Source organism: Dipteris shenzhenensis, chromosome 18, assembly GCF_047967505.1.
Source record: "Dipteris shenzhenensis isolate YYH24624 ecotype China chromosome 18, Dip_SZ_1.0, whole genome shotgun sequence".
In the NCBI taxonomy this organism is placed as follows: domain Eukaryota; kingdom Viridiplantae; phylum Streptophyta; class Polypodiopsida; order Gleicheniales; family Dipteridaceae; genus Dipteris; species Dipteris shenzhenensis.
The window spans coordinates 34,414,174-34,486,262 of NC_141613.1; the positions used below are offsets into that span (position 1 = coordinate 34,414,174).

At 43.2% G+C, this 72,089-nt stretch overlaps 1 protein-coding gene across 2 annotated transcripts; it reads left to right on the top strand.

Annotated features, from left to right (window-relative positions):
- Positions 1-8,386: 8,386 nt before the first annotated feature.
- On the top strand, positions 8,387-58,665 carry LOC147891150 (pumilio homolog 23-like). Of its 2 annotated transcripts, none has more exons than XM_087390019.1 (10): positions 8,387-9,018; positions 25,771-26,152; positions 26,247-26,537; positions 33,911-34,075; positions 34,235-34,378; positions 44,084-44,203; positions 44,305-44,490; positions 57,525-57,673; positions 57,854-58,030; positions 58,126-58,665. In XM_087390019.1, exons 1-10 carry the CDS (start codon positions 8,630-8,632, stop codon positions 58,457-58,459), a joined length of 2,337 nt encoding a protein of 778 aa, XP_087246145.1. In that variant the 5' UTR covers positions 8,387-8,629; the 3' UTR covers positions 58,460-58,665. The 2 variants fall into 2 exon arrangements, with proteins under 2 accessions (XP_087246145.1, XP_087246146.1); XM_087390020.1 differs by having other exon boundaries at positions 25,848-26,152.
- The last annotated feature ends 13,424 nt before the right edge of the window (positions 58,666-72,089 follow it).

Here is a 72,089-nt window from a genome sequence, read left to right on the forward strand (position 1 = left end):
TATGAAATTTCAAGAAGTCAAGATGGACTTTAGGTCAAAAGAAAAAGAAAAAGAATATCCTCCAATGGTTGCATAAAGAGTTTTCGATGCCTAAGCATTTCACCTTTGACTTAGGGTAGATGCCTAATAAGATGGTAGATTGCTTGAAACATTGGAAGGAAGCGATTTGAAAGGTTGCAAGAGATCAAATAGAATATGTGGGGCAATCCCAATCGGATAGGTGGAAAAGCTAGATAAGTGTATCTTTTCTTCTTCTTTTCTATATATCTAACTTTTTCTACTTTCTTTTTCTTGCATGGCTAAGATTGCACCCCTAAAGAATATATATATGCCTATGACAATAGTACCAGTGCTCTGCTTTAAAGATTGAAGTATAGAGGTGAAAATTTCCGAAATACCTTCTTTGATGTAAGGAATCTTGAAACTTAAATTCAAACTTCAATTTATGCAAGCATGCAAGCTATAAGAGAGCTCCTAAAATGTGTGCCGTTGTGTCTTCTATGTGCAAACAATTGAGATTGGCCTTTCACATATGAGAACAACCATTGGGTAGATATCGAGAGTAAAACTCCACAAAAACAACCTATGGATTATTGGATTTGCCCATTGACAAAAAGGCTATTTAGACTAAGTGGGAGTATAAACTTAAGAGGAAATTTGTTAGTACCAACGATGACAAGTGTAAGGAAAGGTTGGTTGCTAGAGGCTATTCTTGGGATGGATAATAATAAAAACTTTGCCACCCTGATTTCCTAGAGAACCACCATCACGGGTGTAGTTTCATTGGCTACTCGTCATGGCTAGAAAATGTAGTGGCTAGACATTAAGAGACCCTTTCTAAAATGAGGACTTGCATGAGGATGTTGATGTGAGTCAACCTATTGGTTTTGGTCAAAAAAATAAAGCAGATCAAATAAGATCCGCGAGCTTGGTATGAGAAGATTCATATTTATTGCAGAGGGTCTAAAATATAGTCCAATTGAAAGTACCGTGTATGTTCAAGGAAGATAGTGGAGATTTGTTGATAGTCATCCTTTTTGGGATGATATGCTACTCATAGGCACTAATGAAGAGAAAAATGTAGAACTTAAGAAAGATATTGAAGCTTCATTTGAAATGTCACATTTGGGACTCTTACACTTTTACTTGGGAATTCAGTTTATGCAATCACAAGAGAGCATTGTCAAGGCATTGTCATGAAACAATCCGAGTATATACAAGGACTGCTACACAAGTTCAACATGCTAAATCATCAACCAAGTTCACAATGTAAAGAACACTCACTAGTATGTAGTAAAACAAATTTGCATACATTTACAAGAGTGCACCCAATATATTGTGTTGTTTTATGCCAAGAGATAACTCTCAGTTCCATGCATTCAGTGATTCAAACTTGGCAAGTGACTATGATGCTAGATAGTCCACCAATCCAAATTGTTTCTTTCTTGGTAGCTCATGTGTATGTTAGTTGGGCAAGACGTGACCCAGTGAGGCCACATCTTTGACAAAATATAAAGAGGGGAGAGGAGAAGAGTGGAGATGAGGAGAGAGGGCACAACTAGAGAGCACACCACAAATGACTATACTGACTAACTATACACTAGATTTAGTTGAAAATGTAGAATATCTATAAACCCATTTAGGGCTAGGGCTATGGCATCTAACCCTTTCCTTATAGCACTCTATTGGGTTAGTGCTATGCACATATGATCACATGATGGTGCTATGCACACATGATCACATAATGTTCAGTGTGAACTCTCAACACCTTCCCTCAAGATCAACATCATGAAGTAGGCCTTCCCTCGAGATGATGATTCTGGGGAATTGAAGAAGGACTGAACATTACATTCCATCACACCCCTTTAATAGAAATGTCCTTCCTCTGCGTCAAACCAAGAGCTAGTCTGTGTTTCTCGAAAAGCTCTTTACCGAGTGGTTTGGTAAAGATGTCTGCAACATTCTCTTTGCTATCACAATGCTGCAGTGTGATGTCACCAAGTAATACTCTTTCTCTGATGAAGTGCTCTCTGACATCAATGTGCTTTGTCCTGGAGTGATATACTGGATTCTTGGCCAATGCTTGAGCCGATTGATTATCACAGTATATTGTTGTTGGCTTTGACTCATCAAAGTAATCTATTTCTGACAATAGTCTTCTGAGCCATATAGCTTGCCATGCACCTATAGTGGGTGCCCTATATTCTGCTTCAGTCAAAGACAAAGAAACAGTTGGTTGTTTGTTTGACAACCATGATATAGCACCTTGACCAAGGAAAAATGCATATCCCTGTGTGGATCTCCTGGTCTCATGATCTCTGGCATAGTCATTGTCACAGTATCCATGCAACCTTGGATGACTTCCTCTGTATTCTATTCCAAACTATCTTGTACCTCTGATGTATCTCGAGACTCTTTTGGTTGCATTCCAATGAGACTGTTTTGGATTTGCCATAAATTGTGCAAGTGAGCTTACTGCATAACAAATATCTGGCCATGTGATAGTCAGAAATATAAGAGATCCGATGAGCTGCCTGTAGTATCTATAATTGATTGTAGGCTTTTCTGAATCTTTAGTAAGTTTCAAACTCTATTCCATGGGAGTGACTGCAATCTGCCATATGAAACTTCTTCATAAGACTGTCAACATACTTGAGCTGACTCATAAATGTGCTATCTGAACCTCTCCAGAACTCAATTCCAAGACAATAGTGCATAAGTCCAAGATCCTTCATGTCGAACTCTACAGATAAGTCTTGTTTTAGCTTTTTGATGAAGCTATCCTTGATTCCTGTCACAATCAAATCATCTACATACAAAAGTGCAATAGTAACCCCTTGAACTTTTTCCATCTGGATTGTACTTCAATTTGTATTGTTTGCTATGGCCTTCTTTCCTGGTGGAAGGTCACATAATTCCCAAGTATTATTCTTATACAAAGCATCCATTTCTTCAGTCATAGCAGTTTGCCATTCTGGCTTGTCTACTACGTCTTCGAAGTACATTGGCTCTTCTGTGGCCATGATGGTAGTCATAAGAGCATAGTTGGTGGTTTCAACCTGAATTGCTTTGCCTTTCTGAGCATATGTCAATCTGGCTGGAGGTCTGCTTTCCCTAGTAGATCGTCTGAGCTACTGTGGTTCTGCTTGGGGTGTTTCTAGCAATTCTTGCTCTTCTTCATCAACATATTCTGTAGATGATTGTGAAATCGGTGTGTCTATCTCTTGCATATTTGAGGTTTTCCATTCTGATCCCTCATCAAAGATTACATCTCTGGAGATAATGACCTTATAGTTGATGGGATCATACAACTTGTATGATTTGCTTTCTTCATTGTAGCCAACCATGATGCATTTGCATGACTTGGCATCCAATTTCCTGCAATGATCATCATGTATGTGGGCATGTGCTATGCAACCAAATGTGCGGAGATGCCCAATGTGTGGCTTGTACCCAGTGAATGCTTCGTAAGGTGTCATACCCTGAATTGGTTCGGTAGGAAGCCAATTAAGCAAGTAGTTTGATGTAGTAGCTATTGCTTCTGCCCAATAGTGATTTGGAAGATGCTTCTCACTAAGCATTGCTCTAGCACTGTCTGATAAAGTTCCATTCTTCCTTTCAGCTCTTGCATTTTGCTAAGGAGTATCAATACAAGTGAATTGTCTTCGAATGTCATGACTTGTGCAAAAGTTCATGAATGTTGAAGACATGTATTCACCTCCTCTATCTGATCTCATGACTTTGATCTTTTGCCTGTCTGGTTTTCTACCATGGCTTTGAATTCTTGAAATCTGGAAAACACTTTAGATCTCTCTTTCAAAAAATAGACCCAACAATATCTGTTGTAGTCGTCGATGAAAGTCAAGTAGTAAAGTGAACCATTGATGCTGCAGGTCTGGGCATAACCCTACATCTGTATGTATCAAATCAAGAATACCTCGTGCTCGAGAGGTACTTTTAACAAAGTTGGTTCACTTTTATTTGCCGAAGCAACATGCTTCACAAACTTTTCCAAGAAACTGGAGCTTCGGAATCCCAATTGCCATATTCTAATTTCTGAGATCTAACAAGTATTTGAAATTGACATGACCATATCTCTTGTGCCATTTTGCAGATAGTGGCATATGTTGCGGGTGAGCTGACATGGCATGCTTCTTTGGTATTGTAGCTAGCATTCTGTACAAGCATCCTTCCTTGACACCTTTTGCTACTAGCTGACATCTTCTGGATTTGTCTCTAATAGTGCATTCATCTCCATCGAAAATGACTCGATAATTGTGTTCCATCATTTGACCTACTGACAAAAGATTATTGCTGAGATTCGAAACGTAGAGTACATCTTTCACCAATCCTTTCATACCTGTAAAATTGTTCATAGGGATAACACCTGTCCCTTGAACTAGATTCGGTGTATTATCTACTATGTAGATGAAATTTTTCTAACCTTCTAATGGTTTCATTTTTGTGAACCATTCCTGATGATTTGTCATGTGAGATGATGCACCGCTGTCAATGTACCAAGGATCTTATTTTGCTTGGTTGACTTGATAGCTATTTGGATTGAAATCAGTGTCTGGGTACACTACTGTGTTAATTTGCTACATTTCCTCGCTTGCAAGAAACATATTCCCATGTTCGTTTGCAAAATGACAGTCACTAGAATGTCCACCACGATGATTTCCTCTTTCGCAAAAATTCCCTCGATTATTGCTGGATTGACCACCTTGGTCGTACTGCTTCTTGTGGCAATCTCTTTCATAGTGTCCAAACTTGTGGCAGTAGTTGCACTGAATGTTTGACACGTTGGTGGATGCATTCCCTTGTCCTTGGAATCTTCCTCGGTTGGAATGATTTCCTCTTTGTTGATTTTGAGGATGATGCTGATGCTGATTTTGCTGATGATGACCTTGTTGTTGTTGATGATGACCACTTCTCTGGAATGATCTACCTTTGCCTTTGCCTCTGCCTTTGCTTCTGTCTGAAGCTGTGAATGCCTGATCATTAGAATGACCTTTGCATGCTTGAATGGTCTGAGTTCTAAGTTCTTCACCAAGTAAGACTGATTGAAGTCCTTCTAGTGTTGGTATTTGCCATTGGATGGCAATACTTTGGACTAGATTCTCATATCCCTTGCCTAGTCCATTCAAGATGACTTGAACCATTTCAGCTGGATTCATGGTCTCTCTTATTGATGCGAGTTGATTGTTGTAGTCTTTTATCGAGAGTACATAAGCATGACCGGTTTCACTACTATTGTGGGACCTCTGGTTGATTTGGTTTCTTAGTGTGAGAATCCTAGATGTGCTCTTGGACTCATAGAGAGCTGCGAACATATCCCATGCTTCTTTCAATGTCTTAACTGTGTTGAGATGTCCTAGCATGACATCTTGCACATTCTGTTTGATCAGATGATAGGCATACTTGTCTTTCTTATCCCATTTTGCCTAAGCTCGGATAATGGTAGGATTTGCTATAGGTGCAAAAACTATTTGTGTAGCTAGAGATCCAGCTGTAGATCTTGCTGCTGGTGTTGTGACAACAGGTGGAGTAGAGCTATTGGTGGCTGGATCGTCTAATTGTCTAGGTGTAGATCCATCAACATACTCCCATTTGTCCTGAAGTACAAGAATGGTCTCCATTTGGTATTTCCATGTGCCATAATTGGAGTTGTCTAGCGTAGCAGATGCCTCTAGATTGAGGTTGCTAGTCGTAGACATGGTGCAAGAAATGTACTCAAAGTGTCGTGAAAATCACTATCTAAATCAACTGCAAAACACTGAATGTAGTAAGTGAAATCTGAACTGTTAATGAAGATAGAACTGCAATAGATAAAATCCAATATGAATTACAAGGCTTGTGGCAAATGATGCTGGGAATAGCCAAGAGGCTTTACAAGGATGAAATGATGTGCACAATGCCATGAAATAGCTAAATAGGCTTTATAATGGTGGCATGTGTGTGTGAAATCAAATCTTGTACTATCTGCCCACTGAACAATCAACAATGCCTCTGAACACTTTGAAGTCTGCTCACTGAACTGATGAACGTCAGGTTTCAGGTAGTGTGATGATGTGAAACCGTATGTGAGTGTCTGGACTAACTCCGAGTAGGTACTAGTCGGCAATTTCGGGCATGGCTTAGATTGGCAACTTGGGGAGATTCAAAGCGTCCCCTCTATGGCGATCTAGTCTACTTTGATCTAGATCTGTACCAACTGTTGATCCATGAAAGAACATCAAATAATTTCTTTTCTTTTGTTCTTTTTAAGTGTTGGGTCAGATGCATCGATGTAGAGGCTGATGTGCGTGTAGGAAGTGGATTTGTCAGCGAAGCTCAAAAGTGAGTGATACTTGTGTCGCAATGTGCACGTGATGTGACAAGCACGTAGAGCACGAAAAATTCGATCGTTCTTCCTTTTTGGAGTGTCCTCAAATTCTTCCTGGATCAAGAGATACAACTTGATCTAGATGGAGGGGCAAAAGGAGTGCAAATGTGCTCAATGATGATGTGGTAGTCAGGGGGTTACATGCAGTGATGATGTGGTAGTGTGCTTAACAATAAGTGTCCTTGTGGAGCAGTGTGCTGAGGTGGCGCCTGTGTGCACATTGCAAGGTGCACAGTGTGCCTGCAGAGTGATAACTGTGCTTGCAAAGGGTCAGAGTGCCATGTGGCACTGATGAGGTGGTAGCTGACTAGACTGATGAGCTAGCAGGTTGGTGATGTGGCATTGATGATGTCAACAATGATGACATGGACTCGGTGATGTGGTAGTGTTGACGTGGTGTTGACTTTGATTGCACCTGTTGACATGGTCATATGACATGGCAGATGATGAGCTGCAGAGATGATGTGGCACCTAGGGTGACATGGTAGATAAGCTTACATGGTAATCCACGTTGAGGATATGCCTACATGGCAAGAGCAAAGTCCGTGCTAATGTAGCCTTCGAGATAAGGTGCCATGTGGCTCCTCATGAAAGCACCACGTGTCAGTGGTAGTTTGTTCTAGTAGGCAGCGGAGCATGCGACGATTGAACATGCTGCTTGCTTGAAGGGTACGTGCATAACAGAGAGGACGATGAGGACACGCTGCAAGACAGGTCACCAACACATTGCAAAAGCAAGGCATCATCCATGCTTTCAGAGCGGAGAAGAAGAAGCCTTCAGAGTCGATCCACCACACCGCCACATGCAATCGAATAAGGCCGCCATACTTTAGACTACATACAAAACATGGAAAGCTCCATACATGTACACTCGACAAGACATCACATACGCAGTAGACCATACCACACAAAACACATATAGAAAGGAGAAAGCGCTAAAAATACCTTGCATGTATGCAATCATCGACCCAACAATGCAAATATGCCAATATACCAAATCACACCCATACCTCTCCACAGAAGGTCTGATGTGGCAGCACAAGTGAAGCCCAACACAAATAACATGCTCGACGTAGCACAGAAAGGACAACCACCATAGCATGGTCGACGCAACATAAGGTGAGCGCCACCATTGAAAGGAGCGCCACCACAGCATGCTCGACGCAGCACCTTCTGGGAGGACAAAGTGTAAATTTAATAACAAAGAGAAATAGTGAGAACTGACCCAACTACTCGTAGTAACGTGGCAAAGAGTGAACCCTAACCACTCAAGTAGCTTGTTCTTAGTCCAATAACCGGGTCAAATTGACCAACACTACGCAAAAGCGCATTTTCCCAACCCGAGCCCAAGAATCCCACCCTTTCCTAAGACCCTTAGTAGGCTTAAAAAAACCTATACTACTTGACGTGCCAAACATCAGGGGCTCCTAAATTTTTTGATTTTGAGAGCCGGCTTTGCTCTGTGAGGCACTTACGCCCACCAAGCATCTCATGGAGAACTCTTTCCCCCCACCTTATTTATTCGGAGCCATCTCTAAGTGTGGACTCTCCATAATCAACTGAAACTCAAAGAGCGGAGAAGATACCAGGACCCGACCCTGACTCACCCACACGTTTTACCTTGATCAATTCCCTAGCGCAAGCAAAAGCCTTTCACCCATTAGGAGCTTCATGCTGCAAAAACAAGTGAAAAAAGATGAATGATACATGTCATTCAATAGGCTTGCCCAAAGTAAATGGGGAGGTGAAGGGGGGGGTTAGGGACGAGTGGTGGAGTGAGGGATGCTAAGAGAGAGAGAAAGAGAGAGATTAGTAGTGGAGTGAGGGAAGCTAAGAGAGCGAATGGGGAGGTGAAGGGTGGGTGGGCTGAGAGAAGCTGAGTGAGAGAGAGAGAGAGAGAGAGAGAGAGAGAGCCAAAATAGTTAGTTGTGCATAATTGCTCTCATAGCCCCCTATTTGGGCTGACAGCTTTAACAAAGGCCAATGAGAAAAATCTGGAATTTATGAAATTTAAAAACTCCAGCTTTGCAAAGTAGAATATTTGCTAAGGCTCCCCTGTAAGGGCAGGCCAAAATTCTTTTTGCTTCCTGACCGGAGAGGAATCGCAATGGTGAACCAGACTTTCTAGTCACAGTCTATCCAACAAGAAGGTTTTGCTTCAGCTCTCGAAGATGCACTAGAAGCAAAGCTTTAAACCCAGAACCCCTTCAGGAATGTTGACATTTTTACCATATCCTCTCTAACATGCCTCCTTCCACCACCCTTAAGAAATCTCGCGTCCCTGCTGCTTTCTACGGTTCTCTCAAGTCATTTAGCATCATGAACAAAAGAGCCCACAAGAGGAAACGCCATCAGTCCATCGACTGCAGAGATGGGCATTTGGGCATTGCCAAGGAGGAAGGGAAGAAACCCGACGGTCTTGTCAAGACCAGTGGGGATAGGATACGGCCTCCCAGGGCAGAGCACGCCAGAAATAACAGATATAGAAAGTTTGGTACTGCCAGGGAGGACAAGAGGAAACACGATATTAGGGTTGCACATCGGGGTCATCGACAACCCCCTGCTGACGATAGACTTTTGCTCGACTCTTCCACTCCAGAATTCAAGAGAGGAAGACATCCCTCGTTTCCAGAGTAGGCATTCAATCAAGCCTTATGCAGAAACATTCCTCAGCTACGTGCTATGTGCTTTTCTAGAGCATTAGCGAAATTTGACTCTTTTGAGCACTCATTTTAATCGTCACGTCTTTTTTCTTCTACATGGAAATTTATTCAAAATTAACTGGCCTGTGTTAAAGCAGAGTTCTTTCTCGAGTATGAAAGTGAAGAGTTTGGAAAATAGTGTCCTTGCCACCTCGTTTTACTTCTAATAGTTCTTCGAAATCAAGAAGATCGTAAATAATAGAACATTCAAATGTCCGAATTTTATGTTCTGCAACTTCAAAAAATGTTGCTGACAAATCAAACGTCTCTTTTGTATCTCCCGCTTTTGGATCATGATGATGGAGTCAACGGCTTATAGTTAATGATGGTCTTCACATGCCTCATTCAAAAGTTGGATATAAACTCTTAGATCTTTATGTAGCTAGTTCTGGACAAGAAAAAAGGATGTGTGTTTGATTGGTTTACATTTATATGCATGTGTGCACATCCGAAGTAAGATCTAGAGTTCTGAGGTGTGAGCTCATGGATGATTCATTTTGGGCCGCGCATTCTAACATGGTACCAAAAGCTAGGATTTGAGCTAGATGTACATGCTTATATTTTCCAACAAATCCTTGTGTGGTGCACATTGTCCATTTGAGTCTCTCCTACAAAGCTATGACTGCTCATATAAGATCATTTGTGATTCCCAGGGCTTGAGGTCATGAGATGAGGCGAGCTCGTGGTATCGAGTCGAAGGCCTTCTGAAAATCCCAAAGCAGCAATATACTCCGTCTTTTTAGAGGATGAGTTTGGGCATGTTCTTGGATTCATCTAAATATATATATACACTCTTTCTCTTTGTCTTTGGCGTCTGTCCTCTTCTATGAGGGCTCTCGTGGATTCATCTAGATATATACATACTCTTTGTCTTTGGCGTCTATCCTCCTCTATGAGGGCTCTCATTTGAAACCTGCACATGAGTCGAACTCATAGCATACTCATTGATGTGTATCTCGAGTGCTGACGTGTATATCATGGCTATCAAGTGGCGAACACAATGCTTCGGTAATTACATGCATCCAAATGGGACTCCTTGCCTTGTAGATTGGAGTATTAGAGGTCCAAGATGTGGTAAAGTGTTTTGCTGAAGTTAGGAGTTTTGTGGAAGGCCTTCATCTTTGCGTTGCCATTTTGCAATTTCTTAATGGCTTCTTTCAAGCTCGCTGTGGTGAAGAGTGGAGCTAGTGGGGGGGAGAATCCTCCTACTTGGACGTGGCTGGCTAGGGACATGGTAGAGTGTTTGGGCATAGGCCTTACTAGGTTCTTGGAAAGGACATGGTGATCCTCTTTCCAAAGAGTTTAATCCAACATTCTTCGGAATTACTACTATACAACTAGCCTAGGCATTCCTACTTGTTGCACCCAAGGAACTATAGTTTCTTGCATCACTTTGAGTGTGGTCACTCTTTTCTAGTCTAGACATTACTTGTCTGAATGCCCTTGTTTGGTCTCAAAATGTTACCTAAGTGCTTTGCAATGGCCATCATATTAACCATACTGAGGAACAAACCTTTCGGGTGGCTTCCCCATCGATTTGATTGTGGAGACGAAGGAATGTTGTGCGGTGATGTGGATTGACACAGGTAGGAATTGGGCTTTGGCATCTATGTCGGTTAGCTGTCTATGTTCTCTAAATATGTAGAGATATAGCTACCATAGATGAGATCTAGTGGGTGGTCAAAATTGTAGTGGTAGTACATGGATAAAATGTCTTCGGAGGTGGTCTGAATGGGTTGGGGTAGTGGTTAGGTCAACGGAAAGATGGGAAGGTCAACTGTGGCTACTCCACACAGGCAGCATGTTTACCTCTTTGACCCTAGCCATCTCTGGAATCCGTTATATACAATCAGCTCATGAGTATTGCACTTGTCTAGCAGAGTATCTCGCATACTGTGTGGGAGTAACATGATTTCCTTCTGAAAATCCAGGATCTACAGGATGTCCTCAAGAGTGGACCTCTCACTATTGCATATATCTCTGGAAGTCCTCGTAAAGTTGCCCCCTTTTGGGGTCGGTAGACCCTCAGATCAGGTCGGTCTGATGCACAGACCAGTCCGGTCTTTTAGTAGGCCTCGTCAGCCAAAAAGGGGGGCATCCAGCCCCTATATAAAGGTCCTCCCTTTTGTTTGGGAGGGGGGGCAGAAAACACAACGCTTCACATTAAGCTACAAAAGTGGACCATTGAAGGTGCATAACTGAATCCAGTTCAATGTTGAGCATGCTGCATGCTCTCCACGGCAATTTGGAGGACTCAACACGATTCAAATTTCACAACCTGTGAGTAGAGGCTGGGTCTAATGACAATGCCATGCGTGATGCAAGTTGCGACGGGCCATCTTGTGTTCTTTGTCTCACACTCTCGGTCAACTAAAGTTATAGATAGCCCAGATGTGAGGGGTTCGAGTCCATTCAAGACCTTCTCCCAACGATTTGGTACAGAAAAAATCAAAATGCGAAAGCTAGAACACCTTCCATGGATCTAAAATTTTCACTCAATCATCTGCTCATCATCATTAACCTTGACTATTTTGAGCTTGAGAGCTTTATTATTTTCCTGCTCTCCTCCTTGAAGGTTCCTTGGATGATGTCATGAGGGTGTGATTTCTGGCGCATGCATGTTGGATTGCATGTGGGCAGGACCTTGGAAAAACAAGGAGCGAGGTCATGGGTTGCTTGGTGTGCTAGAACCTCTAGCAAATTAATGCCTTTGGGGTAAGAATGGTGATCGGGTCCATGAGGGGGCAAAAAGCCCTAAGGATCCAAGGTTGGGCCATTGGAATGGACCTTATAGACGGGGCAAGGGGCAAATGAATTTCAAGTTGGTCATTGGATTGACCTCATAGAAGGCTTGGGGGGAAACTAAAGCCCAAGGGAGAAATGGAAGCGTGGGCTGCCACTTGGCTAGCCCATGCAAATGGTTTGTAAGAGGGAATTCCATGGAAGGCTCTTGGCAAGCCGACGGGCAAAGAGGGAATTCAGTGTGATGATTTTGGGTGGAGCAAAGGGATATGGCTGGACATCACGCGGGTGCGAGGCAATTGGTAGCTGGCTGAAAATTCGTACAGACTGTATGGCTGATGCAAGGACTATGTGTGGACACCCTGGGATCATATAGGCTATTGTACGGACTGTGCACGGGTTAGTAAAGGTGGGTGTACGGAATTTCTACACCAAGGTCTGTGTGTGTGGTACAGCAGCGTACTCAAAACTGTACGGAGGTCCAGCGCACGAGGATGTACTGCCAGCAGGTACGGACATTGTACGGATGGTGGATAGGGGGTGTACGAACAAACGAGTGAACAGTCAGTGTATGTTTTGTGTATGAATATTGAACGGAGTAAGAACGCTTGTACGGTCAGCGCAGCTGTGGCTGCTCACAAGCAATAGTACGGACTTTGTCCGGATACTGGTTCACGTGCCAGATAGGAGGTTTGAGTCCTCCTTGTTAAGCTGCATTATCTCGTGTATGAGCTCGTTGGATGCCTCGGGTTTGATTAGGATAAGCTGGTTGTTCCTGCTTCATCCTGACCAAGTATCGGCTGCTAGGGAACAGGCCTAAGCTGAGTGCAAGTGTTTTGGAACTGAAATTGATGCCTATCTGCCATGTTTGGTGGGAGCCCTTCTCAGCAAAGAACACTCATTGTTTATGGATGCCTAACGGGCTGTGTAATGTCATTGATGATAGAGGGATGGTACTTGTATGACTGCCATATTCTTTGCTGGGTTGAGATGCAAGTTCTCTATGGGAAACAGTTTGATGTCTCAGGATGTATGCTGTTAATAGGGTGAGAGACTATTGGTCATGGCAGTCCTGGACAGTGGAGAAAGCTCCTGTATGCTTTCTTTTTCTTTCTGCTTTGAGCAGATAGTTAGCTTTTTGGGCACTAGTAACAGGTATGGGGAGCTGTGTGGCCAAAGGTGGTTACTAGTGACAGTTCTGGGCTGTGTGCAAGCTTCTTGGATTAGGGATGGAGACCTACTGCTAGGTTTAGTGAGAGCAATGAACAGTAGAGGTATGTGGATGCCTTATGGGATGTGGAATGCCCTAGATGTAAGAAAGAATGTATCCCTTATGTAGCCTGGAATTCAGGACCTCTCACTTAATTAAAGAAATACCGAAAGGGGCACCAAGGTTTGGGGCCTGAAATCTTACTCGTAAAAGACAGCAAAGATACTCTCATTTGCTCTCCCTCTCTCCCTCTCTCAACAGATACACTAGGGCCCAGGACAATCGTCGGGCTGGACCCCCCCGAAGGTTTTTATTCCTTGAGAGAAAACTGAGTACAAGAGTTCAGCGTGGAAGCTGTTCATACAAAAATCCAAACGTGAATAAATATTACATGAGCTCTTAGGCTCCCCTTCTTGGCAACAAGCCACTTGTCAATTTCTACATTACTTTCCTAATTACATGCCACTAAGGGCAACTCTAGAGTCTTCGAAGCACTTGGTCATGCGAACCGCCTCCTAGACTCTTGTTAGGCTCCCGTAGCGCTTAGGAAAATAACTCTTCCTAGTACTTGCAACAATTAATTAAAGCGCACCACCATGGCACCCATTAATTGTTAGCGCTTTGCATGTAAATAACACATTGTGGACTAATTCTAGTCACGGTGGGCGTCCCCACTGAACACATGTGCACACATAACAAATATAAAAATATATATTTATTTTCTGGTTGACCGAAGTCAATGCTTTTGATCATAATTAAGGGCTCTGACCAAGGGTCGAGGCGCCTTAATTATAGTCAAGTCTCTCCAACCGAAGTTGGCACATCTTGGTTAACCGCAGTTAACCCTTTTGGCGCATGCCAAGTCTCGTCGACCGAAGTCAACACTCTCTGACCGTAGTCAGCTCTGTGGTTCTCTGGTTAACCACAGTTAACCCTCTTGGTAATAAACCAAGTCTCCCCAACTGAAGTCAGGTTTACTTGACCAGAGTCAAGTATCTTTGACCGTAGTCAATTCTTTGACCATTAAAAGAACTCTTTGACCATAATTAACACATATGAAAACTCTTTAATTATGATCAGATAAATGGTCAACTTTACTTTGACTTAGGATATTTATATTGTGGTGACATGGCCAATCTGTGTCTTTATCTTGGTATAGGGGCACTCTAGCTCCCAATTTGCTAGCTATACTTTTGCTGAATTGTTAATGTAACAGTGATGGGTGGTTACTTGTTAGTTTTACTGCCCTTTAATTTATTGAATGCCGGTTTCAGATGACTAGCTGATGGTTCGTGTTTTGTCACAACTTGAGACCATGACTTAGCAACCTTGGCATGCGCCTACATCTTGGCCTCAAATTTGCCATCATTTTTTGGATTCTGTCCAGAATGCACTCCTGAAAGGGCCTGATCAGCCTGCAATGCTGCTCTGCAAATTCCATGTCTGCCCCCTGATGGGGGCATTATGTAGGGGTGGATGCCCCTTAGAACTGCTTACCAGGGTTAGTGTTTGCCTTCTCTGTTCAGTGTTAGAAAAACATATTGGTTGTTACAGCCGACCCTTACTAAACGGAATAAAGAAAGTCTTGAGATCTCTGTTCATGTATGTATAGTGAGGAAGCACTTCATATATGGAGAGAATGCACACAGATATCCTGCGAATCTTATAAATAGAGGTGATGTCCTTAAGTACAAATTACAAGCAAAACTGTGACAACACCATCAGCAAACATATGCTGAGGTAAGTTGCCAAGGATAGGCTCTGTTTGCTGATGTAACTGTTGTAGACCTCGAGCGAGAAGGGGGGGGGGCGGAGAGGCTACGGGAGGGGGGGGTGGAGAGGCTACGGGGAGGGGGCGGAGAGGCTACGGGGAGGGGCTACAAGAGGGGGCGGAGAGAGAGAGGCTACGGGAGGGGAGGGGCGGAGAGGCTACGGGAGGGGGGGGACGGAAAGGCTCCGGGAGGGGGTGGACAATGTGACCTAAGATTGCCTTGTTTTGGAGCTCCTTAGTGCTTGATGAACTTGTTCCTCCTCTAAGAAAAAGGAAATCCAGTTGGAGCCACGGAAGCTGGCATGTGGTCTTCTCTAGCTAGAGTGCAAGGTCACTTCAAAAAAAACTTTTTGTAGTTAGCACTGATTGCGAAAGAACGGCATAAAGGTGGGAAAAGCAAGACTCAAGAATTCAAGGGGGAAGATGGGGCTCCTTACGGGCAGCTAAACGAGAGGACGGGAACAAGGAAAGAGGGAAGAAGAAGGGAAAAGGGGGGAAGGGAGACAACCTTGAGCGGTAAATGGCAGTGAAAGGGGAGGGGAGGCCGAGGGGACAGAAGGGCACCGAAAAAGTGCCCGAAGGCAAATCTCAAGTCCACAATGGCAAAAAGGGGGGCTGATGCTCAAAATGGGTAAAGAATTGCCAGAAGGCAGTTCATCAATCTACGAGGCTCAATGCCCACAAGGCCTAAGTAGCAGATTGAGAAGGGGGGGAGGAAAGGAGTTAAGTCCCAGCTCTTCTACAATTGGTAGATCTGCCCCTTTGTAAGCTCCTGGACTGACCAAAGACTCCTGCAAAATGACTGCTCTGCTGCATACAGCCACTCCTTTGCTTCCACCAGATGGCTGGTCTGCACCCTAGAGTAGGATGATCTGCCCAGAGGCTGAACTATATAGAATGCCCCCCCTTAAGGGCTCCTTTTATATGGCTGGAACTGGCCTTGAGGGGCCGATCCAGTCTAGTTTTGGCTGACTATCGACTCAGCCTAACCCTACCTAGGGGTCTGTCAGCAGTCAACCGACTGCTGTTGGTGCTGGCCCTGCTACCCGCCTAGCATATGGTAGCCAGCCATTGGCCAGCCTCCTCTACAGGTCTGTCGACATGTTTGCAGGCTTCAGTCTGCTTCTGTACTACTGCAGTAGGCTCTGCAGTCAGCCACATGTGTCGTGTGTACGAGTGCCAGGCATGGGTGGCAGTGACACCTGACTGCACAGTAAGCAGCTTGCAGCATCCGAATGCAGCATTTCCACCTATTTCTGGGGTCATTTTTGCAGCCTATTTGCAGGCCAGCTAGGTCGCCCAGGGTTACCCCAAAAGGCTGATCAGGTGGGGTCAGTCGACTCGACCAGCAGGTTGGTCAAAACCGCCAGCCAGTCGGCCAATTCCAGCCCTATTTAAAGGGGCCTCAGCCCCTCATTCTAGTCGGAAATTACAACAGTCATTCCAAGGCAGTTTTGGTTTTCAGCCTCAGCATCCCGCATTCCGTCCTGCATTCAGCCAGCAGTTTCCGGCTTAGTATCTGCATTAACAATAATTGCAGTCATGTATAGTCAGTAGTTAGGCCATTTTCGCCAGATCTTTGGTGTCCTTCATGCTTGAGTTCTCTATTTCCTTCCCTCTATGTATGCACATTCAGTTACTTCCGCATAGAAAGTCCCTGCATGTTACATTGGTATCAGAGCAACATGGTTCCTTCGGATCTAAACAAGGTTCGAGGGAGTCTTGGAAGGAAAACACAGTGACGGGGATGCACTTATCAGAGGAGGGAACATGGTTGGGGTATTTCCCAATATTTGTCCCTAACTTGGACGAGTGGTAGTAGGGATGTACTTATCAGAGGAGGGAGCATGGTCGGGATATTTCCCAATATTTGTCCCTAACTTGGACGAGTGGTAGCACCATACTTCATTAGCTCCTCCCTCCCTCCCTCCATTGCGCATCGGGTTGGCTCCCGTCTTCACCCATGTGCATTTACAACTTGCAGCAAAGTAAGGGGGACTTTTTTTCTCTGGCAGTCATTGTTGCAGCAGTTTATGGGTCTAGCAGTCTTCCATCAAGGACCCATCCAGCATTGCAGCTCTCATGCAAGCATTCAGGGACCAGGATCGTCTCCTTGAGCACAATTGGTTCCTTTTAGGCAGCTCCAGATGCAGATTGAGTGCTGTCAAAGTTCCACATCCGCTCAGGGGTCTTCCATGTTAGAGCACAGTTCCATGGACTACATTCAGACTAAAAATATTTTGTCATATGCTCTTGCCCCTTTGTGAGCCCTAGTCTAGGCACAAGTCAGGCCCGAGCTACGTAGGTCCATTCCCAGCCCCTAAAGTCACAAGCTACGAATTCGGGTTGACAGGGCAAAGCATTGCAAGGTATCCACCTAGCAGCAAGTTCAGTAGAGGGGAATGTCACGTGCACGAGTGCTTTAAATAGGTGGCAGTGACACCTGGCTGACAGTCAGCATCTCGCAGCATCCAAATGCAACATTTCCACCTATTTTTGGCACCATTCCAGTAGCCTAGTTGTAGGTCCACTGGGTTGCCCAGGGTCGACTCAAAAGGCTGACTAGTTCGGGTCATTTGACCCGATCAGCATGGCGGTCAAAACTGCCAGCCAGGTGGCCAGTTCCAGCCCTATTTAAAGGGTCCTTAGCCCCTCATTCCAGACATTACGGCAGTCATTCTAGGGCTTCCAGCATCAACATCCAACCCCCATTCTGTCCCTCATTCAGCTCACATTTTTCAGCTCAGTATTTGCATCGGTGTCCTTTGTGCTTGAGTTTTCTATTTACTTCTGTCTATGTACACAGATTCAGTTAGCTTTCGCACAACAAGTCCCTGCATGTTACAACACTGCTGCAGTACCACCTGTACTTGCTCTGGTACCTGATGTACCACATGTCCATTCTGTACCTAGTGTCGTACCACCTGTAGTACCATTTGTACTTGCTGTACCTGATGCTGTAGCAGCCCAGGTACCTTCACAACCTTGGCTACACAGGTGACAGAAGGTCCATGGCAGCCTCTTCATTCCTCTCCCTTCCCCTATTTCTCTCAAGGTGTCATTCCTCCCAGTCTCTCCTCATTTGGAGGGCTTACAAACGTGAGCTTGACCTTATTACTCTGACAGAGGCCTGCTCTTCGATTGTTTTTTTCAAGGCCTATTCTCCTTCAAGGCATCCTGCACCTCAATCTGGCTGCACCAACTGTCCTATGCACATCATTCTGTTAGAGTTTGACATCTCTTGTATGTACAGTAGAGAGTGGGCTGCTTTGTGGGTGTGCCCGTCCAGTGTGAGGTAGATCATCAGGTTAGGAGGGTGCTGGACTAGTGCCAGGACAAGGGCATGTCATCACCATCTTGCCAGAGTTACCTTGCAGGTCAGGAGTTTGTTTCCAGGCCAGGACAGGGGCTAGATGTGGGGCTGTATTGCCATGTCAGGCCACTCCCAACAGCTAGGGTTTGGGGGGGCCAGTTTGGCCACCCAACCTGGTCAGGTTACACCGTCGATACAGGTTGGGTAAACCCGACTAGGCTTGACTCACCTGGGTCAGGTTAGGCTGACCTCCTGGTTGGCCAGGTCGGCCTGCATAAGCAGGACGACTGCAAGGGGGTCACCCCTATACAGAGCCCCGTGCCCCTCTTTCATTTCATCTTGTACTTGGAGGTTTTTCTCAGCAGTTCATGCGAGTTTTTCTATGATCTACGGGTGTTGGTTGTCTCTTCCTCCATTGTATTTTTCTAGTTTGCTTGGTTTGCTCTCATTTGCTGTTCGCATTCCGCTGCATTTCACACATTCCTTCATCGTTATGCTGAAATCTTTGGCAGGGTTTGTGGGGGCATCTGGAGTTAGCAAGCTCTTGAAACCATCTTCTAAGCTTTTCTCATGTCACCCCCCTTGCTGAGTGGTTCATGTTATCCTGCAGGCTTAAAGTATGCTCCTTCAGATGTTAAAAAGCTAGGTAGTTTGAAGTGTACCTTGCTGTAATTTTTTTAATGAAAAAGATCAGTGTTGAATCTTGACAGAAATCCACAGTTTTTCTCGGCACACTTTTTAAGTGAAACCATATATGTCTGTGTGGGAAACCTCAGAAGAGGTCCCTCTCTACCCCTCCTTATCCCCTCGGGACTCGTGCCCTCAGGCAGCGTGGGCGGAGCTTGGCATTGCGCAGGCAGCACGAGCTGCAGCGGGGCAGCGAGGGCGTAGCGCGGGCAGCTGCAGCGGCAGCGCAGGGCATCAGCGCGGGTTGCAGCGGGGTAGCGCGGGCAGTAGCGAGGGCGCAGCGTGGGCTGCAGCAGGGCGGCGCCGAGCAGCGCCAGCAGCAGCTAGCTGCTGCTAGCTGCTACAGCCTCCGGGCCTCTAATAGGGCGGCGCGCAGGCGCACGCGTGTACGGACGTACGGCTGTCCGTACCGCCGTACGGACTCCGTACAGGCGTCCGTACTGTACGGACGCCGCCGTACGTACAGGGACCTGCGTCAGAAATTTTCGTCAGGGAGCAGCATCAGAGAAGGGCATTTTCGAAATTTTTTTTTTGGATCTGTACCCTGCACAGGTACAGCAGGTACAGTGGTACCCTGCACAAGTACACAGGTACAGAAAGTACAACAGGTACAGTTTTTTTTTCTTTGGGGAAAGAAGACAAAGAGAGAGCATTCCCGGCTGTTCAGTCCTTCAAACTGTGTTTTTTGAGGTACAGCAAGTACACTCTTGTCCCTCGTGCTTGAGGTGACTAGTACCACAGTGTGTGGTGGTTGCACAGTTATCTTGTTTCGGGAAGGTAATGCCTTGATTTTGCAGAGGACTTTCATGCTTTTGCTGAGTGCAAATCTCAGCTTTTGGGTGACATTGTCAAAGGGCTTTTGCCTGGAAGCTTATGCAGTGTATGCCTTGAGGCAGTGTGGAGCCAGGGAGCCCACATTGGTCTTGTTTCCGCAGTGTATTCAGTGACATTTCTGTAGGTCACATTTTGTGTACGACACCTTGGAAAATCTCAGTTGAGCCACGCTTGGCCAGGGCGCATCGAGTTTACTCGGTCCCTAACTGTCCATCGTTGACAGTGCTCAAAAGATTTTCTCTTCAGTGTTTGTACGTTGGGATCTGTGTTGTTATTGTGTACACAGGGCTGTTTATGCATTGCATTGTCAGGTGAAAGTGCCAGGAGAGCGCTGTATTTTGTATGCTACCTCAGTGTTGAGGTGTTTTTCACTTGGTACAGGTGTCAAATCAAGGGGCTTTTGCCCAGATTTTGCTTGAGAGCACTTGGGTTACTGTTTGAGACCTTCAGATGCCTTTTATCCCCTTGGCAGAAGGGTGATTGTTTGGGATTTGTCCCATTTTCTGTTGCAGTGCAATACCTCATCTGAGGTGGGAGAAGTGATCAGGACAGTAGTGTTTTGTGCTTCGTCAGCTGATGATGCACTGTTAAAGCACTTGTGGAACAGCTGCAGCATTCTGAAATTACTGTTTTATGCCTATTTGAGCACGGTACAGTGTGTCAGAAGGTACAGTAACTGGAGGGAAATTTTTTCTGTTTTGCTGCAGATTTTTTTGACAGTAAAAACAGCACTATTGTGAGTGCTCCTGGCTCTTGATAGAGCAGGTTTTTTCTGAGAAATCAGAATTTTATTCAGTCATTTTTGACTTACAGGGAGTCAGGTACTTTCCTTATCTGATATGGCATCAGGGGGAAGTGAATCATCAATTCTGAACATAAAGAAATTACTGTTTTATGCCTATTTGAGCACGGTACAGTGTGTCAGAAGGTACAGTAACTGGAGGGAAATTTTTTCTGTTTTGCTGCAGATTTTTTTGACAGTAAAAACAGCACTATTGTGAGTGCTCCTGGCTCTTGATAGAGCAGGTTTTTTCTGAGAAATCAGAATTTTATTCAGTCATTTTTGACTTACAGGGAGTCAGGTACTTTCCTTATCTGATATGGCATCAGGGGGAAGTGAATCATCAATTCTGAACATAAAGAAATTGGAAGGGGCACACAATTATGCATTATGGGCAGAACAGTGTTTGAATGTACTTCTGCTGAAGAAGATTTCTAAGCCCATAAGGGTGAAGGGTGTCAAGCCATCTGGGATGTCAGATGATGAGTGGGAGGAGCTAGATTTGTCCGCGAGGGCTGCTATCATGCTTACTCTCAGTGATTCTCTTGTGTATAATGTTCAGGCTGAAAAGACCTCTTATGGCGTATGGCAGAGGCTAGCAGAGTTGTATGCCCAAAAGAGTTCAGCCAGTAAGGTGTATTGGTTGAAGAAGCTGGTTGATCTTCGCATGAAGGAAGGTACAGCTATGACCTCACACTTGAGTGAGTTCAATGCCATCTTTACACAGCTGATTGCACAGGGGTTGAACCTCGATGAGGAGTTCAAGGCTACTTTCTTGTTGTGTACCCTCCCTGAGAGTTGGGACACTTTCAAGACCACCCTGTCTAATTCAAATGTCACTCTTATATATGCTGATGTAGAGAGCTCTCTCCTCATGGAGGAGATGAGCAGGAAGAATAATGCGGGCAGCAAGTCTTCAAATGCTTTGCAGGTACAGGAAAGAGGCAGGACTCAGCAGAAGGGGAGATCTGCTAGTAAGTCCAAATCCCGCAGTCAGTCCCGTGGCAAAAAGGATATTGAATGCTTTTATTGTGGCAAGAAGGGACATGTGAATTCTAAGTGCTTCAAGTTTATACGGGATCAGAAAGCCAAGAAGGCTAAGGCAAAGGATGCAGGCAGTGGAAGCAAAGGCAAAGGCAAGGGCAAGGTAGATGACTTGGATGCAGTAAATGTTGCAGCAGAGGACAGTGACAGTGACAGACATGATGTTCTATGCTCTTCTGCTGTAATTGCACATACTTTGGTTATTGATGGTCATGACATGCACACCTGGCTCTTGGATTCAGGTGCTTCTTTTCATGTTACTCCTCATAGGGAGTGGTTTACTTCCTACACAGGTACTCATGGAGTTGTTCACCTTGAGAACAACTATGCATGTCAGATTGCAGGGATTGGCAGTATACAGATAGTATTCCCTGATGGACGCATATTTATGCTTGATGGTGTTTGCCATGTGCCGCAAATCAAGAAAAATCTGATTAGCACTGGCTTGTTGGATGACAGTGGTTACCACACCACATTTGGGGATTCCAAATGGGTGATTACTGATGGCCAGGTTGTAGTGGCTGAGGGTTATAAGAGTGATACCTTGTACCCTCTTTATGTTTCCAGTGTAGGTAATCATGTTGTTGCCATAACCGAGCTGCCAAAGGTTTCATTGTGGCATAGCCGGTTGGGACACATGTCCGTTAAAGGAATGCAAGAACTGTCACGTTTGGGTTATCTGCCGTCTCTTTCATTTTCAGATTTGCCTACTTGTGATCATTGCATATTTGGCAAGCATTCTATGACTCCTCATAAGAGGAGAACTCCCCAAAATAGAGCACCGCTTGATCTAGTGCACACTGATTTGTGTGAGATGCCACAGCTATCACTAGGGGGTGCAAAGTATTTCATTACTTTTATTGATGATGCCACACGCAAAGTGTGGGTCTATTTCTTGAAGCATAAGAGCGATGCCTTAGATGCTTTCAAGAAGTTTGTCGCTCAGGTTGAGAATCGGACAGGTCGCAGGCTGAAATGCCTCAGATCCGATAATGGGGGTGAGTATGTGTCAAATGCTTTTGTACAGTTTTGCGAAGCTAAGGGCATTAAACAGGAACTCACAGCCGCTCATAATGCATCTCAAAATGGTGTAAGTGAGCGGATGAATCGAACTATTCAGGAGAAGGTTCGATGTATGTTGTCTTATGCTGCATTGCCCCATGGCTTTTGAGCAGAAGCCGTGTAAAGAGCAGTTCACATAATTAACAGGTCGCCGAACAAGGCTTTGGAGTTGAAAGTGCCAGAGGAGGTGTGGTCTGGCAAGCCACCTTCATATAAGCACTTACGTGTGTTTGGCTGCGAGTGCTTTGCTCATATACGCAAAGAACTGCGCACCAAACTGGAGCCAAAGTCTTCCAAATGCATCTTTATGGGTTATGGTGACGAAGGTGAAATGAACAGGTTATGGGATCCCGTTAAACGGAAGATTATACGCAGCAATGATGTCATCTTTAAAGAGGATAGTGTACACAAAGAACCCATGCAACCTGTGGAATACAGGAGGGTTATTTATGATGATGTCGGACAGCAAAGAATGCCCATTTATATGCAGCAGCAGGCTGCTGCAGATAACCCTGTTCAAGAGGGTATACAGGCTGAAAATCAGCCATATAATTTTGCCAATGATGCACCACAGAATATGCCAGCAAATGGGGCTGTAGAACAGCCAGATATGGTGGTACAGCCACCCGTCATGCATGACGAACAGGCTAGACAGCAGCCTAATCCGGAACATTTTGTTAGGAGGAGCACCCGTGTACAACGGCCTCCTGACAGGTTTGTTCCAGGAGCCAATAATGTGGCTGATTTTATTATGTTGACAGATTGTGGTGAGCCTTCCAGCTTCAAGGAAGCTATGGGAAGAACAGAGAAAAAGAAGTGGGAGAAAGCCATGCAGTCAGAAATGGACTCCCTACTTCAAAATGATACATGGGACTTGGTGCAGCTACCTGCAGGCAGAAAGGTTTTGCCATGCAAGTGGGTTTACAAAGTCAAAGTGGATTCAAATGCTTTACCGAGGTATAAGGCCAGATTGGTTGCCAAGGGATTTAAGCAGGAGAAAGGCATTGACTTTGATGAGATCTTTTCCCCTGTAGTCAAGATGACTACTTTGAGAGCAGTGTTAGCTCTTGTTGCTCATGAGGACATGGATTTATGTCAGATGGATGTGAAGACTGCTTTTCTTCACGGAGATCTCCATGATGAGATCTATATGAGTCAGCCAGAGGGATATGCTGTTAAAGGGAAAGAGCAGCTTGTGTGTAAGCTCAAGAGGAGCTTGTATGGACTCAAACAGGCACCAAGAGAATGGTACAAGAAGTTTGATGCCTTCATGCAGTCCCAAGGGTATCATAGGTGTGAGACCGATCATTGCTTGTACACCAAACGGGCAAAGGATGGCAGTTTGATGCTACTCATTCTATATGTGGATGACATGCTAATTGCCAGTAAATCTCAGCATGAGATTAGTGCTTTGAAGAAACAACTGCATAAGTCTTTTGACATGAAAGACTTGGGTGATGCAAACCATATTCTTGGCATGCGGATTACTCGTGACAGGTCCAAGGGACTTTTGTTTCTGTCACAGAAGGAGTACATTGACAAAGTACTGCAGAGGTTTAAAATGGAGGGGGGGAAGTCTATTAGTACCCCGTTGCCTCCACATTTAAAACTCAGCAGTAAGGACAGCCCCAGATCAGATGATGATAAGGCTGAAATGGCCAAGGTTCCGTATGCATCTGCAGTTGGTTCTTTGATGTATGCCATGGTTGCCACTCGTCCGGATATTGCTTTTGCGGTGGGAGTCATTAGCAGGTATATGGCAAATCCAGGCAAGCGGCACTGGGAAGCAGTGAAAGGTGTCTTGAGGTATCTCAAAGGTACCAAAGACTTGTGCATATGCTATGGTAGGCAAGATGCATTGGTGCATGGTTTTACAGATTCAGACTATGCAGGGAATGCAGATAACCGGAAGTCTACTACCGGTTATATTTTCACATTTGCAGGAGGTGCTATATCATGGGTGTCTTGGTTGCAGAAATGCGTTGCACTGTCAACTACTGAAGCTGAATATGTTGCAGCCACTGAGGCTTGCAAGGAAGCAATATGGCTTACTCGGCTGGTGGGAGATTTGGGCATTACAGGAGATATGCCAGTTTTGCATTGTGATAGTCAGAGTGCTATCATGTTGGCAAAGAATCCGGTCTTTCATCAAAAGACCAAGCACATAGATGTGAAATATCATTTCATGAGGGAGGTACTGGAAGACAAGCGACTTGAGCGTGTGAAGGTGCATACTGATGATAATCCTGCAGATTTGCTCACTAAGAGCTTGCCTACAGAGCGGTTTGCACATTGCCGCCACATCATGGGATTAGGATGAGACCATTATTATTTTATGGTCTTGTATACAGTAATTGTATATTGCTGTAATTTTTATTCTTTTCTCCCCTTTAGGCACATTGGCCTTTAGGTGGGAGGTTGTTGGGGTAAAGGCACATTGCCACCCTTTTATTAAAGATATGACACCTATGACTGTCTTAAGACAGTCATAGGGTGAAAAACCTAATCCTAATAAAACCTATGAGTTTGTGGTGTGGCTCATCACTTCACACCCGCATCTTTAGTGTCACTCCTCTCTCTCACTCTCTCTCCATTGTACTTCTCCCCCTTTCCTTCCCTCTCAATGCCGTCATGAAGCTTAGGAGCTTTGTCAGGTTGAGAGGATACAAAGAAGGACGCACGTTTCTTTCTTATGACAAAAGTAGCAGCAAGCGACCGAAATACAAACGGAGATGTGGCGGCGGCTGATGATGAATTAATAGGACCATCTGGAACTTGCAAAGGACAGGTTAAACACTGCAACGAAGCATCTGAAGATTGGGAAGGAGAAGCAGAAAGCTGCAAAGGAAACAAGGTGGGCTGGAGCGAAACGAAGGAAGGCGATAAGGACGCGGGCAACAAAGGAGATGAACCATCTGGCTCCATCTCCCCCCCCCCCCCCCAGCGCGCGCGCGCACACACACACACACACACTTTAGCAATGTGCAAGGCCCAGAGGCTCTTGCTTTATCCTACATGCTGCTGCAAATGCCAGTATTGTCATTTTCTCCAGAATGTCAGATTTGATACCTCAGACTGGGTACCGTATTGACTTAGTTTTTCTGTTCTTGTTGCTTGGAATAATTGATCAGCTAGTTTTCCTTAAGCACAGTGATTGTTTTCTGGGTAATGTGCTTTAAAACGGGATCTAGCTGTTCTATTGGTTTCTGTTTTAAAGGGCATTAGCTACATGTTCACAGGCAAAAGGTCGATGCAGAGACTTTGCAGTATTATGCAGAGATTTCCTCACTTTTAGGCATTGGAAACTCAATGACAGATCCGGAGGATCGGGCTACTCTTTGTGCAAATGCGTTGGAAGAAACACAAGGAAAAGAATGTGAACTATGCTGTGACAGGTCCTGCAGCAGGGTGTTGGAAATGCTTGTTCTTTCCTGTGATGTCATTCAGGTTGTATCATTTCTTCACAGAATCAGTCCATTCTTTTCTGTCATTGCAAATGATGCATCGGGTTCACATGTAGCGGAGGCTCTACTGAAGTCTGCAGCAGCAGCACTTCGAACATATAATGGAGAATCTGCTTGGTACAGGACTCTAAAGCAAGCTCTTGCAGCAATCTGTCAGGTACTTCACAAAAGTTTTGAAGTTCACGTTTTTGAAAATTTGGTGCTTCTGTAACAGGTTGATTTATTTTTATTTTGCTAGCTGCTTCCTCCAGGTTGTGGGTGAAACTGCAGTGGACATGATGAGCAACTGCTATGGTTCACATGTGGTTCGCAGTCTCTTGTCTCTCTTGTCGGGTGCTTTACCTGAGACTTCATCACATAAAAAGAGTGGAAAACCTCTTGCAGGAAGGTTGTTGATTCCACCAAATGTGGGAAATGATGCAAAGTATGGGAGCAGTCCTTTTCCTGATCTCCTGCAGTCCTTGGTTGAGAAGCTTCTAGGAGCAGCAAAGAAGAACATAACTCAATTGTGTGAGGATCCTTTTGTCAGTCCTGTGTTGCAGGCAAGTTTCTATTGCTGAAGATGCCATTACTGATGATACCCACTTAATATGTTCAATTAGTCTCTTAGTTTTGTTTTGTAAGCTTCCTTTAAAGAGAGTGCATTTTCTGCTGCTGTTAATGTTGGCTCTGTTTCGAGGCATCGGTACACAGTGAAGGCCTACTGTTAAAGCATCCAGATTTAAGTTTCCTGCTGTTCTTGAGCGGAATTCACACTTGATGTACATTGACCAAAGGACTCGTAATTCATTCCCTTAGCTCTGATGTAAGTCATGTAGTTCCACATCAGTGTGCCATAATGACAATATTCAGCTGATTCAATCGAGAGAAGGAGAAAACTCTTGTCTGCTTACAACTGAAGCTCAGAATGGGTACATGCATAACTGGCTGCAGCTATCAGCACTGTCATACCTTATCTTTTAATGGAAGGAAGATGGTCAAGCATCGAGACATTCAAAGGTGTAAGATGCTACCCTCGAATAAATTCATAGTTTGGCGTAAAGCTCTGCCCAAGTTTTCACACGTCAACCTTGTTTCAAGGTTTCATGCTCGCTTCATGCCTACTTTTGTTTCAACTAGGTCCAATTCCAACAGATCCCAAAAGAAAATATGAAACTCGGTTGTGGCCCCGGAGATGTTTCACCCATCAAGTGGCATAGTTGGCGGCTACTAAGCTGTGTCTTTCCACTAGCTCTATTGGGCAAACAATATTAGAAAGTATGCTATGTCAATTACAAAACCTCACTAAAGCCCTACCCTTTAATAAGTTTTTTAAATTTAAAAAAAAGCTGATATGTTGTGTATTTTTGGAGTTTTTGGAAAGTTCTGATATTATGTTGGGCGCTGATGACGTTAGTGGGGATGTCATAGTAGCTAGTCTCTGCTATGCGTGATGGAGTTTATGGTTTTCAATCTTATGAGTGACTATCGTGAGATTGAAATTGCACTATGTTGTGTTTTTAGAGGATGAGTTTGGACCTGGATTCATCTAGGTATATGCTTCTACCGTATTAGCGGACATGCAAATTTCACCTTGTGAAGTTTTCGTCCAAGTTGCGGCCTGCTGGTATTGCGATAATTCTTTCTATCTTAAATGGTGCGTTGCCCTATTAGCTAGATTTAGATTTAGATGCTCGTTTGGGAGAGATCAAATGAAATCGTTTAGACTTCACAAGCAGTTGTAGCTTGAATGAAGAGATTTGGACTACTTTTTGATTAGCCTTCTCCTTTAGTGCTAGCCTTCATCATGGTTGAGTTTGCCCTTCACCTCCGGAGTGCCGATAGAAACTCAGTACGAAGACTTTGTATAAATGGATGCTCAAGTATGTGTGGGTGTGTGGATTTGTATGTGTGAGAGCATACTTTTATACTATGGTCTACACCCATTGTTGGGCGCTGATGACGTCAGTGAGGATGTCATAGTAGCTAGTCCCTGCAATGCGTGATGGAGTTCATGGTTTTCAATCTTATGAGTGATTATTGTGAGATTGAAATTGCACTATGTTGTGTTTTTAGAGGATGAGTTTGGGAATGTTCCTGGATTCATCTAGGTATATGCCTCTGCCGTATTAGCGGACATGCAAATTTCACCTTGTGAAGTTTTCGTCCAAGTTGCAGCCTACTGGTATTGCGATAATTTTTTCTATCTTAAATGGTGCGTTGCCCTATCAACTAGATTTAGATTTAGATGCTCGTTTGGGAGAGACTAAAATGAAATCGTTTAGACTTAACAAGCAGTTGTAGCTTGAATGAAGAAATTTGGACTACTTTTTGATTAGCCTTCTCCTTTAGTGCTAGCCTTCGTCATGGCTGAGTTTGCCCTTCACCTCCGGAGTGCCGACAAAAACTCAGTACGAAGACTTTTTATAAATGGATGCTCAAGTATGTGTGGGTGTGTGGATTTGTACGCGTGAGAGCATACTTTTATACTATGGTCTACACCCACTGTTGGGCGCTGATGACGTCAGTGGGGATGTCATAGTAGCTAGTCCGTGCTATGCGTGATGGAGTTTATGGTTTTCAATCTTATGAGTGACTATCGTGAGATTGAAACTGCACTATGTTGTGTTTTTAGAGGATGAGTTTGGGAATGTTTCTGGATTCATCTAGGTATAAGTTCTGATATTATGTATATATTTGCAGGCTCACTAAACTTTACCTCGTCACTAAGTTACTTGCTTAATTTGGTCACATCTGATTGGGGGCATGTGATATGCATGGAAACCTTAAGCTGTAGGTGGATTCTTGTGAGACGCTGTATAAATGAGATTTGGAAGCCAACTTCTCTTGAGGTATCTTGCAATTTGGCCTAGAGTCCATGTGGTAGTTAGCAGATGAGCCTCTTGCTCTTTTTTGTTTTTGGTGAGCTATCCTTGTTGAAGAATAAATGCCTCACCTCGTGGACCTCCACCTAGATGTAGATGCTCAACATATAAGTCCGCTGATATGAGGAGAAGTGTCACATGCACCAGGGTAAAGCCTAGGTGGCAGTGACAACTGGCTGTCTAGCCTGCCTGAAATGGCCCAAAAGGGCTTGGTTTTATAGGCAAGGGCCAGCAGCCTGGTCGGCCAAAACCGACCAGCCAGTCGGTTGTGCTGGCCCAAGGTTGGCTGGTTCCCAGCCCTATATAAGGGGCCTTCATCCCCCCTTTTCACTCACTCAGCCTTCCTCAGTTTAGGACTCAGCTCCCAGCCTCCAGCAGCGCTTCCAGCCAGCATATGTGCGAGGTTTGGGTGTCCTATTTCCGCAGCATAGTTCCATCTCCGGCATGTCATAGTTAGGGGAGTGGTCTCAGCACAGTTTTGTATGCTGATTTGGCAACCATGTATAAATAAAGCAGTGTATGTAGTTAGGTAAAGCTCTTGTGTCTCTCATGCTTGAGTTTGCCTTTTATATTCATCTATTTTCCGAACAGCAAGTCTCCGCATGCTACATTGGTATCAGAGCAGTATGGTTCCTTCTGATCGGAGTTAGGTTGGAGGGAGTCCTAGCAGCAAAGCTTAGTTATGGGGACTTAGTTAGCAGAGGAGGGAGCATGTCTTGGACATTATCTAGTTTTGTATTTTGACCCTACCCCGGACTAGTGATAGCACCGTACTCCATTAGTCTCGCCCTCTAAACCTTCATCGCACATTGGGCTGGCTCCCGTCTTCACCCGTATGTGTTTACACCTTGCGGTGAAAGGTTAGGGGGGAATTTTTTCCCTTTGCTAGTCATTGTTGCAGCAGTTGATGGGTCTTCTAGCCTTCCATCATGGACCCGTCTAGTAGAGTAGCTCTCAGGCAAGCGTTCAGGAAGCAAGATCATCTCCTTAAGTAGAATATGCTCTTTTTTGAGCAGCTCAAGCAGGACAATAAGACAAAGGAGGATTTGATTGTTGTCGGCTTTTGGTGGAATAGGAAATCCTTGAGGTGGCCGCACAACGATCCCGACAGCGTGCTGACTTGGCAGCATATGAGGTCCAATGCAGGCGAAACTGAGAGTAGATGTTTGTACATTTTTCATGGCTTGCTCACAGTTCCTCTCCTTAACTGCAGTACCCACAGACCGTGCATTAGTAGGAGGTCCTTTATTTGGCCGAGTTTTGTAGCAGCTTAGACATTAGTTTCCCTTGGGTCTACCAATCTAGGGGATTGTTCAGTTTCCACAGTCGCTACATGCAGTGCCTTAGGGTTTTCCACCCATGGGGGTAGTGCAACCATCTCCATAGCGTGCTCTCAGGGGTCTTCCATCTTTGGGGCGAGCTTAGTTCATTCCGCACGGCTAGATGATGAGACTTTTGGGTCTCTACCACCCACAGGGATCATCCAGCTGCAACAGCCTATTCTCTTGGAGTTTCCACCCGAGAGGATCAGTAGTCCATTTTACTCGTCCAACAGCTTTATCATGTTCAGGTAGTTCCTTTGGGTCTTTCACTCCGCCAGCTGCAACAGCCTATTCTCTTGGAGTTTCCACCCGAGAGGATCAGTAGTCCATTTTACTCGTCCAACAGCTTTATCATGTTCAGGTAGTTCCTTTGGGTCTTTCACTCCAGGAACTCAGTTAGTTGGATCAGCTTTAGTAGGGGAACATGTGGTTTTCACAGCTATGAGGGATGGGTCTTTCACCCTTGGAGATATCTTAGACCCATCAGCATTTGTCATAGATGAGCCTCTTGGGTCCATCGCTCGAAGGAGTTCTCTTTCCCACAGTTAGTTTTCTTGGGGATTCCACCCAAGGGGACACCCTAGATGGAGCAGATAGGTGTGATGGGTCTCCCACCCATTAGGCCTCTTCATTAGCTCCGGTTAGTTCCTATGGGGTTTCTGCCCTTACAGCTAAGTTGGCCACATTAGTTTTAGTCTGCATGACTCACATTTCACCTTCTTATCAGAAGTGTTCAGGACTAGGGGGCTTAGTTTCCAGTCCCACTGGTGACTCGACCCCGCAGGATCTAGCCCTATCACTGACCTAGAATCTCGTCCTCAATCCAACCAGAATTATAGCGCAGGCGCCTCGATCCTCCCGACCACCCTCGAGCCTTCCTCACTTCAGGACTCAGCTCCTAGCCTTCAGCAGCGCTTCCAGCCAGCATATGTGTGAGGTTTGGGTGTCCTATTTTGCAGCATAGTTCCATCTCCCGCATGTCGTAGTTAGGGAGTGGCACAGTTTTGTATGCTGATTTGGCAACCATGTATAAATAAAGCAGTGTACTATAGTTAGGTAAAGCTCTTGTGTTTCTCTTGCTTAAGTTTGCCTTTTATATTCATCTATTTTCTGCACAGCAAGTCTCTGCATGGTACAAAAATCCTGAGAGCATCAGGTTACATGACAATGATAGTGACCTATGATCTCATAGTGTATAGGGCATTTGAAAGCGAAATGCTCCTCTCCTGATGATCACATAAAGTGTAGATGCGATCCTCTCTGGTTATGCCCTCTGCCCACGTCCAATCCCAATGTGAAATCTGTGTGATGAAATGCGGAACTGCCCGACTTGGAGAGAGACCTTATTGATCCTCACTTCCCATAGATTGATTTCATAGGGTCTGGGTATTTCCACAAGCAGGGCACAACTCACGTGTGGTCAGTAAACATATGATCATAGCCAAGAGCCTTTTGGTCAAGAGTTTGCTAGTCAAAAGCCTGGTAGTGAAGAGCTTGGTAGTCAAAAGATTGGTAGTGATGAGCTTGGTAGTCAAGACCGTGGAAAAGAGCCTAGTAGTCAAGAGCTTAGTAAAGAGTCTGGGACTTTATTTAAGATAAATATTTTAGAATAAAAGGAATCACTAATGTGTACGAATGCTGTTTATGAGTTTGCTCTTACTATACTTACATGGGGAGTCTGCCCTTCACCTCCGGAGTGCCGACAGAAACTCGGGTGTGTGGATTTGTATGTGTGAGAGCATATTTTTATCCTATGGTCTACAGCCACTATTGGGCGTTGATGACGTCAGTGGGGATGTTATAGTAGCTAGTCCCTGCTATGCATGATGGAGTTTATGGTTTTCAACCTTGTGAGTGACTATCATGAGATTGAAACTGCACTATGTTGTGTTTTTAGAGGATGAGTTTGGGAATGTTCCTGGATTCATCTAGGTATATGCTTTTGCCGTATTAGCAGACATGCAAATTTCACCTTGTGAAGTTTTCGTCCAAGTTACGGCCTGCTGGTATTGTGATAATTCTTTCTATCTTAAATGGTGCATTGCCCTATCAGTTAGATTTAGATTTAGATGCTCGTTAGGGAGAGAAACGTTTATAGACTTCACAAGCAGTTGTCGCTTGAATGAAGAGATTTTGGACTACCTTTTGATTAGCCTTCTCCTTTAGTGCTAGAGCTGCGAACATATCCCATGCTTCTTTTTATGTCTTAACTGTGTTGAGCTGTCCTAGCATGACATCGTGGCTGAGTCTGCCCTTCACCTCCGGAGTGCCAACAAAAACTCAGTATGAAGAGTTTGTATAAATGGATGCTCAAGTATGTGTGGGTGTGTGGATTTGTATGTGTGAGAGCATATTTTTATACTATGGTCTACACCCACTGTTGGGCGCTGATGACGTCAGTGGGGATGTCATAGTAGCTAGTCCCTGCTATGCATGATGGAGTTTATGGTTTTCAACCTTGTGAGTGACTATCATGAGATTGAAATTGCACTATGTTGTGTTTGAGTTTGGGAATGTTCCTGGATTCATCTAGGTATATACTTACGTGGGGAGTAGCTTTTTGGGGCAGAGGGTTTGGTGCCTTTGCTCTATATGAGTTAGAGCCTGATGACCATGCCATTTTCACACAACGTTGATATGGGCGTGGCCCTTTAAATCGAGCACCATGGAACCTCATGATTTGTTTTTAGTTCCCATCCTGGTTCAAGACCCACTACCTTGTTCACAGGCGGGCTCAGCTTGGGAGGTTGTTTCCAGCATTCCTTCCATTCTTTTTTTACTATTTGGAGTGAGTGGGACCTCTGCTTGAGAGAGATTGATAACATTCATGAGGACCTGGGATTGCTCCTTGTTTTTCATATTACTCCAATTGGGATGATGTGGCATTATAGACCACCTTCAGTGTTGTTTATTCATATTATAGAGGCTAGGGATGGAGTTTTCACTCTCCCACCTCTGGTTTAATGTGTTTTGAATGGAAGTTTTCGTCCAAGTTGCGGCCTGTTTGTATTGCGATAATTCTTTCTATCTTAAATGGTGCGTTGCCCTATCAGCTAGATTTAGATGCTCGTTTGGGAGAGACTAAAATGAAATCGTTTAGACTTCACAAGCTGTTGTAGCTTGAATGAACAGTTTTTGGACTACTTTTTGATTAGCCTTCTCCTTTAGTGCTAGCCTTCGTCATGGTTGAGTCTGCCCTTCACCTCCGGAGTGCCGATAGAAACTCAGTACGAAGACTTTGTATAAATGGATGCTCAAATGACGACATTAGTGGAGATGTCATAGTAGCTAGTCCCTGCTATGCGTGATGGAGTTTATGGTTTTCAATCTTATGAGTGACTATCGTGAGATTGAAACTGCACTATGTTGTGTTTTTAGAGGATGAGTTTGGGAATGTTCCTGGATTCATCTAGGTATACATTTTAAGAGATCTCTTTCTCTCAAGTGGACAGTTTCTTAAACAAATTTTCTAGTTGTGTCTTTCCCGTAGCTTCTCTACAGTGTACACCATTCTTGTCGTCTGAGTGGCATATGAAGGGTTTATCGGTCATGTTCTCCATGTGGATGTTAAATTTTCAGTGTGCATTATGCTTGATTCCCTGATCACCTTTTGACATGCACATCATTCTGTGTTTCAAATTGTTAGATTTGTTGGTCCCTTAAGGATCATTCTTGTATAGTAAGAGAAAAAGGGTAAGGTCGTGGCTTGATATTTTTGTTTCTCTGCAGGCTATTTTGAAGATTCTGGAAGGAGATGCGGCTGCAGTTACGAAGGCCATCAAAATTGTCTTGGACTGTGATACTGAAAATGGAAATGGAAATGCCTTTGGAGCTGTCCCTCGTGGAAACTTAAAGCAGCTGATCTTTGACAATAGCAGCAGTCATCTAGTTGAGGTAAGGTTTTGCATGTTTTTCTCCTCCTTGCCGGACAAAATACAGTCTTATTTCTCTGGATATTTTTATGTTGTGTCAGCATCCAAAGCTTCAAACGAGCATGATAATAGCAGGATTTTTTTTGTTGATCTCTTGTTTTAACTCATTTTCTTCTAGCAGGTAATGTTGGAAGTAGCTCCGGATGCTGTTTACTTGGAAATGTTTCAACAAATCTGTTATGATAATTTCCTTGAAATTTCACTGCATCGATCAGCCAATTTTGTTGTGCAAGCATTAATCAAATCTGCCCGCCATCGAGATCAGGTAGTGTGCTATGGGTTTTTGTTTGTGTTGTTGTACTCTTAGGATAACCTTGATGCTCCTATATTTTGATGCATTATCTATTTAAAGCCGGGAACACTGTTGGTAAGTGTGTTCACCTTCTTGACACACTCACGCATGCACATATGCACGGAGAGAAAGAAAGAAAGAAGGAAAGGAAGAAAGATTTATTTAAGAAGCCTATGAGACCAAAAAGTTGAAAATCATCATGAGAATACAGCACCATGGGGGGAACTAGAGGTGTCTATCTCTCCAAGAAAGTATTCAGTTTGTGTCATCATGAGTAATTTGAGCTCCATGTGGGTCCGACTGGGGTCCGATCGGGATTCTCATTGCCTTAAACATGTCCGAGATCTCTCGTTGTTGGCGTTCTTGATTCCTCTCCGTAGGGTGTACATGGATGGTAGGAGGCATCCTGACATTGAGATGCCACAATGATGATACCTCAAAAGAGTCTGGTACTCATGGGACCTATGTCCGATTTCCATCTTGGTGTTTGGGGACATGAACTGTGGTGGATCTCATGAGTCTAGATGCGAGTCGGGTGAACTCGTGTACAAAGAGTGTGGCACATCTCTGATGTGGTTAGTCAATGAATCTGCTCATATCGGCGTATCCATGAGTGACAAGGCAATGATACCTCCCTTGGCTCTCACGGTGTCTAGGTCAATGCATCAAGATGTGCTCCTTAGTTGTGTATTGCAAAGAGGCAAAGTCTCATGCCTCTATGACGTTGTGGGGTTGCAATCTCGCATATTGCCTCGATTTGAAATATTTGGGATGAGGTCCTAAGCTGGCCCATCGTGATTTGTATTGCATGGGAGAGGTGGATTTGTAAGCATCTAGGTGCCTTTATGAACCTGTCCTCGCCTAGGTGTAGGAAATGCTCTCTATAGTAGAAGGCTATCTTGGCCGCATGTGGATGTAGGAGGAATACCCATGTCCTATAAATATATACTTGCCATAGGTCGTCTCGCATGATCTAACGAATCTCTTGCGATGTCAGAATGAAGAAGGGAAGGATGATTTCGTCCACAAGCCATACTCTCTATTTCCAGAATCGAGCCTTCTCTACGAGGGATCTCAAGGTGAAGATGTGATCCAATGTGGAGTGGTCCCATTTGAAGCCTGCCTATCTAGTCGCTTGCACTCTTAGCATGCTCATTGAGGTGATCTCAAGGGTTGAACCATATACCTTGGCCATCAAATGGCCAACCATGATAGTTTTATTGCTACCTACGTCCACCGGGCTCCCCTACCTTGTGAATGGGTATGATAATGTTTGTGGTTTCGCAAATAAACTCGTAAAACACAGCAAACCCTAATCTGAAACCGCCTTCAAAACATGCTGAAATTTACAGTGAATTCAATCTCTCTTAGAAACTAGAACTAGGAATTGTGCGAGAGGACTGGAGCGATTGAGAGTTAGAACCGAAGGAGGGAGGGAGAGAGAGAAAGCACACAGCACTAGGGGCTAGAAATAAGGGCTGCAAAGGTTTTATTGCAATAGAAAACTGGTTACAAGCTGGCTCACAGCGGAGCATGAATTTTATACAACTGGAATTTTGATCCAAAGAGTTTAGAAGCTCACTTATTTATAAAACTGGGGCAGCCTTGATATTTTTAGCTTTGCCCTAAAAGCTGGAGCTTTCAGCCAGGAAAAGCTGGCTGAATATTGCTTTTCTCTAGGAAGGGCACCCATAAGTCTGAAATTCGCACTTTGCCCCACGTGGGCCCTTCGTAAAAGCTGGTAGTCCACCTTGACACCCTTTTCCCTTGGTCCTGCAACAAATAAAACATTAACCCATTAGAGGTTAGCTAATGCATGCATTCTAGTTCTTGGACTAATCCTAGTCCCTTGTGGGCGTCCCCACGATGCACATTAACCGATGCAAAAGCATAGGAAGAGAACCGTGCTCTTGTTGACTAAATTCAGCTTTCTTTGACCGAAGTCAATAATAAGAAGATTTCTCTTTCTTGGGATAAGTATAATTTCATGACATCCCCTTGACTAATTAGTTGCCCTAGGCTGAAAAGTTTCTTGGCACAACTCTAAAACTCGTGGATACTCTGAGAAAAGCTCCTCATGACCCAATTGGCATCTAGTGCCAAGTAGTTCTTGAACTTGACAAGGTACTGTGACGCCAAAAATTGATATTTTTAATTTGGCATTGGTATTGTTTTTCTCTATGTTTGATAAGAGTTTGATAATTGCTCTGACGTGGAAGGTCGCCCATACGGGAAGGGTCTCTCCAGCCAGAAGGACTCTTGGAATGGTTGCTTGTAGGTAGAGAACTCAGCCCTCCAAGTGGTTGGGCAGAAAGGGGCAAAATGGAGAGGAAGGTGAAGAAGAAGAAGAAGAAGATGACATGTCATAAATGGGCTCAAGGAGGATCATAGTGCTCTGATACCATGTTGAAGAAGTGAAAGGAAAGCATGAAGCTGAACATGAAACAAGGAGAATGCTTGCTTATGGAATGAAGAAAGGTGAGGTCCATATGTAGGCATCTCTACATGAGCCACCAAGCTCCACAATCATCTCCTCAATCAGCTCCTAGAATCTCTCAATCATCCTATGTGGCATCTACCTCCACCTAACAGTGCTTATGGGCACCTAACTGTGCCTCTAGCACACACACATAGAACCTAAGGTGTGCTTGGGGCATACACCTTGAGATATCCCATCACGACTTCATTGATTGGCTCTGTGACCCGGAAAGGTCCATAGTATCTGGTTGAAAGCTTTGGATATACCTTTTTTTTGCACTTCATTTCCTTGAGCCATGCTTTCTCAAACTCAAGAAGTACCCAATCTCCCTCTTGGAGATTCATTTGCCTTCTGTGTTTATCAAAAACTCTCTTGTTCTTCTCTGTAGATCTTTCAATGGTTGTTCAAACTTGAGAAAAGGCTGTTTCTAGATCTGGATCATATTGATCAGCTGCAAAAATCTCATCCTTGCTCCTTAGCATAGGCGGCAAAATTACCTTTTCATAGAGCACTTCGAATGGGGCTTTCCTTGTGGAGCTGTGAGTGGTATTGTTATAGGCAAATTCCAACAAGAGAAAGATACTTTTCTCATTCAGCTTTTAGCTCGGACACATATACTTCAAGAGATCTAGCACAATGGAATTGGCAATCTTGCTTTGACTGTCCGATTGGGGGTGAAAAGAAGATGAGAAATCCAACTTTGTCCCCATGTTATTGAATAGTGCTCTCGAGAACAAGGTGGTCATTCTCGGATCTCGGTCACTTATTGTGGACTTAGGCATCCCATGGTGCTTGAAAACTTGTGTCAAAAACAATCTTGCCATGTGGTCAGCCTCGATAGTCTTCTTGACAGGATAAAGCGAGCATGCTTCCTGGATATGTATTAGGTCCAAATCCATCGTTTCCATTCTTGGACCTTGGAATATAAAAAATAAAATCCATGGCTATAGTTTCCCATGGAGCTTGGGATACCTTCAGTGGTATCAAAAGACCAAGGGTCTTTTGTCTTTCATACTTTACTTCCTGATAGTTAAGACATTCTATTACAAACTTGTGGATATCCTTCCGCATACCTGGCCAAAAAAAGTACCTTTCTATGGTTTGTGTCATTGAGGAAATACCTCGGTGGCCTTCATAAGGAGTTGCACGTGACTCCTCCGAAATTTTCATGCATATCTCAGGTAGCACATATATGATCATCCTTCATGAGATACCCTTCCCTAAGGGGTTACTAGTCAGATGACTGACCTTCCTGAATGTTCTTCATGATCTCCTTGAAATCCTTGTCGTATAGATAATGCTCTTTCATGTCCTCTAGGTCTCTATGATAAGCTATTGTGACATTGTTCACTTGAGGCCTTCTTGATAGGGCATCCACCACTCTATTTTGTGCTCTAGAAGTATGCATGACCTGAAAATGAAACATGGACAGAAAATTTGCCGTCTCATGTGCTTTTCTAAGATCTTAGTTTGGGTCAAGAAACGCATGAGACTTTGGTAATCTGTCTTAATCGTGAAATCAGCTCCCACATCAAGTCAGGAGCTGCGTAGTCAACTTTTCTTTGAGAGAGTTTAATGCTATCTTTTGTTGCTCCCCCCCATCTGAAAACACTTCCGGGGCAACAATATCAGCAAAATGCATGATAAACCTCCTATAATAGGAACCAAGTCCCAAAAACCTGCCTACTTCATGCACTGTCCTCAGCTCGTGCACTCCATCTTGGAAATTACATGACCAAGATAGAGGATTTTATCCAGAAAGAACTCAATTTCTTACCATTAATGTAGAGCTTGTTATTCCTCAATTCTTGAAAAATGATGGCCAAATCTCTCTCATGCTCCTCTCCGGACCTATAAAAAATAGTACCTGTGAAGCGCCTATGAGGTTTGAAGATCTAGTCCATCATCTTGTTGATGGTAGTAGGAGCATTCGTTAGACCAAATGGCATAACCAAGAACTCGTAGAGTCCAAAGGTCGTCCAAAAAGCCGTCTTGTGAATATCTTGAGGATGGATCCTCATCTGATGATAGCCACTCTTCAAATCAATCCAGCTGAATAGTGGCTCCTTCTAACCTATTCAACTGTGTGTGGAAACAGAAATAGGTTCTTGACGGTAAGCTTGGTGAGGGCTCAATAATCAACACACATATGATAGGACCCATCTTTCTTTTGAACCAATAGCACAAGAACAAAAGTTGTATGAGTCCTTTGGACAGAAAGTCCTATACATGTGCCGTGATCTCCTTGTTCTAGGCTGCACTCACCTGATAAGGCTGCCGGTTGGGAGGCTCACTTACCGGAATAAGCACAATGGTATGATCCTCCGGTCTCTTAGGTGGTAGCTCTCTTGGCAGAGACTCGGAAAAGTAATCTTCAAAGGATTCTAGAAACTGAATCTCACTTTTTTTTTTGGATTCAACTCAACTTTTGGATCATCAACCTTATCCCTCACAAAAATCATGTACACAGAAATGGAAGACTTTATTGCTTTCCCAACTGAAACACTGGATACCATAGGGCTGGTTTCCCCTTTTCCTTTAGCAACAATCTGATGCTCTTTGTTCTTATGCATGAAGACAAGGGTTCTTTTAGGCATCATAATATGTACTCTTATTCATGGAATTCCCAAAACTATGCCATATTTATTCAATGGAGAGATGAAGAATTCTCCCTGATCCACATAATCTTGAATATGGATCCAGAGTTTTCCAATATGCGACATAATTGGAGCTAATTTTGTTATGCCAGCCATAATCACGGAGGCCCATGGCTTGGTGATGCCAGGCGGGAAACCAGAGGGCTCGACAGCACTTGCATTTTAATGGGGCATGAACTGTAGGAGAATTTTTTTTGTGCTTTTGCTTGAGAAGTGGGAGATCTTCTTCTTCTTCTATTTGGCTTTGGACGCCTTCCTCTTTGCCTCAAACTATGGTGCTTTCAGGGTGGTGATGGACTAGGAAAACGCCTCCAGCAAACCATCACCTGCTTGGACATGCGCTCCGTAGAATCAGCTGCAAAGAGATGCTGAAATCGTGGGATCTTCTTTAAAGACTTAAACACCTGGATATTGGCTTTTACAAACTCTTCGTCAAAGTCATCATCTGGCTCTGCAGGTTTCCTTTTGCTGAGTTGTCTAGTAGCTGAACTTCCGTGCTCTGAAGGATCAGCCATCTTGCTTAAAGTGGAAAAAAAATCAGGGTTGAATTGTTTCAAAACTTTTTTGGTCCAGAAAGCAGTACATCGTTGACAAAAAGCAGCCAAAAATGGATCGGATTTGGAACAGCTTCAAGTTCTGGAACCAAAAATCACCAAATTGCCAAATTCACTTGCTCTAGATCGAACTGCATGAGCTGAACATTTGTGCCTGGGGATTGCGATCAAAAAGCAGCTCTCTCTTGGTTGCTCACACAAGCTGGTTGAGCTGCTCAGACTGGGTGATTTCTGCCAACAATCACAACTGGGAATCCATTCGCTCTCCCTGGCTTAATTTGTGGATTGAAACAATTTGATGGGGCTGAGCAAGCTGTGTGTGGAAATTTGCGATTAATTTGCAGGTCCTGATCTGGTTTGTTTGCAGCTAAAAGCTCCTCCTTTGATGGTGCTCTCTCCAAATCACAGCAATCTCCACAATCTCTGGCGGCTTGGATCGTACGATGCTAAGCTCTGATACCGCTAACTCCACTGGCAAATAAAGTTGCAGCTTGACAAATAAACGCAACAAATGAAAACGCCTTCAAAGCATGCTGAAATTTACAGCAAATTCAATCTCTCTCAGAAATTGGAACTGGGACTCATGTGATTGAACTAACTCTGGAGCGATTGGAAGGGGGAGCCTGTTAGAATGAAGGAGGGAGGGAGCAAGAGAGCACACAGCACTAGGCGCCCCCCCCCCCCCCCCCCCCCCCCCCGCCCCCCCAAAAAAAAAAAAAAGGGGAAAAAAAGAAAAAAAGAAATTGGAGAGATTGGAAGGGCAAGTGAGTTAAGAACTAAAGGAGTGGAGGGAGGGAGAGAAAGCACACAGCATAAGGGGCCAGAAATAAGGGCTCCCCCCCCCCCCCCACCCCCACCCCCAAAAAAAAAAAAAGAGAGAAAGAAAGAAATTGGAGCGATGGGAAGGGCGAGTGAGTTAGAACTGAAGAAGGGAGGGAGAGAGAAAGTACACAGCACTAGGGGGGGGGGGGGGGGAGAGAGAGAGAGAGAGAGCAGATTGCACGGCTCAAATGATGTTGTAGATAAATAGTCAGATCATTGGAGACGATGCCTTTTTGTAGGCTGGTAGCCTTATCTTATCACGTGACAAAGACTAGACCGATTTCTACAAACAAAACAGGGTTTGCAGTATTTTTCCTCCCAGCCTTACTCTGCAGCACACCCACGATTTGAGTCATTTGCATACGTTCCAATTCACGTGTTCTTTCTACGAAATTCCCAATTTCCCTAGGTGGGCCTAGAATGTTAGAAAGGAAATCGCACCAGAGGGTATCCTGCAGCAGAAGGCTGATACATTAGCCCAGGAATTACACGTGGAAGTGTTTCACTATGGAATCAAGCTTCATAACCAAGTGTGTGTACATCACAACCATTCATGTGTGTGCAGACTAGCAAATAGACTGTGCGCAAAGACAAATATAGAAGCAACTCATATATATTTTCGTCCGTCCACAAATTGGACAAGATACAATACCTAAAGTTTCTCCTACTATATGCCTGTCACCTCTAGATCTCTGACCCTGGTGCTCCACTGAGCGTATATAGACTCTCCGTCCAGAGGATCGTTTCCACCTTGCTGTCTAGAAGCTCAGCCTAGGTGGGCTCTTGGGTCGGTCAAGTTGGCTGGGCCTTGAGCCCTATAAAAGGAGGCCATTTGGGCCTCATAACATATCACTTGGAGCAGCGCTCAGGACAGCAGATAGGAGCAGCAGCTGGGCAACCTTGGGTCTACATTCAAGAGGAGAAGGTGACCTAGAAGAGCTGCAGACTGAGCTAGAGTGGTACCTTTGCTGAACCTGTTTTACCTGTGCATTTCTGTCCTCTCCATGTGTGGACAGCATCTGGATCTAGATCTGCTCTCCATGGTGGATCTCCTCTGCCAGGTACTTTCATATTGTCTCTGCTGCCCACATGACAGCTCATGTGCTGCCTATGTGGACAAGTGGGGAGGTGACCAGTCCTATTCCAACATCCCCTCTTACCGACCCACATTGTTTTGATTCCAATTTGTTGATGAAGATGCTCTAGTAGCTCCTGTGTCGTATTCCTCTAGAACACTTTGGTGTCATCGTAGTCTTCTCCTGACGTTTCAACTAGTGGCTCTTGCTCTCGCTAGGTCCGGTTCCGCTTTTGCACACCAGTATGGTACACAGGTTCATCCTTGGCATCACTTGATGGCACCACCACCTTCAGTGATGAACCCGCCTCTGAACTTGAGCTCTCCAGGTATCAATGTCCTCAGATGTTGATGAAAGAAAAAGGGGAAGGACAGAGAGAGTGAAAGAAGGGCCCAATAGACAACTTTGATTTCCAAGAGATTCACTATCTACTCATATAGTCTTCCTCGTCACAAAATTCCAAATGCAGGATGCACTCGGGGAGACCTTCTTCATTAAGAAGAGTTATACCAGCCCATTCCTCATCTAACGGATGAAAAATCAAAGACGAGCAATAGCCATGAGCGAAGGACAACATAACTTCAACATGAAAACCCTTAAATAGACTCCAAGCACCGGAACCTCCGGTCCTAGCTCAAGAGACAAATACATTCTTCACTTTTAGTTACATCTGTAGAAGCAAACTGAAAGCCGGGTCTTCAGTGGGATCAGCAGCAATTTGGAGTTCAAGGGATAGAGCATATGCATCAGGTATCTAGAGCACGAGGACTCCAGGCAATCACACACAATGACTGACTGGAACAAAGCACACAAATACTCAGAAATTTTCATGATTTAGAATTTCCCAAGACCTTGATGATCTCAGATCAGCCGCCCAAAACAGATGCCTTTATCTCAGCTCATACATGACCTTATATACACAAGCATAGTTCCAAAACCTCGATTCTGCCACATAGGAGTTTTACAAATCTCCATGCTTAGATCAATCAAAACTCTTGCGTAAACTCTGTAAGCAAATCGTGCTAAAAGCTGTACTCAGGCTGTCCTGTACACCATCATCAATTTTTTTTTGTACAAACTCACGCCAACGAGTAGAGCAGCCCTGTGAGCAGACCGTGCATCGTTCGTGTGCAAGCGACGGACGTCTCCACACAGTTCCCCTATGTGCAGCCCAAAACAGATCATACACACCTGTACATGAAAGCGTGAATGATGTGTACATAGACCTTGAGCAAAAGTGTGCTCGATTGCTTGCACGTTGATGATTGAACAGTCTCACCTCTACCTTGCATGGTCACTCCCAGGTCTCCGCTCGTATGGCCAAAACATGCAGCCCAAAAACCCTCCCTCTCTCCTTTTCGAAATTGTGCCTCTGCGGGATTACCAAGCTCCTCTACGAACTCTCCAGCAACCGCCATCCCCGCTATCCAGAAGTATGAAGAATAGCATCAGTTCAGCAGTAGACACCTCATGCTTGATTCAGCCATGTATCATGCCAGCTCATTAGAAGTTTGGAGATTAGATTCATGTAGCTACCTTGCATGCACACGCCTTTGCTTCTAGAATTTCCAGCCACTTCATCACGTGAATTTTACCACTCTCCCAACCTCTTCCCCAAACGTCAGGCCAATGCAATTAATGCCAAAAATATCAACCTTTGGCACACCCTTTGCACATACACTTAAGCTAGGCGTTTAATGCATGCATGCCACACATGACCACTCATAATACACAACCAACCAACACCGTAACACCGGATACCATGCTTTAGAGTGTCTGGCATGTCCACATTGCATGCATCACCCCCACCTACGACCTTGTATTAAACCCCTTCAGCCAAAATACATGAAGTGCAATACACATTAATTACAATTGTCTGTTTTCTAAAGGGAAAAATGCCGACTAACACTTCCATGGTCATGTACCTCAGCTTGAGCATAGCATCACGCTCAAAGGATGGCACATGGCACACTTATCGTGAGAGAGAGAGAGAGAGAGAGAGAGATGTATTATTGTCTTCAGGAGGCCTCGTGGGCCTATGAGAGAGAGAGAGAGAGAGAGATTTGCTAATGTTTAGATAGTCATTTTAGGTGAATGTCGTATTTGCAAAGCTTGGGGCAAACTTTTGGAATTTGATCAAAGAATCGAGATCAGGTGTTATTACAAGTCTCTTGATAGCTTGTAAAAGAATCGGCACCCATGAACAGGAGGTACATTATGGAGTGCACTACTCTTCTTATGTCTTGTTTATCATATGGTGTGACTGATCTGTCAACTCTTACATGTGAATGACATGTATGTGGTGCTGCAGGCGTGTCGATCACTTGCACATGCCATAAATCCTGAAGCTGCTCCTCCTGCTTGCTTGGTGCCACGACTGTTGTTCCTTGAGAGTTATGCTAGAAGCAATGGTGCAGCACATTGGAAACCTGGATTTGGGACAAAAATGTCAGTCCTTGGTTGTGCCATGCTGCAAACAATTTTCAGCTATCCCAATGCAAGTGCTCCGAATTTGTTTATTCTCTGCAAAAAGGGAAAGATAATAATCTTTTAATGCACTTCATGGACTTGGAAATAATCGGCATCAGGAATATATATTTTTCTTTCTGAGCACTCCTTATCTGCAAATGGGAAGATAGGTTTCTTGCTAATGATAATATGGTTACATACGGAACACACAGAACTGTATCTGCCTCTTAGCATGACAATAATGATAGAATACTGTGATTGCTTACATAGGGAACACACAGAACTGTATCTGCTTCTTAGCATGACTGCTGATTTTGGGCATGTGTTTGGCTGAGAAGTATGGTTCAGGTTTAACAGAACGAGATGTAACTGTTGGCTGGTCTTGAATTCTCCTCAAACTGTACTTACAGCATATGCTGGCGTTCTCAGGGATAATACCAAATTTGATTGATATTTATTGTGAGAGAATGACCATGCCCATATGCACAAACGTGGAAGCAATGAACTTAAGACAATGCATATGAATATTAGGTCATTGGAGCTGGACTCAAGGTCATCGACCAATGCATTGGTCTTTTAAAGTCCTCAGGTAAGTTTATGTTGCTTTGCTGGAGGTGCCCGCTATGGCACCTCTAGGAGGATGGCTCCATGTCCGCCGCTTTTTGCTCTTCCATATTATCTATGCGGCTTATCTTTGCGAGGGTTGGATACTCTTTCTGGTGCTTTGACACCTTCTCGGATCTCATGCTCCTTGAACATGCCTTTGCTTACCAAAATATTCATGGTGGTTGGGTTATAGAGCCAATTTTCCTTTGGCTGTTGTGGATGCAATCTTGATATTTTGCATTGAGCTTCATCCTGCGCTCATCTAGAACATGTATATAACACTTAGGACCAAAAACATCAATGCTCAATAGAGGGTCTTTTACCATGGTAGGCTTCATGAGGGGTCTTTCTTTCAATGTCTTTGTCGGATTCTGATTGAGTAGGTACAGATCAATGTGCACTGTTTCATCCGTAAAGTGGTTGGCCCCTTGATCTTTAATGCTGCCATCTCCATTAAGGATCCATTCTTCCTATGTCTGTGAGACTACTGGACTAGCCATCCTTATGCCGAAAATCTTTTGTTAACATGGTTGTGCCACTCCGCTCTGCTATCCAAGTCTGAGCCATTGTCTGTTGACAGTTACCCTGCGTGATCCACAGCATTGGTCAGACCATGGAGGTGAACCCCTCCTTTTGTTAGTCCGTAGCATCTACAAAGTCTTACCGATTTTCTGCCATAACCAAACATTCCTTGGATTTTTGTAATGTCTTTGACTTATTCTTTAAGAAGTATATCAGAATCTTCCAGCCGAAGTCATCAGCAGTGAAGATCAGAAAGGCACTGCACTTCCAAGTGATGGGCTAACATATTACCATAGATATTTGAGTGGACCAATTGGAGGACACTCTGTTTTGACCTAATATTGGTTGTCTTGGGAAACGTTTGTCTTGCTTGCTAGCCCATCATCCAAGAAGCAGCACACTGCTCATGCAACACCTTATAGAGTTTATGTTTATGTCAATGAGTGCCATCCTCTGGTCTCTCGCCACACCTTATGGGAGTTGGTGTGCCATCCTCTTGTAGAGACCATTATTCGGTAGAGCTTTTGCAACCACTTTCTTCTTTAATGTGAGATTTGGACAACTGGATGGTTAAATTCTACTTCATTCGCATACCTAATGATTGCATAAAAGGGGTTAAGCATTGATTCCAATGGGAAGGAACGATAGAAGTGGGATAGGATGTAGTATAAGTCGAGGCACATTTTTGCCAGGCACATGGCTAGGCCTAGAGCAGATAGCGCACATGCTCCAGACACCCAAATTGGTGGGTGCTAGGTGGCAATCAATCACGTAGGCAAACCACTTTTGGCTGGCTAGCCACATGGCATGCTGACTGGTGAGGCCACGTGGCAGTTCTGATGGCCATGTGAAGGTTGGTTACATGGCTCATTGGTTTATCTATTGAATATTAATTCTCCACCCTTTGGTTTCTAGGTATGTCATTGGTCGCCCAATTTGCAAAGCCCCCATGTGAGGAGAGGCCAATGAGTACCTGGGAGAACCCACTAATCCACAAATGAGCCATGTGCCAAGCACATCACTAGGCTTGTCAAACACATAAATGGACTAGTTCTTGACCAGGACACATGGTAGACTGCCATGTATCGACCAGTTATGAACGGTTTGTTGTGTAGCATGTCAAAGGCAGATCGGCAGCTTGTCAACTCTATGTTGGCGGATCGTTGGTCAACGCCACATCAACTATGTTGTGCTAGAGATGCCATGTGAGTACAACATGATATCACCACTGGTACAATTGGGAACACGAAGTGGATCTATGATACCTAGGCCTCCCTCTACTTAGGAAGAATCAATGTCTTCCAGGTGACTTTGGCTTGAGTATTTTGTGTGTCCATTGTCATCTGAGCTTGCCTACAGGAAATTTCGCTTAGTGCAGCTACAATTGCTGACATGGTGTGGCAGAATGACAAACATGCTGGAAATGCACTTCTCATACATCAGTTTAAGACTGTGTATATGTAGATAAAACAAATTTAACCTTGAAGTCTTTGATAGTTGCTCTTCTGTCATGGTAAACAACTAATTTCCCTACTTTCTTGGCTTCCTTGACTTTCTCCAACTCCTTAGTTTCTGCTTTAGTTGAGCTTGGGTAAGATCATCTGACATCTAGACCTTTATGCCCTTTTTCAATTTCGTGGCTTGTTTGAGAAACTAAATTTTATGTTCTCATGATTCAAATGTAACAATGGCATGCTTTTTGGCTTAAGATAGCCACTAAGCTTGGCTATTTCTAACCCTGGGGACTTGATACCCTACTAGGATGGCCGTTTTGACTATTTTGAAAAGCACGTGGACCCCAATATTGTTGTATCATCCTTGATGAGCTAAACCCATCATCCTTGTTAGCTGCTTGGTGAGGTCACGGCCATAAAGTTTGTTCAACACAGACGATCGGATTTGGAGAACAACAATCATGTAGCGAGGAGCTTATGTCATAGCACTTGACACCTTGGGGGAAGTAAGGGCATCTCTTCATCCCGTGGAGTGTCAACTTGGCTCATTATTACAATCCAAAACCTTCAACATGCTAAAGTTGGGTGCACTAGGATAATCCACAAAAGATTACCTTCTTGCAACTTCAGCTCCCCCATTAGGACACCCATCCCTAGAAGGCCAAGCTCTTTAGGCCGGTCTTGTCAATAATAACCTACCACACTTTAATCCAGATCAAGTAGAGAACCATGGCCTTAGATCCTTGTCTATTTCTTGCTAGAGTTTATTATTGGCCTGGTCGGGAAAAGAATCAACAAGCCCTCCTAGACGGCAAATATGTAAAAGCTCACTAGCTTTGGTAAATATCTATGGCAATGTATGTTTCGATTGAGTGCTCCGCAAAAATCATATCTTCCATTGTTGCCCTCCATGTGAGAGCGGTCAAATCCTGTATGAGATCTTCACCTAAGGGTGATTCACTTGTAGTTGTCAACAACACGATTGCCACTTTGCAAGGCTGACAATCTTTATACCATGAGAAAGAGGGGTGGCGTTTCTCTAGGATAGAAAATAGTCGAGTGGTGGGGCCTTTCTAAGCAACTAACTTGGACAAGCCTGTATGAGTTGTGTTGTTGTAATTCTTTCTATCTTAAATGGTGCGTTGACCTATCATCTAGATTTAGATTTAGATGCTCGTTTGGGAGAGACTAAAATGAAATCATTTAGACTTCACAAGCAGTTGTAGCTTGAATGAAGAGATTTGGACTACTTTTTGATTAGCCTTCTCCTTTAGTGCTAGCCTTCGTCATGGCTGAGTTTGCCCTTCACCTCCGGAGTGCCGACAGAAACTTAGTACGAAGACTTTGTATAAATGGATGCTCAAGTATGTGTGGGTGTGTGGATTTGTATGTGTGAGAGCATACTTTTATACTATGGTCTACACCCACTGTTGGGCGCTGATGACGTCAGTGGGGATGTCGTAGTAGCTAGTCCTTGCTATGCGTGATGGAGGACTTTATGGTTTTCAATCTTATGAGTGACTCTCGTGAGATTGAAACTGCACTATGTTGTGTTTTTAGAGGATGAGTTTGGGAATGTTCCTGGATTCATCTAGGTATAAGCTTGTATGAGTTGTGTTGCTGGGTGTTCATGGGAGATTGGAAAACAACATTTCTCGACAAGGATGTCGGAGACGGAATCAACGAGGTGGAAAGCGTGCTAAAGCATCAAATGGGTGGGTTCTCACTGAACTTCCTTTTGTAAGTTCCCCATACTCCAAGTGTGCCCTGTTGATTCGCTCTTTTTGAGTTTGTAGAGATTCTTGTGAATGACTCTGCAATCTACTTTATGGTTGATCGCTTGAGATCCTCAATTAGCATAAGTTTTTTTTTCTTCACAAGGTATTTTGTTACGAGGTTATTTGCTCGTGAGACCTCCTGAAGGAGTGGTCTTTCACTTGCAAGGTCTTCGTTGTTGTTAGAGACTTAGCCATTCTACCCTACTATGAGAAGTGCATGCGAGAGTGATCATGGACGTAGTGCACGATAGCAAGATCAATCTTTCACCAAGACTAGTTTACACAAGAGCGAGAGAGATAGAAGAGAGAAAGTAGATTTATATAAACACATCCCAATCAAGAGCTCTACAACAAGTACATTGTACAATTCTTGGAAACCACGCTCTCCGCTACTATATGTCAGTAACCTTCCTTGCACAACTCCTGAGACGAGAGGTGAAGGACCAAAATGCAAGGGTGCACTATGCCTTGAACACTCTTGTGCTTTTCATTGGATGAAGAGGGGACAAGTGAATGTGATGGAGAGTGGGTGTGGGAATGGAACTCACTTATACAACCCAATGGATAGGCACATCTAGGCCGACCAGCCCTAGTGTTCAGTCAACCTATAGCCTGTTACGCTCAAGTTGAGGTAACATGGCCTCGGAAGGGTCAGTTGACATTTTCCTTTAAAGGATCAATGTTTATATTATATTTATTGGGCTTCATGTAAATGGTCAAAGGGGTTAATGTCAAGGTCCTCGATGAGGGTGACAGGACACGGACCAGATGGGTCTAAGGCTATGGGTCTTAAATGCATGGAATGTGTAATATGCCTAGGGACAAGTGAAGTAATGGATATCCCAAGAGAGGGGTATATGGTGCATTTAAGAGGTACCCTAGAGTGAGGACATGTGGCATACTAGATGCATCTGGGGCATTGGGGCTTGGTGGATTTGCAAGGAGAAGCTTTTCACGTGCGATTCAGATTTTGTGAGAGCTTGCTAACACTGAGATTTGGCTGGGAGGAAAGACACTTGTGCCTGCACCGTAATTGATCGTAGATTTGGCTAATTGGAACGACTTATATGTTAGTGAGCATTTCATTTGGTATTAGAGCCACGTGAGGATCATTGTGCCCATAGGGGATCGTCAAGCGAAGAAGCAATCGTGACACACGACAAACAGTCAGGGGCCATCGCAGTTGCTGACAATCCACTCGATGCTTCATCTATTCCCGATGAATAACTAGTAAACGAAGCGCAACTGAGCTATTTCTGGTCCATCCTCAGCTTTGGACAATCCCCACAGAGAGACAAGTGGCGCGACTCCTCGTCCAGTTACACATGTGTAAGACTAGTTGCTTGGCCATTGCGGGAGAGTAGCAGGTGTACATGTATTTCGTAAGGCACTCTAGTTGGTTGGACACACTGGAGTTGATTCTAGGAATGCATAATCTCCTCTGTTAGCTGCGGGTTGAACTTGCACTAGAAAATGTTACGCAGTTAGCAATGGGTTCTCTATGCAAGTGTTACATGATCGTATTGGCTGGCCCTGAGATATCCTAGAACTCCCGTGGACGTGACCAGGTCAATACAACGATTGGGGGAAGTCAAAATTTATGGTACATAGAATTCTGTCAATCAATGACGGAATCCCGTTTTTTCCCGTCCATATATTGACGGAATTGGACGGAACTTGACGAAAAATCAATTTGGAGGCGCTTTTGAGTGGATTTGGATATATCAAAGTGGCGTGGTGTTGAATAGAGGCGATACATTGAAGGCCGCACATTTCTACTCTGTATAGAGCGAGAAATAAGACCAAGGAGCTTTCTATGCCTTCTAATTTTGTTGTGGTATATGCTAGTTCATTTGCCCTCAGTATTTGAATTATTTGAGATTGCATGTATTTCCCTAGTATAGGGAAAACGGTATTCATGGAAGTTGAAGAAGCAGCTTCTAGGGTGAATCTCGTAGAGTTGGGATTCCAGCCGACCCCGCAAGTGTCGTGCCCAGTAGGTCATACACTGTCTGGTAGAATGCATTATTGGAGGATGCCTTGCAACAAATTTTAGCTCAACAATTGCAAGCAAATATACGGCAATCCGAGCTTAGAAAAATGGTTCATAGTATGTCTACTAGACCATCTCGTGAAGAGAAGGGTAAAGCTCTAATGGAGCCTGAATCCAATGTTCATACGGTCGAGCCTAGAAGAGCTAAGGTGCCTAATATTGAAATTATAGACCAGAAAAGTATTCTGGTCGGTCGGATGTCTGACCGTAGTTCCGATATCATAGAGACCTGGTTACACAAATGGGACGAGGCCTTCGCTATTTGTGAAATCAGGAATGGTATGAAGAAAATCCGCGAGGCCACCCATATAATGAGGTAGCGGATAGGTGGTAGATAAAACAATAGAAAGATGGAGTGGCATCCACTACTTAGGAGGGGTTTAAAAATGAATTTAGAAAACACTTTTTACCTCGTGACGAAGCATCCCGAGCTTGGGATCAGTATCGAAACCTTTGTCAGAGAAATTTATCAGTAGCTAAATATATTGATAAGTTCAGAGAAAGTGTAATGAAAATTTATAAACCTCTACCTCAGTCGGTACAGGTAAAAGGTTTTATCTTTGGACTAAATGATCGGATCAAGATGGAAGTTTGGGCTAAGTATGCGAACACACTAGATGAAGCAATTGCCATAGCCTTGAACTATGAGGATGCCAAAGGGAACATACCAAGTGGGTTTGTGCAAGTGGGACTCGGTATGAGTACTCGAAGAAAACTGGGTTTAAGAAGAAGTGGATTAGCAAAGGGAGTGCCTCACAGCCTAGTGGTCAAGCCAAGCAGGCGAAGCGAGTTGAGACCCCTTCTAAACCAAGTACCACCATTGGAGTGAAAAGAAAAGTAACACCGATGGCAGCTCGGACTTGGTCGAAGTCTTATTTAAACCCAGAGCAAAGAGAAAAAGCGAGGAGAGAAGGCTTGTGTTTTGGATGTCTTCAGCCTCATCAGTGGAAAGATTGTCCACGAAACAAGGATCATTGGATGACTGAGATGGTGATCTCAAAATGCGACATAGAAATGGAGGAAACTCCCAGAGCAGAACAAATGCAGATTCAGCTAGCGGGATCTTCTCAAAGCTCAGTACTTGTTTTGTTATGTGTGTCTTTTGCTAAGCTTGTAAATAGTGCACTTGATAATATCCTATCAAAGCCCGCAGCAACGAGGTATACAGCCTTTAATGATACGGAGTTAATTAAGATGAAGGAGCAAGTAGCCAATCATGACGTCATTGTGTTGTTTGACTCAGCGTCAACGTACAATGTAATTAACTCCACGCTTGTAAAGAGATTGAAATTAAAGACTAGCCCGTCTGACTATGCATACACAGTCAGAATGGCAGACGGAACTTCAACTATAAGTATGGGAGCAAAGGATTACCCAGTTGGAACTTCGAATTCAGGATTATACAGAGAAGCTTGATTTTGAAATGACAAAGCTTGCTCACGCAGATATAGCCCTAGGTAAGGCTTGGCATTCTAGGAAGAATCCAACCATAGATTGAAAAAAGCACATTTATCAATTCAAGATGAATGATGTGCTGTATGTCTTATGAGGTGAAAAAGATATATCTCAAGGACCGTTGGTTTCCGTAATGGAAGTTCGAAAAGCTCAAGAAGAGTTTTTGTTTCTTTATACAGCATCGGTAGAGCCGATTGATGGTCCTTCGGCTAGCACTGATGTTACCCAAAATGGAGAGATGGCCAAGGTGGTTGATCAAATAGTCGAGGAGTTCTTTGATTGTTTTAGGGATGAGTTACCTCCAGAGCAGAATGTTCAACATAAGATTGAACTAATCCAGGAGGCAAAGCCTATAAATAGACCTCCCTATAGGTTAAGTTTTACTGAAGAAGCGGAGGTACGAAGGCAAGTGGAAGAATACCTCAAATTGGGACAGATTCAACTCAATTTCTCACCTTTTGCTTCGCCAGTGATATTGAAGAAAAAGAAAGATGATACTTTTCGCCTCTGTATAGATTACAGAGCGTTGAATAATATCACTGTTAAGCACAGGTATCCGATGGCTCGGATCAATGATTTGCTAGATGCGTTACATGTGGCCATAATTTTCAGTAAGATAGATCTTAAGTGTGGCTACCATCAGATCCGTATTAGAGCCGAGGATGTGCATAAAATCGCTTTTAGAAGCAGATTTGAACATTATGAGTTTTTGGTAATGCCGTTTGGACTTACCAATTCTCTTGCTACCTTCGTCATGCTTATGAACGATTTACTACGCCTGTATATCGGGAAGTTTGTAGTACATTTTATTAACGATATTCTTGTTTTTAACAAAAGTATTGCTGAGCATCTTGAACAATTAAGAATAGTGTTCAATACTTTGAGGAAAGCCAATCTTTATGTAAATAACAAGAAAACCGTAGTGTGTATGATAAGACTTGAATATTTAGGATTCATTATTACTCCTGAGGGGGTAGAAATGGATCCAAAGAAAGTGGCTGGGATACTAACTTGGCCTATCCCTTTGACCGCTTTGCGATCATTCTTGGGATTTATCTAATTTTACGAAGGCATATCAAAGGATATTCCGAGATAGTGTTGCCATTGATTGATCTAACCTCAGATAAAGTACCTTCTATATGGGGATAGAATCAACATGAAAGTTTTAACACCATAAAACAAGCTGTGGTCTCAAGTCCGGTGTTACAAATAGTTGATCCCCAGAAACCGTTTTTCATTGAAACCGATGCAAGTGGCATTGCGGTCGGAGCAGTTCTCCTTTAAGAGGGAAGGCCAGTAGCCTTTGAAAGCAAGAAGCTTTCTTCCTCTCAACGAAATTGGCCAACTCATGAATTAGAGTTGTATGCTGTCGTCAATGTTTTGAAAACATGGAGACATTATTTGTATGGATCAGAGTTTTTGTTGATGTTGATCATGATACTGTGAAACATTTTTGTAAACAACCTGACTTGAGAGGTTGCCAAGCTAGGTGGGCAGAACTCATGCAGGAGTTTAACTTCAAGATTCAATACCGAAGAGGGAAGGATAATAAAGTTGCTAATGTGTTGTCACGCATTATGCATAATATGAGTTTCACGGTATTAGAGAGTGCTCTAATGACCGAGAATAGAGAAACTCAAAAGGTGGACGAGTTTGTCCAGAGCCTTTGGCCTAAGTCTCATGTATTTAAACCCGGGGAAAAGGGTGACCTGGCATCCAGAAAAGGCCAAACTTACGCAAGATATACCATAAGAGATGGCATGCTGAAAAGAAATGGCCAGGTTGTAGTACCTAATCAGAATGATCTCAGGCAGAGAGTCATTCAACAATGCCATGATAGCCCATGTGCGGGACATCCAGGAGTCGAGAAAACATATGATCTCGTGAAGCGAGATTTCTTTTGGTCAAAAATGAAAAAACATATTCATGAATATGTGACACGTTGTTTTTCGTGTCAGGTAAGTAAGGCAAAGCGGGTGAAGCCACCCGGACTTTTACAGCCCTTGGAAATACCACTAGGTAGATGGAGAGCATTTCCATGGACTTTATTGTAGGTTTGCCTACGACACAAGATGGATATGATTCTATCCTTGTGATAGTTGATCGTCTCACCAAGATGGCTCACTTCATTCCAACTAGAGAGTCTGTTAGTGCCCCGCAAGTGGCGGATTTGTTTATTAAACATATTTTTCGTCTGCATGGATTACCCAAAGCCATAGTGTCAGACAAGGATGTTAAATTTACCAGTCATTTTTGGACTGCAGTGTTTGAAACACTAAGGACTGAGTTGGGAATGAGTAGTGGGGATCATCTAGAAACGGATGGTCAGACGGAAAGAATCAACCAAACTTTAGAGGATATGCTTAGAGCATATGTTTGATTGAGGCAACATATGTGGGACAAATGGTTGCCATTGTTAGAATTTGCCTACAATGATAGAAAACATTCCTCTACAGGGTTCACAATCCGTTTGAAGCCATGTCAATACCTAGGGCTGCTGCCCATTTGGCAAAGATGCTATGTCATCACGTCAGTGGCAGTGTGCCACCTCTGCATTCTTTTGGATGCATGGAGATGATTTGAATGGCCATGTGCTTGTTATGAAGATGCAGCCCATCTCGTGAAGAATATGGATGGCTGCATATTGATGCTCATGCATCTCATCTTCACCTGAACTACATGCTCATGGATTCTCCTCATTTGGGGGCCTTAAAACTAAACAACTAGACAATGGTGAAGGGTAACAAAGGGTGGAGCATTGACCCGCAATGCCCCCTCCCTTCAATGTCCGCACTCTACACTATTGCTTTGGTCCAATGGTGAGAAGCTTCTAAGAATCTGTAACTGTCTGTTTCCATTGGATCCTTAATCTTTGAGATCTCCGCAAAGCATCTGTACTGGATTATGGATCCCCAATAGAAGTGCCCAAGTCCTTTGAGGTCTATAGGTATCATCTAGGAAGTATCTTTCTTTTGTGGTGGTGTCGGTCATGGTGGCTCCAGAACCTCCTCCTTCTTTGAGTTAGAAGATTCATCCTCTCTTTGTTGGAGATGCTAGCTTTCCTTCGACTCTGCCCTTACCCTGGGCATTCGGGCATGTGACCGTACCATGCGGCCATGAGGTATGCATGCCACATAAGAATATCACAATGGATTGGCCTGGCCCATCACAAGGGCTGCCATGTGGACAGGGCTGAAGCTCTGGCTTCTGTGAGAAGCCACTGGGAAGCTTCACCCTCCTCACCTCCTCAGTTGGCATGCTTCAGACGGGCAGCCACGTGGACAGCATGTAGGCTGCCATATTCTGCCCATGAGTCAGCCTTATATGGCAGCCCTTGGCCAGATCCATTGTGATCCCAGCAATGGTGGCTATATAGAGGCCAAGGCTGGAGCAGATGGGAGCCGAGCCTGGCTGGCAGAACAACAGACCAATCCAGTCTGTGGGAGAAGCCAAGCCAGTCTGATTTGGTTGAGGAAAGACTGAGGTACAGGAAGTTGAGCCCATGTTCAAACACATCCACAGATGGAGCATGAAGCTGAGCAGTGAGATACACAATTAATGTAGGAGCAGGGATTGAGCTCTTCACTGAGCATCAAGACAGCATCTTCCTGCGAGTGTTGGAACTCTGTAAGAGCATCATTGTTGTCAGGTCTCGACCTGTGTTTTAAGCATTTAAGTTCAATTGTGGCTGTTCGACTGCTGTTAATAATCTCAAATCTCAGTGGCTTCTGTGAGAAATTCTTGTGCACATGTGTCCCTTGAAGTTGGATCTACTTGAGTTTATCCCTTAGCTCAACTTTGGCAGTGTGTGAGAGCTCTAGCAGGTTATCAAGTTAACCTAGGGTACATGCCTGGATTTGCCAACAGAAGGTGGTAAAAGGCATGCCGTAAGAGGCGTGCTAAGGTATGAGACTCTAAAGACTCTTAAATTTTAGAGGCATAAGAGGCGTTAGTTATGATTTTATATTTTATTTTTCCGAGGGTGGGTAGACTTAAATCACAGATTCTTAAGACGTGTGTAAACATAACCATCATTGATCAGCCTGCATTATAGAAATTTAAATTGCCTTGAGCCTGGGAACTGAGGCTAGACTCTAGAGAAGTTTAACACTCAGTACATATTACAAGTCTGGACACAATTGAGAGCTGATATACCACATATGATAGGACTCATAACTCATCCCATAAATTGAGAGCTTGAGTGTGGATGAGCACGTTACAAGTCTAGAGGAGTTTAACACTCAGCACATATTACAAGTCTGAACAATAGGACTCATAACTCATCACATACTTGAGCGTGGATGAGCATAAGAGGCTGAACCTGGATGAGCATTAATCATGAGATCACAACCTTGAGCAACGGAGAGGCTTTGCAGTGATGGAGATGCCATGGAGGTAGATCTTGAGAGACGAAGGGCATAAGCATATCAATGTACTCGCAGTGTGCATGTTTACAAAGATTGATAGTCTTGACTATGCAAGGTATTACAAATATTTTGACGTGTGTTCTGATAACTGGTAAATACAACTTACCAACATCAACCCCTACCTGCCCTCCAAATCCCACCAACTCACTCCCCTACCCCACCCACCACAAAAGACCGAACAACACCCCCACCTTAGCCCCCTGCCACAAAAAAACAAAAAACAAAAAAAAGCAGCACGCCTCTTATGCGTAAGAGTAGTGCCACAACACCTCTAATGCCCCTAAAGGTAAGGGGTGGGTTTCGGATCCTACTATGCTCCAACATAAAGTTTATTAACTCTAAGGGGCAGTGAAAGAAGTATGTGAGATGCAATTCATCTCAGGTCAAGCCAAGACAAAGTTGTTATCCAGAATTCGTTTGTTCTCAACTTCCCGAGCTCAAGAAGAATTGTCATTCAATGTGTACTTAATTGCCTAGCATATAAGGCCCCCAAATTGAAGAGAAGCCAGTCAGCATGTCTTCAAGGGGCCAAGTTGAATGAAATTTGGGTGGTTGCGACCTTTTGACTCTGTTCTTTCATACCATTAATGGGGTCCTAAATTGTGGCCCACTTATTCATGCTTTTGCTATGATTAAAAATTGTGGCGGTTCTTGCTTAAGGAAAACTTTGTTGATTAAGAAAAATGTAGTTGGAGTTCTTGTGTATTTGAGCACTGTAAATGTCTTGCAAAATACACAAAATCCCTTTTTGCTGTGGATTTTTTCAGGAGTGCAGTCAACAATTTTGGTTAAGCTTAACTGCCATGGAGTCGGTGGATATCTTAGCGACTGCGAAGGATCCAGGAGGATGTCATGTGGTTGAAAGCTTCTTATCTTCGCATATCCCATTGAAACACAAAAACAAGGTCATCTCAAAGTAAGTCACAGGCATTCGTCTCTTTGTGCCACTTATGTTCGATTAAAAGGCTATTAAAGATAAAGGATGATAATTCTCCGTAGGAAACTTAAAACTAGATTGACATTGCCTGCCAAGTGACCTGATGGATTTACTGGATTAAGCAAATATGATCTCTAACGCCAAATGGATGGGGACCAGGCTACAAGGACATTTTGCGGAGTTAGCATTGCTCAGCTCATTTACATTAGAGAAATTCTTTTCGGTAGGAAATATTGGTTTGAAAGAAGCAATCACTTCAGAACTGGTGGCTCTACAATCTGATCTTGCAAAGACCAAGCATGGTCCACACCTGATCAGAAAATTCGATGTCATGGGGTAATTATGGCTTAACTATGCCTTTTATTTACCGGATATTGCTATTGCTGGGGAGACATTTAAAAGATTTCTTGCTATTTTATCTTATCATGCAGTTATTCAAGAATGCCTGAACAATGGAAGGCGAGAATGAGTGCTAAGCAAGGAACTCTGAAAGCTTTCTCTGATATGTTTGACCAAGGCACTGAGTTTGAGACGAACAAGGGGAAGAGCTGGAAATTTGGTGCAGAGACCTCAGCAGTGTTGGCATCAAGACCTGAATCAACTAAGCAAGATCGAAAGGAAAAGGGAAAGACTGGCATGGAGATTTTCGAAGACATTAATAAGGAAGATGTACAGGGAACAAAGAGCCCTGACACGGATGCTTTTGTAATAACTAATGAAACTTCTGGATTAGGAAAGTCAAGGAAGAGAACAAGAACTAAGTAGAAATGTTAACTATGATTAAATTTTTAATTGAATGTGTCAGGGCTTTTGTAATAACTAATGAAACTCCTGGATTAGGAAAGTCGAGGAAGAGAACAAAAACTAAGTAGAAATGTTAAGAATGATTAAATTTTTTATTGAAATAGCAACACTAAATGGGAACCAAGAACCAAGTTACCAGTAGGGAATCATACTTGGTGAGATGGGAGAGTTGTCCAGCTTAATTCGAGATAAGGCCTCCATTGTCAGAAATTGCAAGATATGGGTTTCTTCTTTGCTAACGCAAACGTGAGATTGTTTCAAGCCTCGTCCTGGATTACATTGAGCTCACTTCCTCTTTGCCTGTAGCATATAATGAGCAAGGGTTTCTCAGATAGGAAAACTAGTATGGTCAGAGCATATAGACTGACCTGCAATAAGGATCCCAGTTCTCTCATGCCAGATTGGAGTGATTATTCTTGCTGTAAATAAAATAGCAGTGAAGCAGTCGCAATCAGCAGGAAATTCTGTTTGGGGTGGCAAAAGTTTGAAGGTAAGCTTAAAATTACAGCATATAGAAATTACAATGACAGTCATGATGTGTTGATTGTGTATATGTTTGATTGGGTACACCATAGTTGAATTGGTACTTTGTAGATCTTAATGGGGTCTCAAGAGGTGCCTATTGCCTTTGTGGCATGTTAGAGTTATATTGCTACCTAGGGTATCATGAGATGGCTTGGCATTGTGATGCTTCTACGAGTGCGTCTTGGATGGGGTGCACGTGCGAAGATTTGTGTCTCGTCTCTTGGGATCTTGGAACTTTTGGAGAAAGGGCTTCACCTCTTGGGGGTTTCACTGTGTGTAGGGTCTCTTGAATTGTTGGGATTGTTTTGCATTCGGCACCTCTTCAGTCAATATGGAATTTTCCATATAAAGAGGGGGATAAGACGAGGCTAATCCAGATAATTGGCAGTTTGACTCATGTCTAGGAAACCCTAGGTAAACATGCAAGCAAATAGGCAGTGGTATCTACCTCGGATCCCATAGTATCTATGGCATGACCTTGCTCTAAAAATCATGCACAATCTCAAATCTCAGCGATGCCATGTGGTTGGCGTTGAATGTGGCCCCAAAATTTTTTAATGTTTACATAGAAACGTTGACAAATGCAATACTGGTGTATTCTTTGGCACCTAATGGAAATATTAACATGGTTACTGATGCAAATACTGATGGGTAATCAACATTTATAATGATGCTCCAATATCGATAATAATACTGATGATTTTACCTATGGTTTCACACTTACAAATTTTCATATTGATGATTTTACTAGTCTCATACTTAGAATTTTTCACTCTCTCCACACATTCAATTGAAATTTTGTGGTTTCTTTTCAATCTGCCTAATCGCGTTTGCTTGTAAATCAATTGAAATTTTCATTCTCTCCACATATTTAATTGAAAATTTGTGGTTTCTTTTCAAGCTCCGTAATCGCATTTGCTTGAATCTCCTCTCTCTCCTATTCGCTCCTATCTCTCCTACCATTAATTAATTAATCGACTTCATTGCCCTTGCCTTTTTCCGGACTCCCTCTGTCTCTTGCTCTCGCCTTTGCCTTCGCCTCTCACCTCTCCTTCCTCCCCTTTCTCCCTCTGCTCTATCCTCCCCCTCTCCACTGTCTCTCGTCAGCGCTCCCCTCTTCCTCCCCCTCTCCCTCCACTCCCTCTCTCCTCCCCCTCCTCTTTCACTGCTTCGAGTCCTCTCCCCTCCCCCTTCTTTCTCCTTGGGAGGGCTTGCACAACCCTCCTTCTTTCCTTGCAATCCTGTGCCCCCGTCCTTTTATACTCCAAGGCAGAGGCTTCTGGAAGAAGCCAACACCATCGCCACTTGGAAGAGGCTTTTGGAAGAAGCTTTTTGCTCCCTATTCGCTTACTATCTTCTTCCGTCCTCCCACTTCCTCCCCCTCTCTACCACCCCCTTCCCTCCCTCCTTCCCCTCTTACTCCCTCCTCCCTTCATCCCGTTCTCTTCTTGCTTGTCGTTGAGAGGCTTCACAACCCCCTTCTTGCCTGCCTACAATCTACTCCCTCCTTTTATAGGACTGGCAGAACATTTTGGATGTGGATGCTTTTGGAAGAAGCCCCTCAAAACTTCTCGATTCAGTCATAACATACCTTATTCAGACATTTTCGCCCCCGCCTCTTACATACGCTAATTGCCTTCACAGATTTCGCCCTCGCACAAATTAATTAATAGGGGCCCAAATTCAATTTGGGGGTCCCTAATCGCGTTTGCTCGTAAATCAATTAATTAATTAGTTCTCTTACTCGACTCAATTAATCTAAGCTTAAGAGTCTCAATTATTCTAATGCACAATTAACCTATGGCTCTTGCTCCCTCCTTGGCTTCCCCCTACATCTCCTCCCCTCCGTTTGCATCGCTCAGCCTCTCTCCCTCCCCCTCGAGCCTCTCCCTCCCTCCACTCCCTCCCTCCTCTCCTTCGTCTCTCTCACTACTCCCACTCCTCTCCCTTCCCCTTGCCTTTTGATCAACCCCCCCTCTCTCCCCCTTCCTCCCCTTATCTTGCCCCTTTTTGCTTGTGCTACATTCACTCAGCCCCCCTCTCCTCAATCTGGAAGATGGCTCTTTTGGGGTGCCTTTCGAGCATTAGGTGTTCATAGGGATGAAGAGAATGTTCTTGTTGATAGTGTTAAGGAGGATGAATCATCCAATTCTAAATCATCGTAGAATCATGATAGCAACCTTCATGATGATGAAATTACAAGTGTTGATACAAAAGCAGATGCACTTGCAAAGTGAGACATAATTCATAGCATAAGCGCAATTCACAAGAGCAGTAGACAAACAAAATCGATTGCCGTGGAGTGGCTATTAGCCACACCCTCCCTCAATCTGATTCTTCTTCCCTTTCCTCAATCTTGAGCAATAGTTTGTGTTGCGACTGCAATCTCCTAATTCTTCTTTCCTTCCCTCAATCTTGAACAATCTCTTCCCCTCAATCTTGAACTCCGGGCTACTTCCTAAGCTGCATATCATATAGTCTCAATCTCTCTTTCCTAGTTTGGCTTCGTGGAAGCTATAGTTACGTGTCCCGATTCCATCAAGTGCCTCCCTAGCTGCTACTTGCCTTGTGACGAGACACGCAGATCGTCTCTCCCCCTTGGTTTCTATCTCAATCTTGCTCTAGTTCGTCTTCTTGTATTCCACTTGACTCCTACTCAACATGCAGGGCCTATAATCTCTCTAAACCTAAATCTAGCCTTTTTTTTCGCGATTCTTGAGAAGAAATTCTTGGTGCGGATGGAGGTAAGAAGAAGATGTGATGGAATTCTTGCCGAGGTCGGCATATGAATCTTCTGGATGGCATCCAAGATATTTCGATTGCGAGGCCCTCGAACTTTCTAGATTTCAAACATTGTGATTTCCTTAATTGGCTTACTTTAATCGATTTTCGACATAAAGCCCTGTGCAAAATTTAATTAATTTCACAAATTCAATTTGGCGTCCCTATTTAATTGAAATTTGTGTCGAATTTTCTTCGCAAATTACATGAAAATTTGTGTTAAAAAATAGCATAAAAGCATACTATTTTGATGAGGCAAGACCAATAAAATATATTATGATACTTAATTAGCCTAAGCACTAGAATCAAATTATCATTACGGGACAAAGCATATTGATGTTAAAGGTATTCTACTAGAGAGAAAGAGCACTTGGTGACATAATGTTTGGCAAATGTCTTGAAAAATAGTTATTTTCATCATGTTAATCTTGAGGTAAGGTGTTGAGAAGAATTATCTAATGTCATGTAATACTAAAGCACAAACATAGTATGTTCTAGGGTCTCAAAGCTCTGCATATGAGCTCTTGGTCTCCAACTACTAAGGCTAGGCTTTCAAAGACTTAATAGGGTTTGCATGTCATGGTCATGTGTTAACGTGATCATGTGATAATGCAGGGAAATCACATGTGATCATGCTAATATTCAAAATAATTATCAAGATTATTGATCCACCAATAAACACCTATTTATTGATGATCCATAAATATGGATATATTGGTGAAATATTCATACTGTTGATATATTTACATATAATGATGGTATATTGTGTAGTATCTTGTGTACAAAGTATTCAAATTTTGATATGCCAGTATTGGACCCTGGGTGATCCTGGAATTCTTCCTTGGACTTTAATCTTGAATGCAAAAATATTGTTTGATATGTTATTGAAGCTATAGAAACCATGGCTAAACCAACCTCATAGTTGTTAATAGTATCTCAAAGTACATAGGACAAATCAACTAAGCCACATGGCCCTAAGTGTGCTTTTGTGGAAAAACATGTTAAGATTACCTTTACTGGAAATGGCCAACTTGTAAAAAGCCAATAAGTAGAGGTTCTCCCTTTCTGATAGGATTACTATTGTACTTAAATCTTGTATGCAAAAATTCTATTCTAAGTTTTGGGGTTCTTTGCTTTAATAGGTTACTATTGCACTTAATTCTTGTATGCAAAAATTCTATTGGGTATGTTGTGGACATTAGAGAAACCATGGATAAATTAACCACAGAGCTATCATTATCTCAAAGTATAAGGGAAAAACCAATGAAGCCACTCGGCCTTGAGTGTGATTTTGTGAAACTAACATGTGAAGGTTACATCTACTAGACATCCCAATGTATAGAAAAACATATAGGAGAGGTGCTCTACACATAAGAGGTCATTTTTGGGTGATAATTAATGGGTGGGTGCATGATCAAGTCGAGCACTATTAATGAATACTATTATATAGATTTAGAGTAACTATAGCATAAGTTGACACAACCGATAGTGATTTTTTGGAATATCATACCCAATCAGTTCAAATGTATATTTTATTTTTGCAAATTGGAAATTCAAGGTCGATGATAGTGATCATCTTTTAAGAGCTATACATATTAGAAATGGGACTTGTGGAAGTTAAATATTGATAATCTAGCCCAATTTTGATCACTGCAGCAACGATAAGAAGGTCTTTAGGGAATGGCTTCTATTTTATCGAGGAGCTTTTTATAGTAGTTTGAGAAAAGAAAATAGACTTTGTGAATAATTCAAGAATGGTTGGTAGAATGTTTTAAATGATAACAATGTACCTTTAAATGTGTACAAAGAAATTTTAATACAAAGACTCTTTGCATTGAAAGTCATTGACAAATAGATTGTTGAGATTGGTAATATAGAGGAGGTTGTAGTGGAAGGAATTTGCATTAGCAACACAGAAGTGGAAGAGAGGAAGCATGATTTAACTTTTTCTAAATAGGAAATGTGGGAGAAGGTTAAACTAAAGATGATCCATAAGCCTCATGAAGCTTTTCTAGATGAGGAACCCTCTTGCAGAGGAAATTAGGAAATGAAGCTACTTGTGTTATTGTTAATATGTCTCTAGAAGAGAGGGATCGTCCGCTAAGAGAAGATGCTATAGTGCAACTAAAGTTCAAGATGTAGGAGACATTGTCAAAGATATAGATGTAGTCAATGCTATGATTCAGATTTGGTACTAGGAAGATTGGAATAGATTGCTGAATTAGCTACCAAACTAGTAGAATATGAAGATGAAATGGACGGTGTGTACTCAAGTTTCACAGGAAGTACATGAAAAGCTTCTAACTGTAGCACTAATGGATGTGGAGCCCATTGCTATTACTTGACCTAGTGACAATCAAAATTGTCTTTGTTAACTGAAAATCACAATTTTATTTTTTTAAGTTTTGGGATGTTGGTAGTGATAGATGGACTACACATAGTGATGTATGTAGTGATGTCTATATGCTACTTCATAGTCTTACCTTAGTAAGTGTTTATGCTTGGAGTTAGAAACTAGATATCAAAAGGTGTATGAGGAAAATGTGTGAGTATGTACATGTAGTTAGAGCATCTTTTGGGTCGTGTTCATGTTTTTCTTGACAGACAGATCTTGGTTTTCAATCTGTACTATTGATGAATACATTTCAATTATACTCATATTCCTATGTTGTGCATCGGTTTCTAGTTTATGCTTTCGAGTAAGTACTTTTGTCGTATAGAGAGTTCTCTTTTGTAATCCCTAATGAATATTATTATGTTTATGCTATGGAATATGAGGTTGCATTGGATTTTTTGTCTATAATCATAATTCATGATTCGATATCATTGTTGGATGGTACATGTGTCCTATTTCCTTGGGTGTCTACCTAGTGTCTAGTTTACCATTAACAAGGATCAAAGACCATTGCAAGAGAAATAATGATGTTCATGTTACTATATCATCCTTCTCTTGTCCTCCACTACTCCTCAAAACTTGTTCCATGAATGCAAAGTGATCCCAGCATGTTTCCTTTTCAAAGAGAGTGAAATCAATGCCTTTTCTATTTCAAGTGGTCAATAATGGCACACTATTATCTTGCTTTACATTATAGTTCCATAGGTAGATGGAGAAATAAAGAAAAATGTATGTGGAAGGTTCCACTATTTTGAGTGAGCACAAGGGATGGGGGGATGTTGAGCTTTCAAAATCAATAAAATAGATATGTCCAATGATGTGACAAAACTTATCAAGCTACAAAGGATTTGTTGAGCACTGATTAGAACTCCTAGCTTTGGAGGGTTGAAGGACAAGGAAGAATCACTTCAAATGAAATTAAATAGAAAATCAGTACCTAATTTACCAGTGTTCCACCTATGAAAGTGGAAATGATTGATTCAAAGGACGCCTCACCTTGAGATCCTGTCCCTCCTTTCGACTTGTTTTATTCAAAGATTGTTGCATGAATTGTAAGCTTGTTGGATTCCATAAATCATTTGTATAGATTTGCTTTTGTCAGACTAAACTCACCTCTTACAGCAACTACATGGTTTGTTTCAATTATTCCCTTAGCTGAACCTTTGAAAGGCAATGTCCAACATGGGGGATTCAATGGGTTATTCCAATAGGAATTTCTAGACACACATTTTGCCAAATGGGTCTAGAACTATGTTTTTAGTACACTGGCTTGTCCATTCAAATGGTGATTTGATTTTGAAAATTTCCACCAAACAAGTTCTACCCTCCAAGAAAGCTCCCCATTCTAGACAAATTGATCATTGTGTGATTCATGCAAGCATTTCTCTCATACCCAATTTTACACTTGATTTGTAATCATTTACTTCTCTCTCACATCATTGAATAAAGAGTTGCATGTTATATTTTGCATTAGAGCTCTAATCCCATATTCCAACTAAGCATGGATGTGTAAATCTCCTTCCTTGGACATCAACATTGCCCATTTGATAGATCACAAAATTTCCAAACCATTCAATGTGAGATTCAACCTCATCTCCTGACCAAACACCAAAACAATGTTTACTTGGTCTTAATTTTCAAGGCTATGCCTGTGTGGTTATGGCCCTCGATGGTTGCAAGATTGAAATCATTCGATACTAGATTGGATCCAACTTTGGAAATCACTTAAGGAGCTAACCTACCTCGACACACAGTGCAAATTATGATGTTGTGAATTGTTATGATGCTCAGAGGATAACCTACCTCGACACACAGTGCAAATTACGATGTTGTGCATTGCTATGAAGCTAGTAGAGGAAATGCCTAATATGCAAGATGTAAAAAATTGCTAGGTGATCAATGAGGTTAGACAAGTGAGAACTCTACCCATGTGTAGATTTTTAAAAATCAATGGAGGCTTGTGGGAGGGATGACCTTCCACATAGTGTAATATTTGCAAATTATGATGATGTGCATTGCTACTATGCCAACAAAGAGAATACCCTACCTGGAAGCTTTTAGAAGCTGCCTAGTGATCCATGAGATTAGACAAGAGAATTTCCCACCTGTTGGTGATATGTCATTGGGTTTTGGATCATGAATTTTAACCCTTTAAAACATGGTTTAATGCATCTTATATGGTCAATCACATGGGGTTGTAGTCCCATGGTCAATCCCATGGGGTTGTAGTCCCTTTAAAATATGATAAAATTTTCCCTTGTTACTAAATGGGAAGCTGACTACAAGTTGGCCAACGTTAATCCCAAGCATGTCCTTCATTTGATTTATGAATTTTTTTCACATAGTGTCTATAGCTTCAAAGGCAAATCTAAAGTTCCTTCCAAATATTTCTCATAGGATAGAAGAACCAAAAGCTTAAAGGAGGCATCATTAAATTGACCCCTAAATCAATTTAAAAAATAGAGACTCTTGATCCACAAAGGAGTTAGAAAATTTGAGACTCTTGACCAAGCTAGATTGTAGTTCTAAATCCTTGCAAAATGTTGAGTGATTAGAATATAAAAGAAAATGAAGAGATGGTCTAGACTTGAGTAGAAAGGTTTCATTAAAGGGAGACATATTTCATAAGTCATCATTAATATATGGGAAGGATGTGACTATGCCAAAGACTCACAAAGACATATGTTTCATTAAGGTTGATTTTCATAAGGCCTATGGTAGATTGGACTTTGGCCTACCTTTACTATAGTTAATCTAACTTCTTTCCAATGCACCTATCAAGATGTGTGTGAATCAAGAAGTGACTAAATATTTCTCCTTGTATCTACCAAACAAGGATGCCCCATTTCACCTTGCCATTGCATTTGATGCCTAGGATGATCCAATTTTCGATTGCTAATCTTACATGATTGAGCTTCTTGATGGTAAAAGCAAATTAGCTAATCAACAATTTGCAGATGACACTAAACTTAACTCTAAGTAATACTATACAAGACATATCTATAATAGTGGGATGCTTAGAGACCTTTTGTGAGGCTTCACAATCCTTGAGAAATGATACTAGAATAGGCTATTTCCATTTTCTTCCAATGATTAGTCTCTTCTACTAGCTCATGGTAGTAACAAAATTTAAAAAAGGGACAACATTCAAGCTTCTAAGGATACATCTAGGGTTTGCATTAAACATTAAAAGAAAATGGGATGGGTTTTTTAATTAGTTTTTTAAAAAAGGTTGAAAGATGGAAGGGATTCTACACATTACTTATTACATGGCATAGTCAATCTCCAAAGTGTTGATGGACTAAATTACACATTACTCATTACATGGTTTGGTCAATCTCCAATATTCATTTTTTCCTTTTGGTGCTAGCCTCATGTACCTTTCTTATGGGTGTAGGACATTATTTATGCTCACAGTCAATATTTCATTCGACAGTAGGGTTCAACATTAAGGCTCAAGCTTTGGCCTAGGAGGAGGTGACTACTTCACGGTCCATGGTTCATTCAACAATAGGGTTCATTATTTTATGCTCACGGTTCATGGTTCATTGAACAATAGGGTTCAAGATTTGGTCTAGGAGAAGGTGACTACTTCACAATATTAGAAAGAATGGGAGCAAGCAAAGTGGAAGAATAGGTTCACCCTAAAGAAGAACATGTTTCACTTACACAAAGGACTTGGATGTAGAGGGATAGCACCAAAGAAGGAAGAGGTTAAATACGGATTCTACACCGAAAGAAGAGCCCTTTTGCACAAGCAAAGGGCATGAGTGAATGCGGATACTTTGAGAGGACTTTTGGGAGGTGTTTGGGCTAGCAGAGAGACTTTTGGAAATTTTCATGTTTTGGAGGAAAAACGTTATACAAGATTTGAGGCCCATCTGGCACCAAGAGAGGGGGGGATGATAGGGGGGACTACCCAAAAGTCAAGTGGGTAGCTACCAAGTGAGTAAATTCCCTATGTGATATGGTAGAGACAAGAGTGGGGCTAAGGGGAGGGAGGGAGTTCTCTCAAGAGGCCAATATGGTTTCCTCCATTCAAAATGCCCAAGCCTTATTATTGGCTGGTTCTCTAATCTTGAGATTAGGAAAATCCTTAAAATCCTAATCCAAGAGTCTATTTTTGAGTCCAAATCTCCCCTAATACATGCTGCTTGCTATGAACATGTAATACCCTCAAACTCCATGCCTCTTGCCTATTGGTACTTCATGGTCTCAAGATTCTTACAATCTCTTACAATGATCCAACCCAAAGTGGAAGGGTCTAAGCCATTGTGTGCTAGAAGAGGCTCTGGTTAGAACCTTGATGGGAGTGTAGACATTAAGTATCCTAATTTGAAGCTATCGATGTCCAAACTCACTCATAGAGCACTACCTAGGAGTAAAGTACCATGAGCTATAAGGGAACAGGAGGCTGTAAAGATGGTACACAAGTTGTGCCCTTACTCCCAATTTAGAAGGTTCCTAGTAAGTATGTACTCTGTCGGGGAGAACCTTGCTCCCCAATACAAGGTTCCTAATAATTATGTACTCTGTTTGGGAGAACCTTACCACATCTAACTACTTGTTGAGTAGACAACATGTGCTCCTAAGTCCTAAAGTAGGAGCACATCAATCTTCGCTACGAAAATTGGGTGCAAATCTTGTCAAAGGAGGATCAGCTTTCTAGGGCCACATGCTCTACTACTATGGAACCAATTCACATTCCATGTGATCAGGTGTGAATTTATGAAGATGGTGAATGACCAAAAAAGTGTCTGGTTAGGGGGTTTGAAGTCAAGGTCAAGGAAGTGCATGGGCATGAGGAATCTTTGAAGTGCTTCCTTCATGCTTCCTTGCTAGTCTAGAAGACAATGAAAATCATCAATGTCCCATGATAATCAATCATCATAGTCAACTAACCACCTTGTCCCATGATGGGCCCTTATGAGCTACTTGGACATCTCCATAGCTAGCACATCACAGTATCATGCCATCTTTGATGCAAACCAAATTTAAATATCCATGGCAACTCCCACTATGCAAGAGATATACCCGCTTGGCTTTATTTTTCCACCGTACTACAACTCTGCACTTTGACCATTATACCTAGAGAGGTCTCCCATTGTGGGGCCTATCCACTCCTTTATGTGGCCTCTTATGTGGTAGAAGAGGTACTACTCTTCCACAGAGCTATCAATCTACCTATCATTTTCCACACTTCTTAGAAGGGAGGAGGTTGTGATTTGTGAAGGGTTGCTAAGTTGGAGAGGTGCATATGAAGAGAACACTACAAGATTAAGACATTCATTTATAGCATGGTAGGTCATGAGGTCACACCATCCATTTCTGGCATGGTAGGACATGAGGTCACATCATCTGTAAAGAATAAGGGAGAGAGATAGGAGACTCAAGTTCAGCTTTCTTCACAACACACAAAAGAGAGAGGACACAAGGTTGGAGGGTGAAGCCTTTCTTCACTTTTGCACACAACAACAATACAATAGAAGAGGGAAATACCCTATATGTCAAACCCTAGAATACGTGGTTCATATGTGAACCCAAACCAAAAACATACGTGGTAGTCTAACTATACCACGAGTACAACTAACATAGGCGGTGACATAAATGATAGTCATCCAGGAGATATATCGGGGGTAGAGCTTGATATCTCAACACTCCCCCTCAAGCTCAAATCCATCTCACGTACACCAAGCAAGCTCCTAAATCTGCGAAGCTTCTCGGTACCCAATGCCTTCGTAAAAATATCAGCCACCTGCTCCTCAGTGCTGACATAGACAAGATCAATCTCACCAGCTAGAACCTTCTCTCTCACAAAGTGATAATGCACCTCAATGTGCTTCGTTCTAGCATGATAAACTGGGTTATTAGCAAGCATGATGCTGCTAATGTTGTCACAATGAATGACAACTGCTGCATGAACTGACTGTCCCATATCTGCAAGTAGCTTCCGTAACCAAGCTACCTCACATGCAGCCATTGCTGCACCCCTGTACTCAGCCTCTGTGCTCGACAAGGCAACTGTTGGCTGCTTCTTGCTGCTCCAACTGATGGCACCACTCCCAAGAGAAAACATAAAACCACTAGTAGATCTCCTGTCTGAGACACTACCAGCCCAGTCAGCATCTGTGTATCCATGTACCTGTAATGCACACCCAGCTTCATAAAACAGTCCATAATGCAACGTGGACTTCACATACCGCAGTATGCGCCTAGCCACATCCAAATGTGGCTTCCTCGGTGCCTGCATAAACTGACTCACCAGCCCCACAGCATAGCTCAAATCTGGTCTGGTTATAGTCATGTAAATCAAGCTACCTACTATGCACCTGTACATAGTAATATCTTCAAGAAGCTCACCTGTCTCTGCATTGAGCTTCACATTCTGCTCCAATGGAACAGAGATAGGCTTACAGCCTGTCATCCCATATTTGGACAGCATGTCCAAACCGTATTGCCTTTGCAACAACCATATCCCACTCGGGGATCTAATAACCTCAATGCCCAAGAAGTAACGCAGCTCTCCCAAATCCTTTATCTCAAATTTCTGCTTCAACAGCAGCTTCACTTCATTAATGTCTGCATCACTATCACCTGTAATAATCAAGTCATCAACATAGATGACTATAAGCACAATCCCTCTGTTTGTCCTTTTCACATAAAGTGAAAAATCTGAATTGGAAATCTGAAATCCAATAGTGACAAGATATTGCCCTATCTTGTCTGACCATGCCCTCGGCGCCTGTTTTAAGCCATACAAGGCTTTGCGCAACCTGCATACAAAATCGGGGTGTGAATTATCCTCATAACCTTCTGGCTGCATCATATAAACCTCTTCCTGCAAATCACCATGCAAGAAGGCATTTTTCACATCCATCTGATGCAAAGACCATTCCTTTGCAGCAGCCATAGCAATTACTGCTCTCACGGTTGCCATCCTTGCAACTGGGCTGAAAGTTTCCTCATAGTCAATTCCATATGTCTGTGCAAAACCTTTGGCAACCAATCTTGCCTTGTACCTGCTAACAGACCCATCAGCATTGTGCTTTACTTTGTAAACCCACTTGCAACCAATAGCCTTCTTATCATGAGGCAAAGGCATCAAATCCCAAGTATGGTTTGCATCCAAGGCAGCCATCTCTTCATCCATAGCTGCTTCCCAATTTTTATGCCCTGCTGCATCCTCAAAACATGTGGGCTCTGGCTCCTCTAGAACCTTGACCATATAAGCATAGTGATGTGCTGTATACCCATCATATCTCAGCCTGTCAACTGGATACTTAATACGAGTGGACCTCCGTACAACTGGATCAGTTGCAGGAGTCTTTAAATCATGCCTGCTTTTCCTTGCACCAAGTGTAACAACAGAAGGAATCCCAAGTTCCTCATCAAGGCTCATTTCAGAGCCGCTTGACTCTCCATCAACATGAGAGCTACCAGCAGACACATCAAACACTGGAGCATGGTCCACTTTTTCTTTTCCCTTATGTGATACCTGCACAACACTATCAGGACTGCCATGTGACGATTCACTAGATCTCAATCTCCCTGTCCATGCATTAGATCCACTAGTAGAGGACTCTCTGGGTCCACTCAAGGCTTGAGATTGCTGCTCTGCATTTATTGCAGCATTCCCATTTCCTGCATCTGCATCTCCTACCATAACAGTTGGTGCATACCAGCTGCTCATTTCATCAAAAACAACATCTCTGCTCACTTGCATTTTGCGGGTGGAAGGGTTATAACAGCGATACCCTTTCTGGTGCAGAGCATATCCAATAAAGATGCATTTTTCTGCCTTTGGATCTAGCTTTGTTCTCTTCTCATCAGGAACATGAACATAAGCTATGCAACCAAATACCTTCAAGTGAGAAATATCTGGTTTTTGAC

Excerpts from the sequence above, each read along its gene's own strand:
- LOC147891150 (XM_087390019.1), top strand. The coding sequence starts at position 8,630 with ATGCCTCCTTCCACCACCCTTAAGAAATCTCGCGTCCCTGCTGCTTTC. Across the intron at positions 34,379-44,083 it reads CTGCCCGCCATCGAGATCAG|GTGAATGTCGTATTTGCAAA; the intron begins GTAGTGTGCTAT and ends TAGTCATTTTAG. Across the intron at positions 58,031-58,125 it reads AGAAAATTCGATGTCATGGG|TTATTCAAGAATGCCTGAAC; the intron begins GTAATTATGGCT and ends CTTATCATGCAG.